This window comes from Rosa rugosa, chromosome 6 (assembly GCF_958449725.1).
Source record: "Rosa rugosa chromosome 6, drRosRugo1.1, whole genome shotgun sequence".
In the NCBI taxonomy this organism is placed as follows: Eukaryota; Viridiplantae; Streptophyta; class Magnoliopsida; order Rosales; family Rosaceae; genus Rosa; species Rosa rugosa.
This window is the reverse complement of record NC_084825.1, coordinates 40,135,668-40,197,898: the sequence shown is the minus strand read 5'-3', so window position 1 is coordinate 40,197,898 and position 62,231 is coordinate 40,135,668. Positions and strand designations below refer to the sequence as shown.

At 38.0% G+C, this 62,231-nt stretch overlaps 2 protein-coding genes, 2 long non-coding RNA genes, 3 other non-coding genes and 1 pseudogene across 12 annotated transcripts; 4 read left to right on the top strand and 4 right to left on the bottom strand.

Annotated features, from left to right (window-relative positions):
• Positions 1-5,908: 5,908 nt before the first annotated feature.
• LOC133716780 (uncharacterized) lies at positions 5,909-14,922 on the top strand. The gene is made up of 4 exons (XM_062143436.1): positions 5,909-5,967; positions 8,650-13,035; positions 13,237-13,409; positions 13,914-14,922. Exons 1-4 carry the CDS (start codon positions 5,909-5,911, stop codon positions 14,534-14,536), a joined length of 5,241 nt encoding a protein of 1,746 aa, XP_061999420.1. The 3' UTR covers positions 14,537-14,922.
• On the bottom strand, positions 9,233-9,339 carry LOC133719096 (small nucleolar RNA R71). Its single transcript, XR_009850825.1, has one exon. It is a non-coding gene; the product is annotated as a small nucleolar RNA R71 (small nucleolar RNA).
• A 13,172-nt stretch (positions 14,923-28,094) lies between the features above and the next one.
• Positions 28,095-28,178, bottom strand: LOC133719121 (small nucleolar RNA R44/J54/Z268 family). The gene has a single exon (XR_009850849.1). It is a non-coding gene; the product is annotated as a small nucleolar RNA R44/J54/Z268 family (small nucleolar RNA).
• A 94-nt stretch (positions 28,179-28,272) lies between these two features.
• LOC133719119 (small nucleolar RNA Z267) lies at positions 28,273-28,347 on the bottom strand. The gene has a single exon (XR_009850847.1). It is a non-coding gene; the product is annotated as a small nucleolar RNA Z267 (small nucleolar RNA).
• Positions 28,348-29,919: 1,572 nt separating this feature from the next.
• Positions 29,920-31,434, top strand: LOC133717053 (myb-related protein 308-like). Its single transcript, XM_062143684.1, has 2 exons — positions 29,920-30,198; positions 30,487-31,434. Exons 1-2 carry the CDS (start codon positions 30,066-30,068, stop codon positions 31,209-31,211), a joined length of 858 nt encoding a protein of 285 aa, XP_061999668.1. The 5' UTR covers positions 29,920-30,065; the 3' UTR covers positions 31,212-31,434.
• A 9,196-nt stretch (positions 31,435-40,630) lies between these two features.
• LOC133717055 (uncharacterized) lies at positions 40,631-42,836 on the top strand. Of its 4 annotated transcripts, none has more exons than XR_009849385.1 (4): positions 40,631-40,867; positions 40,961-41,230; positions 42,034-42,106; positions 42,602-42,836. It is a non-coding gene; the product is annotated as an uncharacterized LOC133717055 (long non-coding RNA). The 4 variants fall into 4 exon arrangements; XR_009849384.1 differs by having other exon boundaries at positions 42,034-42,369; XR_009849383.1 differs by having other exon boundaries at positions 42,042-42,836.
• Positions 42,837-53,818: 10,982 nt separating this feature from the next.
• Positions 53,819-57,309, top strand: LOC133716779 (L-type lectin-domain containing receptor kinase IX.1-like; annotated as a pseudogene).
• A 700-nt stretch (positions 57,310-58,009) lies between these two features.
• LOC133717054 (uncharacterized) lies at positions 58,010-60,199 on the bottom strand. 3 transcript variants are annotated; one of them, XR_009849380.1, is made up of 6 exons: positions 59,857-60,199; positions 59,496-59,634; positions 59,368-59,402; positions 59,183-59,285; positions 58,395-58,979; positions 58,010-58,111 (listed from the first exon to the last, which is right to left on the bottom strand). It is a non-coding gene; the product is annotated as an uncharacterized LOC133717054 (long non-coding RNA). The 3 variants fall into 3 exon arrangements; XR_009849379.1 differs by having other exon boundaries at positions 59,496-60,198; XR_009849381.1 differs by lacking the exon at positions 59,368-59,402 and having other exon boundaries at positions 59,496-60,198.
• Positions 60,200-62,231: the final 2,032 nt, after the last annotated feature.

Sequence of the window (62,231 nt, the reverse complement as noted above, 5' to 3'; positions counted from 1 at the left end):
TGGATGCTTCTGTGCCTTGTGAAATTGGTTTTGTGTTTGCATATCTGTGTTACTTCTGCTTGTGAACTAATATGCATGTTTGAGATGAATTTTTGAGTTTTGTATCTGTGTTTTGGTATAACAATGTATGCAGAAATCTCCCAAAATTCTTTAGCATTGTTAAAATTTTACAGGTACAAAGAGCTTAGTTTCTTATAAAGATCATTGATCCGGATAGAAAACAAGTTTACAAGCTCGTTTTGTTTTGTGTTTTCTGTAGGTTTGAATGAACATATTGCACAAAGCATTCTTTATTAAATCTTGCAGAAAACCTTAAGTTAACAAACCAGAAAATTGTATCTTGTATTTTAAAATTATGCATATATTTTTGCTTCCAAAGAAGTAGTACAGTATGATTTTAGAATGCAAATAGCAATATGCATATATGTTCTTTTCAAATATGGATACTTAGAATTCAAATTTCTGCCTAAAGATGTGATTTGTGTCCTTTGGATAACTTGAACTGAATAAATATAGCATATTGATTTGGAACCTTCAGAATATCATGTCTTCTGCTCAAAAGTGATGCATGTTATTAATTTTGTTAAAGGGCTATTGATATGTGACATTGCTTGTGTTTTGTTTTCTGTTTGCATTGTTTTGGTTTTGATATTGCTTGAAGTTACAGAAAACATAAAACTTAAAATTTTAAGAACTTTACAGATGGAAAACTTACAAAGCTTTATTTTGTTTTGCTCTTTAGGAATCCCTACTGTGACCTTGAACACCATTCAGCTCCTAACTGGCTATAACTACAAGAAGTGGAGAAACCAAGTAGATTTTTACCTAGCCATGAACCAGAACATGGATCTTTGCATAACTGAGTATGAACCTGAAAAGCTTACTAGTGAAAGTTCAGATGAAGAGAAGAAATATTTTAAGGAGTGGCATAAGGCTAATAAGATGGCAAAGAATGTTATTAGGACTACCATGTCAGACACAGTTAGAGGCAGTATAGAAGAACCTATTCTAGCCATGGAATTTTTATATGCCATTCATGATATGTACCGGGAAAGTGATAAGGCTGAGGCAGCTAGGCTAGCAAAGGAATTTAACGACCTTAAGTACACTGGAACAGGAAAAGTGAGAGAGCATATCATGAAGCTTATTGAGATTAATGCTCAGCTAAGGGACCTCAACATGGGGGTCACTGATGATTATGTAGTGCACACTGCACTGCATTCCTTGCCTAATAGTTTTAGCCAACTAAGGACCAGCTACAATGCTCAGAAGGAAAAATGGAGCCTCAAGGAGCTGATTGCCATTTGTGTAGATGAGGAGGACAGAATTAGGAAGGAAAGAGAGCCGAGTACCTCAGTGAACCTTGTTGAGAAGCCTAAGAAGAAATATCAGAACCAGTCTAAGCTCAAGCCTACCAAAACCATCTTCAAAGGATCTACCTCAGGAGCAGCTAAAGCCAACAAACCATTTAGGTTCAAGTGCTATTTCTGTAAGAAAATAGGGCACATGAAGAAAGACTGCACAGGCTTTAAGAATTGGTTGATCAAAAAGGGTAATTTTTCTAACTCACTGTTTTCTTTAGAAATTAATTTAGTTAATGTTGAACCAAAAACTTGGTGGATTGATTCAGGAAGCCCCTTACATATTACTAATTCTCTGCAGGGATTCATAAGGAAGAGAGTCCCAAGAAGTAATGAAGTGAACCTGTGTGTAGGCAATGGCATGAGAGTGGCAGTCAAAGCTATTGGAATCTTAAAATTAGATCTTGGTTTAGGAAAGTTGTTAGTTTTGGATAATGTTTATTATGTACCTTCCATGAGAAGGAATTTAATTTCAGTTTCTCTTTTGGTTAAATCTGGATGTAGACTTCTTATTGACAATAATGGAATTATTATTTCTAAAGATTCAGTTCAAATTGGTTCTGGTGTTATATTGAATGATTACCTACAGTTAAATTGTTCACACAGTCAACAAGAAATTTCTCTTGTTGAAAATAATAACACATCGAGTAACACTTTAACTGGTGTTAAAAGAACTAAATGCAATGAAAAGTCTGCATATTTGTGGCATAGAAGACTTGGCCATATATCAAAAGAGAGATTGAAAATTTTGGTTAAAAACAATAATATCTTGAATGAACTTGACTTTTCTGATTTACAAGATTGTGTTGAATGTTTTAAGGAAAAATAACTAACTTAAGGAAAAAGACTGCATACAGAAGCCAAGCACTTTTAGAGCTCATACACACTGACATTTGTGGTCCATTTAGAACTCAAACAATCTGTGGAAACGTGTATTTCATAACCTTCATCGATGACTTCTCTAGATATTGTTATGTTTATCTACTTTTAGAAAAATCTCAAGCACTTAAAGCCTTTCAAATATTTAAGGCTGAAGTAGAAAAACAACTAGAGAAGAAAATCAAAACTGTTAGATCAGATAGAGGTGGTGAATTTTATGGAAAATACACAGAGAGTGGACAACAAAAGGGTCCTTTTGCCTTGTTTCTGCAAGAACAAGGCATTAAGGCTCAATATACCACACCATATAATCCTCAGCAAAATGGTGTGGCTGAGAGAAAGAATAGGACACTTCTGAATATGGTCAGGAGCATGATGTGCACAACAGGCCTACCTAGGTTTTTATGGGGTGAAGCTTTAAGGACTGCAAACTATGTTTGCAATAGAACACCTAGTAAAGCTATAGAGAAAACTGCTTTTGAGTTATGGTGTAGCAGAAAGCCTAGCCTCCACCATTGTCATGTGTGGGGCTGCCCTGCAGAAGCTAGAATCTACAATCCAAACATTAACAAACTTGATCCTAAAACAGTAAGCTGCTATTTTATAGGCTACCCTGAAAAATCTAAAGGTTATAAGCTTTATGCAGCTCAACACTCACCAAGAATTTTTGAAACACATCAAGTAAAATTCTTGGATGAGAAAATTCACAATACAAGTTTGGAAGATTTATCTTCAGAATTTGAAGAAATTGTGGATAATGAGCATACTGAAAGTATATTGCCTATAGTTCAAGATACACAAGCAGGCACTAGTGTTCCAGACACTCAAAATGCACAAGATCAACTTGTTGATCAAGAAATGCATTTTGCAGATGATCAAGCTAACCCTGAACCCTTACCTGATCAACCACAGCCTGTAGAACCTCAAGATCAGCCTGCAGAACCACAACAAAATCAAAATCCCCAATTAAGAAGGTCTCATAGAGCAAGGAAACCAACTTATGGGAGGGGGGGGAAGATTCTGACTACATTGTTTATTTGCAAGAACATGAAGTTGAAATTGATCTTGCAGATGACAATGATCCAGTCACTTTCAATCAAGCTATTGAAAGCAGTCAGTCAAGTGAGTGGAAACAAGCTATGGAAGCTGAGATTGAATCCATGAACCACAATGCAGTTTGGGATTTAGTGAAACCTGACCCCAAACAAAAGGCTATAGGCTGCAAGTGGGTGTTTAAAACCAAGAGAGATGCAAATGGGAATATTGAGAGACATAAAGCTAGGTTAGTTGCCAAGAGTTTCACACAGAAAGAGGGTATTGATTTTACTAAAACTTTTTCCCCAGTTTCAACCAAAGACTCTTTTAGGATCATTATGGCACTTGTAGCTCAGTTTGATATGGAACTACACCAGATGGATGTCAAGACAGCCTTCTTAAATGGAGAACTCGATGAGGTTATTTACATGAAGCAGCCTGAAGGGTTTATAGAACCAGGAACAGAAGACTTAGTCTGCAAGCTAAGAAAATCCATTTATGGTTTAAAACAAGCTTCTAGACAATGGTATAAAAAGTTTGACTATGTGATTTCTTCTTTTGGATTCACTGAGAATTTAGTGGATGAGTGTCTTTATCTCAAAACATCTGGAAACCAATTTATATTTCTGGTACTTTATGTTGATGACATTTTGTTGGCCAGTAGCAATTTAAAGCTACTTAAAGAAACCAAAGCTTTTCTGTCAAAGAATTTTGACATGAAGGATTTAGGTGAGGCATCATATGTACTAGGAATAGAAATTATAAGAGATAGGGCACAAGGTTTGCTAGGATTATCCCAGCAAAACTATATTGCTAAAATTCTGAAAAGATTTGGCATGGAGACTTGTGCATCAGGGGAGGTTCCAATGTCTAAAGGAGATAAGCTCACTAAGAAACAAAGTCCAAAGAATGAAGTAGAAAAGGTGGATATGGAGTCCAAGCCTTATGCAAGGCTTGTTGGCAGCCTAATGTATGCTCAGGTCTGCACTAGACCTGATTTGTCTTTTGCAGTTGGTATTCTTTCCAGGTCATGAACACTGGGTAGCTGGAAAGAAAGTACTCAGGTACTTGCAGAGGACTAAAAACCACATGCTTGTGTATAGACAAGTGGAACAGTTGAAGCTTATAGGATACACAGACTCAGACTTTGCAGGAAATTATCCTGATTCCAAGAAATCGACTTGTGGATATGTTTTTATACTTGCAGGAGGGGCTGTTGCTTGGAAAACTATGAAACAAACCTTAGTGACAACATCTACAATGCAGGCAGAATTTATTGCAGTATATGAAGGAATGTGTGAAGGGCTATGGATTAGAAATTTCTTGATGCAAACTAGAATTTTAAGTCATATAGTTTCTGATGCTCTTGTAATTTATTGTGACAATGAGGCAGCTGTGTTCTTCAGTAAAAACAGTAAAAGGTCAAATAACTCAAAGCATATTGACCTCAAGTATTACAGTGTGAGGGATAGAGTCAAGCATGGTGAAATTTCAGTATTGAGTATAAGCACAGACTTTCAGCTTGCAGATCCATTCACTAAGGCATTGTCAGTTGCAGCTTTCAAGAAACATATTGAGAACATTGGTGTTTTACCTAGTTTAGGTTCTTGAGTTCAGTGGGAGCCTATTTAGTAAGAGCAAATTTTTATGAGTTTTGTAATTTTCTGAGTTCTTGTAATTTTGATAGTTGTGATTTTCAATTCAGTTATTATCACAACTTTATGTATTATTGAAATTTTGATTATCAATAAAATTTCTCGAGGTATTTCATTCAAGTTGTGTTACTGCAATTTTATTAAAATTCTCTGCAACTTTTATTTTGTGTTCTTGATTTACCTTGATATCATATGGTCTTGTAATTTAAGTGAACATGTTCTTTTAGTTAAAGTACAAGCATTGAGACCATCAGTGTTTTCAGTTATGCTTGAGTTTCATTTTGAAACATTCAGTTGGACCATTTAGGTATATGATCTTCTGGTAATACACAATGTTCATATACTGCATCATTTTGTTTTTAATAGCATATGTGAAATGCAGGAGGTTATGTTAGTAGTCTGGAAGTGCTGCATTTTTGTTAAAGTGTATGCTTTTCCTTGCTCTACATAAGCTACTGTGTTTTGACCATGTTGAATGGATTTTGAGACTTTTCCTTATTCTGGTGCACACTATAGTTGGTTGTAAACGAGTTGATGTTATTCAGTTTTGGTTGTCCTTGATAACCAGTGATAGTCCAAGTGAGAGATTGTTAGATTAAAAGTGGACTCATCACAAGTTATCCTAGAGCAACTAGGAAACCATCAAAGCATTAAATCGAATACAACATGGATTTGGAAAAGAATCAACCTAGATATCTAATGTGATAGTGTATTTATCATTGGATTAGGAATCCATTAATTGGACTACAAGAAAGTCCTAAACTGTGATGCATTAGGATTCTTAGATACAAGACTTGATCCTTAAGGAAAACCTTTATGGGAGGATTCTTAGGACTAGTACTTGTATAAATAAGAGGTTAGGGTCCCTGTTATCACCACCGTTTTACAAGCATAGTGTTCTGCCCATTCAGAAGCTTAAGTTGGTGAATAGCAGAAGACTTCGACCTCGTCCTCATCTTTGTTTCTGCAGCTGCAACAATGGCCTCAACTTATGACGTCAATGGTATGTTTAAGGTTAATGATGAACATGTATTTGTGTGAGCTTGTGTTGTAAATTCGTTTTACATACCAGCTCTAAAACCTGTAAAATATAAAACTTGGGCTGCATGCATGGAACTACCTTGGTAATGTGATTCATGATGTAATAGAGATTAACTAAAATATTAATTAGTCTTCTGTAATAGTGTGTGGATGATGTGTGTTTGAGAAAGACATAAAAACTTTGTAAGCTAGTTAGCTGCTTGATAGTTGAAGCTGGCTATCAAATCCTATGAGTGCATTTTTGTGCCATTGATGTGAACACTGAGAATAAACATTAGGTCAGGGATCGTCTCCTATTGGATTCTGATTGATCGATTAGCTAGGTTGCATTTCCTATGTTGTATTAGTATAATAGAATGACCTAAAATGTTATTAATTCATTTATTTTTAGATCAGAAGCGAGTATTCCACTTAATTGGATACCTTGGAAGGTTGCAAAAGCCTCGAGCTCAGCTTCAGGTAACCGCACTAAACAGTGTATTAATAAGTATAATTAGGTATATCAACCTATAGAACTGCATCATTCTATTGCGATGCTTACAACAGATGCATTGGAAAATTTTATTATAAAATTGGGAGTCGGTTTGCTTGTGGATTATTAATTTCTAGCCAAGTGCACCTTAATTAGTTAATTGCACCGATGTGAGAGTGTACTCTGTAATACAAATTAGAATTTGAAGTTTCTGTAGAGAATGCTGCAAACCTGATCTTAAGATGCATAATATCCATTGGAGTAAGAAACCGCAAGGGAATAGCTAGACCAACTATGTGAACGTAATATTTCTGAAGTACGAAGTTATTTTAGACCTTCACTAATCTTCCCTAATTGGCAATCTTATACTCCTAAGATCTAGTCTTAACACTTGATGCATGAGTTTAATTTTACTTCTCTTAAGAAACCTTACTGTCTGACTTTCAATTAAAAGAGTGGTTCACGCCTTCACGGCATCTTCCTCAAACCTGATAGGAGCATAATTTTGTGATATTAATAGCGTTAATCTCTATACTTTCTTTGTTAGTTTAGTATATTTTCTAGTTATTTACGTTGTTTATTTGTTTTATAGGTATCTTGGAGTAAAGAAGGAGAAAAGAAGTAAAAGAGGGATTGAAAGGCAAAATCGGGAAATCTGCCTGTGCAGATCAGTTAACTTCGACAGAGCACTGAGACCAGCTCAGAACGATCCAGATGATGATCTTTATATTTATAGAAAGCCTCGGATGTCTAGTTTCCAGATCTTTTTACGGTTCGTCAATATCATTTTTCTAGAGGAAGTTATGACCGATTTAGTACAAGAAAGTCAGGCTGCGCGTGAATCTGAGGTTGGACGGGAATTTATGTTTCGAAGCCCAAATCACACCGAAAAGCCCGAGGACGAGTTTGTGCTTCATATATCAGCTCAATATAGACAAATGGCATGATGTGAATGGTTGGAATGAGTCATCAAGTTCAAGAGCCAATAGGAAAACTCCACCTAAGCACGCTAACCCTAATTCTTTTAAGTTTTGGATTTCCTACACAACAATAAAGATGGAGGCAACCTCTAACCATATAAAAGGAGATGATTCTGCAGCAGCTCTCTCTCTCTCGCTCTCTCTGCCTCCCCTTCTTTAGTTTGTTTTGTTTCTTCTATGTTTAACTAGTTTTTATTAGTTAGGGGGCTGCTTGAAGCCCCTAGACATGAACTACAAGATGATTTGACTTTTGATTTTATTTTCTTTTAATTCAAGATGAGACTTTTGTTTACTGCTTTTCCATTGATGAATTCTTGCTTGTATGCTTTGAGTGCACGCTTAGTATGCATGTTAGGGTTCTACCGCTTTGATTGTTTGATGCCTGGATCTATAGTTGGATTCCTCAAACCTTCTAGAGAAGCAATTGTTAGTTTTCACTATCAAGTAAACTAAGTCCTAGGTTTAGCAAGGCGCTAAGTTTATTGCGATGCCTAGTGATGTCTCAAACTCTTTTAGACCTTAATGATCTCTGCATGTTTAATCTAATAAGCGTACCTTTAGGTTGCATTGCTTGGGAATAGTCTAGGTGTAGAGCACTTCCTGCCTAGCTTACGAAGTAAGAAAGGGTAATAGGTTGTGTTCAAGCGTACCGAGCCAACCTGAGCATCTTCATCTAGATTAATTGAATTAGGATTGAACAAATTGTCTTGTGTGTGATTGTCCGGGGTGGATGCATCTTCCCTAACTATCTTCATCATATTGTTTTCAAACCATCTTAAAACCAGTTTTTGTTATTTTCAGCTTCTGTACTCTATATTTTCGTATTTGTTTAGAATAGTAAATCAATTCCGAATAATACCAAATTTTGTATGCTAGACGCTCTGTGTGTCTAGTATATCTCTGCAAATTTTCATATTTTTCTGAATAGTTTAGATTAGGTTTTTAATTAGATTTTCGACTGCTTTTCGCTAGGAACAGTGGTCACTTTTGTGACATTGTTTTGAGTAGTTATAACATTAGTCCTCTGCGGGAAAGACCCTTGTTTACCCTTGCTACAATTGACAATCTTAAGTGTGAATAAGGAAAATCAATAGCTTATAAATTTAGCTATCAATTTTTGGCGCCGTTGCCGGGGATTACTTTTATTCTAATTGCTTTTACTAGTTTGTTTAATTTGATTTTTGTGTTAGTTTCTTACTTAGTATTTCTTTGGTTTGTGTTTTCAGGTGTATGCTTACTCGTAGAACTGCTCAAGGCAATCTTACCCCCTTGGATTCAGAGATAGAACGCACTTGCAAGTCGAATAGGAAGCAAACGAAGGGAACTAGTTTGCCAATTCACGACACAACGGCGGGTTCTACTTCTTCACAAGGGGAGGAGGACGAGAAAACACCACCAAACTCACCTGCACATTCAACTCACGAGGACAAAGAGGAACCCCCAAGACGCGACATGGCACTGAAGGATGCTTTTGTTCCTACAGCTTCGGAATCCCCCTCATGCATAGCTTACACACCACCGGGCAATCAAGCCTTCTCCATTCCTGTGCAGCTCCTGAACTCACTGCCTAAGTACTCGGGCACACCATCTGAGGATCCTAATGTTCACATTAGGGAATTCTTAGATATTTGCAAGCTGCAAACCATTCAGAACATCCAACCAGAAGGACTTAGGTTACTTCTATTTCCCTTTTCTTTAAAAGATGATGCAAAACGTTGGTTGTACTCGTTACCTGCAGGTATCATCACAACTTGGGATGAAATGGTTAAGAAGTTTTTGAAACAATATTTCCCCGCTCAACTGACAAAACGACTAAGGAGGGAGATTCAAAACTTCACTCAAAAGGATGGAGATACACTATATGAAGCATGGGAGGAATTTCAGGAGTTGCAGAGGAAGTGTCCCCATCACAACTTCAGTCTGAATGACCTTGTCCAATTTTTCTATGATGGGTTGGACATAGCCAATAGGGGCAGCGTTGATTCTGCGTGTGGAGGGACTTTCATGAATAAAACCGGTCAAGAAGCATATAATCTGATTGATGATTTGGCCGACAACAATAGACAATTCTACACAAGGGATAAACGTACAAGAGGACGTGGAGTGTATGAAGTTGATTCAAGGAACCAAATGGTGGCTGTGGAAAGAAAGCTCGACATGTTAATGAATGCCTTAGGCAATGGCATTAAAGCAACACCTCAGGTATGCTCTATTTGTTCCTATTCTGATCATACTACTGATAGATGTCCTATGTCTGCTATGTCTGAGGAACAGGTGAATTACATGGGGCAACAAAGGCCCAAATATGACCCTTACTCGAACACGTACAATCCGGGATGGAAGGATCACCCAAACTTCCGTTGGGGCGGTAATGACAACGTGCTTCGACATACTCAAGGCGTCTACAATGGACCACCTGGATTCCAACAAGGGGCCAAGCAGCAAGTCTATCAACAAAATCCTCCTCAACAATCCTCAAGCAAGTCCTTGGAAGAACTAGTGAAGGAGATGGCTTTGAACACTGCATCATTCCAAAAGGACACTGCATCCTTCATACAAGAGGCAAGATCTCAACTCAAAGAGCATGGTCAATCCATCAAGAATTTGGAAAGACAAGTTGGGCAACTTGCAACAGAGATGCAAACTAGACTTCCTGGCACCCTCCCTAGCACAACCGTTCAAAATCCAAGGGATGGACGTCGGGCTGAGCTTAATGCAATCACTCTAAGGAGTGGTAGACAATTGGAAGAAATCTCTGGGCACCAAAGAACATCCAAGAAAGATCAAGAAGAGAAGGAGGCGCAGAGAAGTTCAAGGGAGGAAGAGAGAATCGTCCCTGGAGAGAAAACGATCGATCTCGGCCATCTAAACGATCGATCGTTTATGACCTCAGAAGCCAAACGATCGATCTCTCCAATCCCAACGATCGATCTCACGGGGGTTGATCAGAATGTTCATGTTTCTTCCCTTCCAAAGGTAAAAGATCCTAATCCTCCTAAGTTGGTTACTTCATGTATTCCTTTCCCTCGCAGGTTCATGAGCTCCAAGAAAGAGCAAGAAGAGAAGGATGTCTTGGAAACTTTTCGTAAAGTCCAAGTTAACATCCCTCTCTTAGATGCTATAAAGCAAATACCGCGATATGCTAAATTTCTCAAGGAGTTGTGCATTAACAAACGGAAGTACAAGGAGAAGGAAACTGTTGCTCTAAGTGAAGAAGTATCCGCTGTGCTCTTGAGAAAGCTACCTCCTAAGTTGAAGGATCCCGGAAGGTTTACAATCCCTTGCACCATTGGGGATAAAAGGTTCGGTAAGGCTTTATTAGACTTAGGTGCTTCAATTAATCTAATGCCTTTCTCTGTCTATGAGTCTTTGAATCTAGGTGAGCTCAAATCAACACCGGTAACTATCCAATTAGCGGATCGCTCAATAGCTCTTCCTAAGGGTCTTGTGGAGGATGTCTTGGTTCAAGTTAATCATTTGATATTCCCCGCGGATTTCTTTGTGCTTGACATGGAACCCGAGCCTGTGCCATATGACTTACCACTCATTCTTGGTCGTCCATTCTTGAGGACTGCTCGCACAAAGATAGATGTCTTCGAAGGAACCTTGACCATGGAATTCGATGGAGATGTTATAAGCTTCAATATCTTTGAAGCTATGAGGTACCCTAGTGACATTCATTCCTGTTTTTCTATCGATGCTCTTGAATTTTTAGTGCAGGACACATTTGAAGCAAGTGTGGGGGAAGACCCACTCAAGAAAACATTGGAACTTGGTTTAAGCTCCCAGAAACGATCGATCGCAGGGAATGCAGCGATCGATCGTTTGTCGTCTGCCATAAAAATCGCTGCTTCTTCTTCTATGGTTTTTGATGATGAATTGCTTGAAATAGCTGCTGCCCTTGATGCTCCACCTTATATCCCAGCTAAGTTTAACTCTAAATTCATTCCTCTTCCATTAACTGATGAAAAACTTGCTCCTTCTGTGATCCAGGCACCCAAATTAGAACTGAAACCATTGCCCGAACACTTGAAGTATGCCTTTTTGGGAGAGAATGAGACATTACCAGTCATCATTGCAGCCAATCTTTCTATGAATGAGGAAGAGAAATTGGTGAGAGTTCTAAGGGAACACAAATCAGCAATTGCATGGAGCATAGCAGATATAAAGGGAATAAGCCCTTCCATGTGTATGCATCGAATTCTCTTAGAAGAAGGCACCAAACCATCAAGAGAGGCCCAAAGACGTCTCAATCCGCCTATGATGGAGGTAGTCAAGAAGGAGGTTCTCAAACTCCTTGATGTGGGCATCATTTATCCCATCTCTGATAGCGAATGGGTGAGTCCGGTCCAAGTTGTACCTAAGCGTTCTGGCATCACAGTTGTGAAGAATGAAGACAATGAATTGGTTCCAACCCGAGTTCAAACCGGTTGGAGGGTTTGCATTGACTACCGCAAACTCAACACGACTACACGTAAGGACCATTTTCCTTTGCCTTTTATTGATCAGATGTTGGAAAGACTTGCAGGTCATGCATACTATTGTTTCTTGGACGGATACTCCGGCTACAATCAAATTGCTATTCACCCGGAGGACCAAGAAAAGACAACTTTCACATGTCCTTTTGGGACATTCGCATACCGGAGGATGCCTTTTGGTCTATGCAACGCCCCTGCGACATTCCAAAGGTGCATGATGAGCATATTTTCTGATATGGTTGAAAAGATCATCGAGGTCTTCATGGACGATTTTTCTCTCTACGGTGACTCTTTTGATTCTTGTCTATTTAATCTATCTTTAGTTCTTAAGAGATGTCAAGAAACTAATCTTGTTTTAAACTGGGAAAAGTGTCATTTTATGGTGCAACAAGGTATAGTTTTGGGTCATATTATATCTGCTAAAGGGATAGAAGTAGACAAAGCAAAGATAGATCTTGTACGCTCCTTACCACCTCCCACATCCGTGAAGGAGGTGCGTTCTTTTCTTGGTCATGCAGGTTTCTATCGACGTTTCATCAAGGACCACTCGAAGATCACAAGACCATTATGTCGACTACTTCAAAAAGATGTCCCTTTTGTCTTCGACAAGGAGTGCATGGAGGCATTTGAGAAGCTGAAGAAGATGTTGACTGAGGCCCCTGTTATCATGCCACCGGATTGGAGCCTTCCCTTTGAGCTTATGTGTGATGCATCTGATTATGCCGTGGGAGCTGTGTTGGGCCAAAGAGTTGAAAAGATCCCTCATGTTATTTACTATGCGTCAAGGACGCTCAACGATGCCCAACTCAATTATTCCACCACAGAAAAAGAACTATTAGCCGTTGTGTTTGCTTTGGAAAAGTTTCGTTCATATCTTTTGGGTACTAAAGTTATTGTTTTCTCTGATCATGCAGCCCTTAGGTACCTACTTACAAAGAAGGAAGCAAAGCCTCGGTTAATTAGATGGATTCTCCTCCTTCAAGAATTCGATTTGGAGATCAAGGACAAGAAAGGATGTGAGAATGTGGTAGCTGATCATTTGAGTAGGTTGGTGCATAGTTCGAAGGAGGAAGAAGATGCACTACCATTGAAGGAAACTTTCCCAGACGAGCAATTGTTTGAAATACAAAAATTGGGATCAGAAGGAAAAACGATCGATCTCAGCCTTTCTAGCGATCGATCGTTGGCTCATACAGAGAGGTCAGAAAGCAAAACGATCGATCTCGCCCATTTCAACGATCGATCGTTTTCAGGTTCAGAAAGCAAAACGATCGATCTCACCGTCCAAACGATCGATCTCGCCAGGAACCCAAAATTTTCTTCTTCTTCTTTTGAGCCATGGTTCGCAGACATCGTCAATTATAAGGCAACCAAGCTAGTTCCGGAAAATTTCACTCGAGCTCAAAAGGATAAGTTGATCAAAACCTCAAGGCAATATGTTTGGGATGAGCCATACTTATGGAAGTTTTGCGCAGATCAATTGGTAAGAAGGTGTGTCCATGAATCTGAATTTCATTCTATACTAACCTTTTGCCATACTTATGCTTGTGGAGGACACTTTGGAGCAAAAAGGACTGCCTTGAAGGTCCTTGAATGTGGATTCTATTGGCCTACATTATTCAAGGATGCTTATCTCTTTTGCAAGACATGTGATAGATGTCAACGTACAGGTAACTTGGGTCCAAGGGATCAAATGCCTCAAACTCCAATCATAAGTGTTGAAATATTCGATATTTGGGGCATTGATTTCATGGGTCCATTCCCTTCTTCATATGGCTTTCTTTACATTCTACTTGCAGTTGATTATGTGTCTAAATGGGTGGAGGCAAAGGCCACCCGGACTAACGATGCTAAAGTGGTTTCAGATTTTCTTAAAGCTCACATCTTTTCTAGATTTGGGACCCCAAGAGCCATAATCAGTGATGGTGGATCGCATTTTTGCAATAGGACCTTTGAAGCTCTCCTTCGGAAGTACAATATCACCCACAAAGTGTCTACACCATATCATCCCCAAACAAGTGGGCAAGCGGAAGTGTCCAACCGTGAAATCAAGCAAATCTTAGAGAAGACTGTGGCACCAAATAGGAAGGATTGGAGCTTGAGATTAGATGACGTCTTATGGGCTTATAGGACTGCCTTCAAGACACCCATTGGCATGTCGCCCTTCCGAATTGTTTATGGTAAGCCATGCCACTTACCCGTGGAGTTGGAACATCGAGCATGGTGGGCGGTAAAGAAATTTAACATGGACTTGCACGTTGCGGGCTTGCATAGAAAACTTCAGCTGAATGAGCTTGAGGAAATCCGCAATGAAGCTTATGAGAGTGCTAAGATATACAAGGAGAAGACTAAGGCATTTCATGACAAGATGATAATGAGGAAGACTTTTGTTGTTGGACAAAAAGTCCTTCTTTTCCATTCCCGCCTTAAATTATTTCCTGGTAAGCTTCGTTCACGTTGGATTGGTCCATTCGTTGTTACTAATGTGTTTCATCATGGTGCAGTAGAAATTCAAAGTAACAAGACCGGAATGAAATTCAAGGTCAATGGCCATCGACTCAAACCTTACTATGAGTCATTTGTGGAGCAAGCAGTGGAGGATGTACCCCTCCATGAACCCCCTCCCCTTGAGTAAATCTCTTGGTACACGTCAGGCTGGAAGGACGTTAAAACAAGCGCTTGTTGGGAGGCAACCCAAACTTTTTCGTTTTTAATTTGATTCTTGTTAGTTCGTTTTAATGTGTTTTGTGAGTGTGCAGGTGTACCCATTAAGAAAGGCTAGGAAGTTTTCCTTTCCTGCTCGAAAACAGAGTGCTGGCTGCGCAGTCAGTCGACTTTGGCTGGCTACCGTTTTTAGCTCCGATGGAACCAGGAGACGTGCCATATATGCATAGAAAGCTCTCTGAGTCTAGTTTCTGTACGATTTTACAGAACTGGATTCGGAGTTCTGCTGCGTTCCCAGTTCCGATTTGAATACAGAAAGGTCAGTCCAGCAAAACAGGGACCTGCGCAAATTTGCGACCTTTTGGAGTCCATATAGCACGGAGCTTCCATTGTGGAAGTCAAGGCCTTGTGCCTTGCAGATGGTGTCTAATTTCAGTCCTCTCCAAAGGTTGTGAGCAGCTGGAGGTCTACAAGGGGGAGCTTTTCTATAACCTTTCTTATCTTCCTACTTGCCCTCTTTTGGATTTTCTTTATCTATGCTTTCCTGGTGCATTGTGCGTTATATTGCCATACATTGAGGACAATGTCTAGTTTCAGTGTGGGGGAGGGAAATACAAATTTGTCAATTTGTTTTTGAGTCATTCTTTGTTTAAAAAATAAAAAATAAAATAAATAAAAAATAAAATAAAAAAAGAGTCTAGTTTTAGGTTTTATTTTTCTTTGAGTCTTAGGAGTCTTCCAACTCTATGATGAGCATGAACTTTCAGATTTATATGTTGGTCACAAAAGGATTGCAGGCACGTGTTGGATTCTTGATTTCAAATAATTGTTAATAGATTTTGATGATTATTGTGCTTGATTTATATACATTGATGGTTGGATTAATGTAACACTTGAGAATTGATGGATGCATGCTATGACAGGTTAAACTTGATTTAAACCCTTGTGAGCTTTTGAGCCTGTATATGTGCTATTTCTTTTCTGAGTGCTTAGTATAGAATCATCTTATTTTCTTGACGAGGATTTTGCATGATCTCATCTTTTATTCATCTTGGTTGAGACTCGGATTCGACTTGCATATTTTATAAGGACAAATGCTAGAACTTGCCCCAAAGCCTCTTGAAGCGTATGATTGAATTGCATGATGGATGGGAAGGGATAAAGGCACTAGGATTACCACCATAGCCAAATTAACCTGTGTCCCTTTTATGCACACAAGATGTGCAATCCCCTAGTTAACCCCCTTGAGCCTACATTAAGCCTTTTTGTTTCATCACCCATGAATTCCTTAACCCTAAGCTTAGTATAGATATATCCTTACCCTATCCTAAGGAAGTAGTGGAGCAAATATTTTGAGAGATGTACTTATGTTCAAGGTACTTTTGTAAGCAAGTGTGGGGGAGTTCATTGTACATCGATCCAAGGAAGAAAAAAAAAAGAAAAAAAAAAGTATGTGTTTATGGCTGTTGAAAAAAAAAAACAGAGAAAAAAATATGTGATAGCCGAAAAAGAAAAAGAAAGAGAAAGAATGCTTGAAAAGAAAAATCAAAAGAATCGAAAAGCAAAATACTTCCTTGGATTTGATACATTCATGTTGTAGCTGTTGAGGTTATAATGAAGCAAAGGCCCAAAAAGATGACATCTGGCCTTGGAAAAAAAATTGCGTGCTTCATGTGTTCGAAAATTGATTACCTTGAAGAGTTTCAAGATTCTTTTATCTCTCGTGTTCTTCTAGTGCTCCACTAGGTTCTTAGGATCTTTGAAATTTCCTATCCTTTCTTTCGTTTAACCTTAACCCTTGGCCCCATTATAACCTTGAATAAAGACCTTTTTGATCTTTGAAGTTGTGCATTCGATTTGTGGAGACTTGTGTGGAGGGGTGAGCATATGGTGTCACTGGCCTTTCGTCCGAGTTTTGGCATTCCAATCGTGGGATCATATGTAAAAAAAAAAATTTCAGAAAAAGCCTTTCTTTCTTGTTATCATATGTGAGCTATTTGTTTGTCTTATTATATCATTCCTCTCACATATAACTTGAGTGAAATATATGCTTATACATCAAGTCAGAAAATCATGAGTGAAAAGAAATTGAGAGCATATTTGTGAGAAATTGAGTTGACGCTTGTTTGACACATGAATAAGTTGGTTCTCCTTTGTTGCACTAGTTTGATTGCCCATGTATTATAACTTTAGCACTATGGTTATCAAAATAAATTAGCTTTTAAGTGAGGTTATGAATTCTGACATGTGAGTGTGTGAATTTTGTTGACCATACTTGTGGGCATTATAAGTTCTCTGAGATGTTTGGAAGACATTAGGTCCGTGTCTTTTGTCTAGTTAGTTCTCTGTTTGCTAGGGACTAGCAAAGCTTAAGTGTGGGGGTATTTGATAGGAGCATAATTTTGTGATATTAATAGCGTTAATCTCTATACTTTCTTTGTTAGTTTAGTATATTTTCTAGTTATTTACGTTGTTTATTTGTTTTATAGGTATCTTGGAGTAAAGAAGGAGAAAAGAAGTAAAAGAGGGATTGAAAGGCAAAATCGGGAAATCTGCCTGTGCAGATCAGTTAACTTCGACAGAGCACTGAGACCAGCTCAGAACGATCCAGATGATGATCTTTATATTTATAGAAAGCCTCGGATGTCTAGTTTCCAGATCTTTTTACGGTTCGTCAATATCATTTTTCTAGAGGAAGTTATGACCGATTTAGTACAAGAAAGTCAGGCTGCGCGTGAATCTGAGGTTGGACGGGAATTTATGTTTCGAAGCCCAAATCACACCGAAAAGCCCGAGGACGAGTTTGTGCTTCATATATCAGCTCAATATAGACAAATGGCATGATGTGAATGGTTGGAATGAGTCATCAAGTTCAAGAGCCAATAGGAAAACTCCACCTAAGCACGCTAACCCTAATTCTTTTAAGTTTTGGATTTCCTACACAACAATAAAGATGGAGGCAACCTCTAACCATATAAAAGGAGATGATTCTGCAGCAGCTCTCTCTCTCTCGCTCTCTCTGCCTCCCCTTCTTTAGTTTGTTTTGTTTCTTCTATGTTTAACTAGTTTTTATTAGTTAGGGGGCTGCTTGAAGCCCCTAGACATGAACTACAAGATGATTTGACTTTTGATTTTATTTTCTTTTAATTCAAGATGAGACTTTTGTTTACTGCTTTTCCATTGATGAATTCTTGCTTGTATGCTTTGAGTGCACGCTTAGTATGCATGTTAGGGTTCTACCGCTTTGATTGTTTGATGCCTGGATCTATAGTTGGATTCCTCAAACCTTCTAGAGAAGCAATTGTTAGTTTTCACTATCAAGTAAACTAAGTCCTAGGTTTAGCAAGGCGCTAAGTTTATTGCGATGCCTAGTGATGTCTCAAACTCTTTTAGACCTTAATGATCTCTGCATGTTTAATCTAATAAGCGTACCTTTAGGTTGCATTGCTTGGGAATAGTCTAGGTGTAGAGCACTTCCTGCCTAGCTTACGAAGTAAGAAAGGGTAATAGGTTGTGTTCAAGCGTACCGAGCCAACCTGAGCATCTTCATCTAGATTAATTGAATTAGGATTGAACAAATTGTCTTGTGTGTGATTGTCCGGGGTGGATGCATCTTCCCTAACTATCTTCATCATATTGTTTTCAAACCATCTTAAAACCAGTTTTTGTTATTTTCAGCTTCTGTACTCTATATTTTCGTATTTGTTTAGAATAGTAAATCAATTCCGAATAATACCAAATTTTGTATGCTAGACGCTCTGTGTGTCTAGTATATCTCTGCAAATTTTCATATTTTTCTGAATAGTTTAGATTAGGTTTTTAATTAGATTTTCGACTGCTTTTCGCTAGGAACAGTGGTCACTTTTGTGACATTGTTTTGAGTAGTTATAACATTAGTCCTCTGCGGGAAAGACCCTTGTTTACCCTTGCTACAATTGACAATCTTAAGTGTGAATAAGGAAAATCAATAGCTTATAAATTTAGCTATCAAAACCATGAGTGTACTGTCTGGGATTAATATAACATCCACTTGTCTAAGGAGATAACAGCAGTACAGCACCAAGATATTGTTAATTCAAAACGATTAAAGTTAAAACAAACATAATGCATGGTGATGACACTTGGAAATGTTTATCACTTTCTTTAGGCATGCTGTCTTTTCACTTTTCAGTGCTCAAGGAATTGAAAATTCATGTAAACAATGTTCAAATTCTAAGCCTAGCCTGCAGCCTTGTATTGTTCTTATAACTTCAAGTAACCTGTGACTGCCATATATAAGAATAGCCACTGACTTACACAGCTTTCATAGCTCTCAATTAATTAGTCCTAACTGAACAGACTTCTTTTTGGTCCAATATGGTGAATGAAAAGCAGGGCCGGTCTTGACATTTTGGAGGTCTGAGGCGAATAATTAAAATGTGGCCTCATATAAAAAAATCATATAATCGAACTCAGGATCACACTACTAGAGTCAGGAACTCAGGATCACCTCTTCCTCTTACTTTCTCCTCCTTACATGCAAAACCACGCAAATACATGAGGCCAGTTATCGGGCATTCGAACATAGGCTTTCAAGGTCTTTAAACTCTATAGTCTAATCTTCAACTGGAATCGGTGCTCAAACATAAAATAAGGGACATTCAACAGGAAACCCTAAACCCATCATCTAGATGATAATGGTGCAACATACAACTACAAAGTCTTATAATCGCATCTAGATGATAAGGATTCTACGTACCTACGTACCTGAGTGCAAACAATGAAACCCGGATTCTACGTACTTGTTTTCTCGCTTTGTACAAGAACAAAACTGGACGGTTTCTTTCTTCCTCTTTTCCTCGTCTTCTCCTCTTTTTCAATTTAGGGTTTTTTTTTTTTTTAATGTAGATATGTAATTCAGAATTTTGAAAAAGAAAAAAAAAATTATACAGGCTACCTGCTAAGCAGGTCACCACTATTGAATATTCTAGACCCTTAGATATATTCATATTTTAATTATATCCAACGGCCTAAAATATTTGAAATAGTTGATGTATGGCATACGTCAACGTATACAAGAATTTTTTATATATATATATATAAATTGAATCCCTACATTAATAGTAATGCAAAAATAATAATAATAATAATAATAAGGTGTTCAATTCTAAAGTAATTTTTCTCTTAGAAGTTGAAAAAATAAAAAAGAACAAAATATATTTAAATATTACAAAAGAAACCAATGAAAAACAAAGGGCAAATACATTAGTATTCAATTTCAAAATATTCTTTCCATAGAAGCTGGAAAAAGAAGGAACAAAAAACATTTAATTACAAAGAAATTAATTAAGAAAAAAAAAAGACAAAAAAAGAGAGGCCAATACGACTTTTACCTTGGTGCTGGCGTGCTGCAAACAACAGCAAAACTCTGTCACCGCTGCACTAGCGCAGCCCCATTGCTTGATATGGGCAAAACTAAAATATATAATTATATAACATATATATGTAAAATTAAAAAAAAAAAAATTGGCGGAGGCCCACCGGTGGCCTGAGGCGGCTGCCTCAAGTAGCAGCCCTCAGGGCCGGCCCTGATGAAAAGGATGTGCCAGAGAATTTGGAGTGGAGTATCAATGTGGCTGATGGGACAAAACAAGTGGTAGCAGTTCTAGAACCGAGGCTAGTTAATAAGGTGTGGCTGGGATTGAAGTCTGTAGTTGGAGGTTTGATAATGAAGGTTTGGAGGTTTTTAGTGAATGCATGGAATTTAGGGGTTGCTGAACCCAAAAGAGTTTTTCTATTAGAACCTCCAAATTTACTCACTTGACCTCCTTGCTTTTTACACCTCTTATTAAATTTTCAAATACTAAATTTACTCACTAAACCTTACTCAAGTTCCTGAAATAACCTCACTCATATAATTTGCAAACAAACCATCATTAATTACATATTCATTCCTTAACTAGATTACATAAATCTCTTATCCAATAAAAAAGAAAAACACAAGGTATTGGGCTTTAAAAATTAATTTTTAATAATAAAAAAAATTGTTTTTTTTTTTACTTTTTTTTTTCTCTTGTAGATGTGCAAAAAAAAAATGAAGAGTAATTTTTCTTAATGTTTAATTATTTTCTCTATTTTCTGTACCTCATGATTAATTATTTAATAGTTTTTTAGATTTTTTTTTTTTTTTTTTTTTCAAATATAATAGATAGACTAGGATTTAGGTCATAATATGATTTCTTTTGTTATCCCTCACCAATATGCGTTCAACCTATATGATGATAGGAACTTTTATGTCACATGATCTTGATTATAGTTTTAATTCTTATTAAATATATATAAATGCGTTAATGAGTATGTAGTGAAATTGGAAAATAAAAATAGATAAGGAAAATAATAAAGAATGTAATATAATATTATTGAATTGGAAAGTATAGAGAAATTAAATATAAATTTTTTTTTGGTATAATTATTGTCCTTAATAGTCATTTTATAAGAGTTTATATATGTCATTTAATAATTCATAATAGAGTGAGGTCAACTGAGCAGATTTGGAGGTCCCAATAGAAACGCTCAACCCAAAAAGGTTATTCATGCTATCAAAGTTGGGTTGGCTCTTACAATTGTGTCACTTTGTTACTATATGAGGTCTTTGTATGAAGGGGTTGGAGGGAATGCTATGTGGGCAGTTATGACAGTTGTAGTAGTTTTTGAATCTTCTGTAGGTGAGTAACTGAATAGTGAGTACCAAGTAATCCCAAGGCATATCTGGATTAACATACTTTCTATGCATCAATTTAAAGTACAAAATGCCCACTTTGTTATATTTCATTTTGCAGGTGCAACACTCTATAAAAGCATAAACAGGGTAACAGCAACTTTTCTTGCTGGATCACTTGGCTTGGGTGTGCATTGGATTTCTTACAAGGCAGGAGAAAAATTTGAGCCCATAATTATTGCAATTTATGATGACAATCTATGTATTTACTACATTGAAAAAACCACTAATTTCATTCCATGTTTTACCCTTATGTTCGACCTTATTAAATGCTCTCTATTAATATGCAAAAAAAAAGACTCTTGACTCTTTGGTTTTTCTAATTTTTTTCTAACATTTTTTTTTCATTTCTTATATTTCCTAAGTTTTTTAACGAACACCTTTCTTTCATTTATTTGGTCATGTTCCATAATACTGAGTCTTTTTTGACATTTTTTTTTATATAAAACCCACAAAAAACAAAAAAAAACAAAAAAAAAATGGTAAAGCTCACTGACATAGCAGCTGCAAATGTTTTTTTTTTTCCCTTCTCGTTAGAACACATTCTAGATTAGATGATTATATAAATTTTCTCTCTTTTTTTTTAACATTCTCTTTGATATATGTATTATAAGTAAAGCAAACGTTTGGCCATTTTTTTGGTTTCAATTATGTTTTTTTTTTTTTTGGGAAAAATTTTGAAGTGTTCTTAAATATATATATATATATATATATATATATATATATGTGTACGTATTTACAATATGTATGTATTTCTTATGTAAATACGTACGTAAGCCCATAAGAGTAATATAAATTGCAAATAAAAAGGATTCACAAAAGAAAAAAAAAAGGTTGAGAAACTAAAATTAATTACTTAATTAAATGCATGTGAAATTAAATAAGGGTAAAGAGGGGAAGTGAAAACTTGTCTTTTAATTGAATTAATTATTTGAATTTTTTAGATAGTGGAATACACATGGCATGCAATGAATGGGGAAGGTAGAAAGGGAAATGTTGGAGGGAAAGGTTGCTAGCATTCCTCTATGTATGTAATAATATAAATACGACCCTCTAGCTTAGTATAAAAGGTCCCTAACCAACAGCTAAATTCAATACATCGTCAACTTTTCTGCAATATATTTTCTCTCTAGTGTACTTGAATTTTAACGCTTTCTTTACCTTCCACACTTTATCTATCCTGCAAGTTACTCTTCAGCCCCTTTAAATTTCATGAAATTTATATCTTTGCATTTACTTTTTAACAAATTACATATAAATTGTTGACAAAAGATGACTTAACAAATATATTCCTTAAAGATTGAATTAAACATATAAGCAAAGGCGGAACCAGGATTCGACAACAAGGGGGTCCAAATATAATCGATAAATAATAATAACATTTCATGAATTAATCTACAAGGAAAGATAATGTCAGCAATAAAAGACAAAGAAGAAAATAAGAATTACTTGTAATTACATTTCCATACTCAGAGTTTTCTTTATATTCCATGAGTTTCTTTCCTATCTTCATACATGATTATATATAATCAATGCATAGTTTGAAAACTTGAAGGACCCCCCTCCCCCAAGACCCAAACGTAGTTTCGCCGCTGCATATAAGTCGCCGCTGCATATAAGGACTCAATCTTACAAATAAGGACAATCTGCTCTCTACTTGCCACATGTCATGAGTTAATTTACTTTTTACCCTTAACTACTTCTTTTGACTTCTAATCCCTTTATAAGGACTAAATCTTACAAATAAGGACAATCTGCTCTCCACTTGCCACATGCCATGAGTTAATTTACTTTTTACCCTTAACTACTTTTTTTGACTTCTAATCCCTTTATAAGGACTAAATCTTACAAATAAGGACAATCTGCTCTCCACTTGCCACATGTCATGAGTTAATTTACTTTTTTACCCTTAACTACTTCTTTTGACTTATAATCCCTTTATGTTACTTTTTTTTTCTGAGAATAATTCCTTTATTTTTTTTTTTTAGAATAATTCATTTCTGTTACTTCTCAAAAGCAAAAAAATAAAAATAAAAAAAAATCTTCCTTTTACACGTTGCTAAGAGAGAGAATCTCAGAGCTCTTCGTCAAACTTTTTTTTCTTGGTCGCGGAGCGGTTGGTGTGTGGTTGTGACTCCGCTTCCTGCTCTAGCATTAGCCGGGGTAGGGGAGGTGGTCCCATTCCCAATAACTTGGGTGGGTTCAGCGGTACCTGCATCTGTATGACTGGTGCGGGTACCAACCTGCCAGCGTTGGGTCGACTACACCTGGTGCTTTGCGATTGCTCGCTTTGTGCTAGGTTAGCGTTTGCCTCCAGCGCCTTCTTCAGTTTGTCGAATTTTGACATCAACGTGGCTACTTGCTTTTGGGCCTCGGCTTTTTCTCTGCGCTCTTGCTCGCGTTCCCTGTTTGCCTTGTGGAGGTCCGCCAATGCCAGCTCATACATAGCGGCGAGATCCTGGCCTGGTGGGCGACTGCTGCCTGGTCGAGCCTCCGCTGCAGTTTGAGTCAGCGGGACCTGGGATGTGCCCTGGGGTTCCACGCTAGCGTTGGCCGGAGTGTTGAATAATGCGCAGTTAACGTTAACTGCTGGGTTAACGTTAGTCGCGGGGTTGTTGGGATGGGGGTTGGCGGATTGGTCCGCTTGCTCTTCAACGTTTCCCCCGCTACCGTTAGTCATGGTGATTGTTGTGGTGGGATTCCCCCGCTCAAGGATTCCCACATACGGCGCCAATGTTAATGTCTAAGATTCAGTGGTGGCTAAATCTTGGTTAACGCTGGTCCGATGGGCGGACCGCTACTTGTGATATACTCAATACTTCCGCTACCTGTCAAGTAAAATACAAAGGGCGTCAGAGGGAGACCGCGCTGGGCGGTCTTCTCTTATCCGATGCCTAAGTTAGTCAATGTATTTATGTTGACAACGTAACAGTAGGTAAGTAGTAAATGCGTAATTAATGAGGAGAGATGAGTGAACCTTTTATAGGTGGGGAAGAGGCTGACCTCTTCCTTGCTTTCGATGTGGGACTGATATGCTTCAGTTCCCAGCTTCTGATGCTTCAACGAGGCGATCTTGGCTTGGCGCGTGGCGGCGCGTCAGCGGTGATCTGGGGGTGAGCCGGGGCTCAGGTGATAGCCTGCTTGGCTGTGTTTCCGTAGGTCACACAGTTGTGGCTGTTGGTGCCGCTAGCAGTAGCATGAGCGTGACTCATTATAACTAATTATGCTTGGCAAATGCTCATGTAAGTACAGAGGGACTGGCGCTCCCCAACGAGTACTTGGGAGCGTTGACCATCTTCGCCCGCCTACTCCTGAAACTGAGTAGCTTCCCAAACACCTGGCTTTGGATGGCCCTGACTTAACTGCCCCTCAGCACCCGCCTGCTCCTCGGCTCGTTGGTTGAGATACTCGAACACAGTATCGGGAAACCTCAGATACATCTCGTTGGGCAACAGCATGTTCACCCGATGGTCAGTCACACGTACTTTATCAGGAAGTTCGACGTCAACTCGCCTTGCCATCTCCGATTCTCGCAACAACTCCCTGATGATAACATCAGTATCCACCTCCGCGTATGGGGCATCACTCTTGCTAGCAACCTCGCTAGGCATATCCGCTACAACACAAGAAAATAATGTTAGAAGGAACGGTTAAACATCATAAACAATAAACAGCCACTCACCCGGACGCCTCCCCAGCTCAAACCTCTCATATATCAGGAGCCTACACAGGCGATAGAACCCCCTCGTCCCCCTGGAAAACGCGCCCAACACCCTCGCCTCACGCTTCTGCTTTAGCGTGGTCAGGACAACCTCCTGCCTCACTACGATATAAAGATACGCAGTTAGCACACACCAATGACAAAATCCACCAAAAATCCAATCACGATACTCACAGATAGGCTGGAAACGAGTCGGAGTCCGGTGCACCATGTTTGGATTCTACCAGTGACCCCCAACCGGGCAAGGCCTGCCCGCCAACGAGCATAAATGTTTGACGGAAGGTCCTCGATAATCGCACGGCCACGCGCCCTAAAATTAACGCACCCGCTATCGCCAGCCTTCGTTGAGTATTGCATCTTGAACAAGGAGTTAAACTCGCCAATGCTGGGACATAACAGTTTGTTGAGCTTCCACATGCAGCAGCAATACTCCCATCACTTGCCTCAGCGCGTTTGGCGATAGCTGCCCCAAATATATATTTAGGCACGACAACAGATACTACAGCTCCTCCGGTATCGGGAATGTCAGCCCACACCTAAGCTGATACTCATAAAAGCACGCCCACCCCACCTCGGGGTGGTTAAAACATTCATCATCCCTCAAAGGGCGCAACAACACATTGCCTGGAATGCCCCAAGTCGTCCTCATTTCGGCGATCTGCTCCTCCGTCATACTCGGACCCGGCTGATCAATAGGCATCTCACCAAGGAGTAACCGCCCACGTGGCAAGTGAGGAATCTCCAACACCTCAACATTCTCCACCTCGGGAACATCGGAACCCGCAATTCGCTCAACCCTACTTGGACCTCCATGAGACGCGCCCTCACCGCCACCTCGGGACGTGCCCACGGCACCCCCGCGGGGAGCACTCTCGCCCCGGCCTCGAGAAACACCCTCGCCACCCCCACGGGAAACGCCGACACCACCACGGAAAACTCCTTCACCTCCACGAGAGGAACCCTCTCTCCTACCGCGACCACGATGCTCCCGCGCCATACTGCGAATGATACCCACAGTTAGTCAATAGCCTTCCCCGACCCGCCCCACAAAATTTCAAAATCTAATAACCTAGCCCAGAGCCGCAACAGCAAGCCCAACTAAACCCAAAATTCACCTTCTCCAAAACTTAACCGAACCCACAACGACCTAGAGCCCACCGAAAAATCCCACCTCAGGCAAACGACTCACCAACGAAACCCACACTACCACACAAACGCCCTCAGAAAGAAACCCAGAAAAGTCGAGAGAGAGCGTACATGTTCACTCCTCCAATCGGAAAACAGAAACAACGACGCCAAGAAAACGAAATTTCGACCACCAGCAGAAAATTCAAGCTTTCTACACGATAAAGGCTCTAACTTTAATCAGTTCTTATCCCAATCTCCAACAAAAACAGAGGAACAGTAACCGCCCCCATCTCCCCCCCTGTCCTTATATAGGGACCTCGAGAACACAGGGACCGTTGGACGTGCAAGGACGACGACACCAGATCTCACCACGTGTCCGACATCTCTGAACGTTACACAGGAAATGCATCGTCACCTCGACTCCTTACCACTACGCCATTATTACATGTTATGGGCTCCAGTACACCGGACTTCCCGCACACGGAAAACGAATGCCAACAGCACACGTGTCACCAGGACATGGCGTATGCGCCAAAAGACGCATGAAACCCCACCACAGATTCGTGATAGCGACACAACGCCAGTCGCGAGTACGAACTCCTCACCCCAGCCAAGACTCCTCTTAGGTGGGAACTTGGGGGACTGGGGGTAGTGGTTGTACGGAAGACACGTGGCACGAATTCGCCTTACACTTCCGATACTTCTACCAAAGACAAACTCCCCACCCAAGAGAACTCTTGACCGGGGACTTAGGGGACTTGTTGGTGGTATACATATACCTCCTAGGCACACGTATCGGCAGTACAAGACTCATATCGCCAATACAGAGGGAAAGCTCCCAACTGAGGGTCCCGCTACCCCTCTAGGCGATATCGGGGAAATCTCCCAGCTAAGGGTCCCGATACCCCTCTAGGCGATATCGGGAACCCCGATCGTCCCACACCGAAAGAAACGGAACCAAGCTCCCACAAATCTGCTACATCAAGGTCATCTCCAACAACCCAAAGAGGTAACTGTTTACTATCGCTTTCTATTATCATTATCTTATATTGATACTAACTTAGGCATCGGAGAGTTGAACATCGGCACACCCGGTCTTCCCTCTGACCTTCGTTTGTTTTACAGATAAGCGAGAACGATAGCGATAGTAGCAGACCAGAACATCCCGTGATTTAGCTGGATCGATCCCCTTCCGAGACAGCTGAAACACAAAAGCTGAATAATATTATTTAGTTTGTCAAATGAAGTAGCAATGGAATATTGGGTGTAGACATGCACAATGATGCATAAAAACATATAAAACTCGGTTCACCAAACAATAACTAGTCACGTATCTAAGTTGCAGAACTGAATCAACAAGAGAAAGGCACACACAATAGAATCACTTCTGCCTCTAAAATAGAACAAAAACTAACTCACCTATAGTTACATGTATACTCTGTTACATACGAATACCAGGCAGGTAAGTAGGCACATTTATCCCAATTTACCCTATCAATCTCAAAAATTGAAAATTAGGTGCAGGAGCAGTAGCAGGAGGATATGAAAATAGCACAAGTTCATAACTGAATTATTTATTTCTGAACGAATCAAAATAGCACTGAAAATGGTAGATTGTTTAATTACTTCACGAAGGATATGATGGCAGCCCAAAATTGAACCAAGGAAGAAAAGAATTTTTATTGTCAAAACCTGAAATGGATAAAGAATTACAACACAATGGAGATACAAGAAAACCATCAAAACCTCTGCATCAGAAAAGTCCCCATTGGGGTTGAAGACAATCATAAACTGAAAAAGACTCAAAATTTTGATTAATTTTGAATGAAGCTTGCAATTTTTGCATAAGTACTGAAAGGTGGAAATTGAAAATCAAAGTAAATAAAAAATTAAAAGAGAACACAAGAAAGTAAAGAGCAATTCAAAGCATCATAGAGATTCCCATTAGAACAAGTCATCAATCTCCGTGGAGTGCAAATGTCCCTCTGTTTTCTCATCACTTGCAATCAAAAACACCAACAATCAGAGAGAAAAATCAAAGCCCAGATGTGAGCAAAAAATAAAAGAGACCAAAAAGTGTAGAATAGAAAGATCCAAAAGCCTATTGCCTGAGATTTGAAGTTTTTTTTATAGAAGTTAATCTGCAAAGTATATTTAACACCATCATAGGCATCGACAAATCTAAAAGAGAATACAAATAGAATGAGGAAACAAATCGGCAAAGTCATACTAGGTCAGTGGCAATGCCCGTAAATTGTGATGAAACTTGAGCATTTTGGTCATTTTCCATTAAAATTGGGAGTCACGCTTGCATCATTTGACTTTTAGGTCTGAGCTCATATCCTTATTTGTATAAATCTTTTTTAAAGTGAGTTTTCTGTATTAACATCTTTGGTCGTGTGCTACTATGTAATTTTCTATTTACTTTTCACTCTTTATTTTACGCACCTTTACTTTCTACATTTATATCAAAAAAGTCACACAAAAAAAGCAACATTGGTGAAACGCTGAAAGTCCTTCCAACAAAGGCAAGAGAGCTTAGCGGTCGAGAATGTTACTTCCTCGGACCACAGTCGTTTGGAAGAAGTCAAATCGAGATGCAACTCATATCAAGACCTCGTTTGGCCAATCGGTTGTGAGTTGGCACACCCGCGTAATCTAGAGTGACATTTGAACCGTAGGTCTGTCGACCTCTCAATTCGGCCAAAAGAATTTTGAGCTAAACATTATTTAAAAAAAACAAACAATAACCAACATAAATGAAAAATTGGGAGAGTCAAGAGGGTAGGAATACAGAGAGTAGATTAATAAAAAGTACGATGCCTGCAGAGGTTAGCACAGAATTATAAAGCTGGTCCTGTTTGAATTAGAGTCCATTTCATGGATTTTTTTTTTTTTTTTTTTTGCTTAAGTTGGCTAAAATTTCAAAATTACCATAATCAATTTAAATTTCTATAAGTATACAATCATATCAACAGCCACTAATGTTGAGGTGAAGGCTTGCTGAAGTATTCGCAGACCGCTGAAATTGCTTTTCATATTTTGCTTTTCATATAACTAGAAATTACCTTTACCAGAATACCAGATAATAGAAATTACCTGGGGATGTAATTTCTATTATCTGGTATTCTGGTAAAGGTAATTTCTAGTTATATAGATGCATATACAAAAATATATTGTAAGCACTCACCTCCAAAAAAAAAAAAATTTAAAAATCCATTCACTCCTATGTGTTAGGATTGATCTATTATTAGTCTTTTATATGAGGACACATGTCGATCATATATCTAGTACTGTAGGGAGCTAGTGTAAAAGGGTCCATTCCTGCATTCAGTGTTGTTGTCGTACAATTACCAGAACAGAACAAAAGCTTTCTTCTCTCTGTATTCCTTAAAGCTTTCAATATGCTGCAGGGACCAGAAGGGCAGATAGGAGGAAGGGTCGTTGAGTTCGTGCGCAAATCAATGTAATAATTTTGCCAAACGAAAGCATCTGGATATTTATTTCATTATAATTTATGGGCCACATGTTTACCAAAATCTAAACAATTAACAACATGTTTAAATCATTAATATCTAAGACGTGAGTAGTTTCCAAAATGTCTTGGGAGATCCAACGATCACAAACAAATTAAAATCAATTATTAGAGAAAGTAGATACTATTTAACTTTTTTTTTTTTTTAAATGGTAAAAAGAGAAGAAGTCTGTAGAGATTTATAAATTCTTCCGGCCCTGACGTACGCTAGCTCCCAACAATTAAAAGGGAGGACCATGTCTGAGAATTCTCTGTGCCTCTAGTCAGAGAGCATCCGTCTCTTCCTTCCTTTTCTCTTAGTGAGAGAGAGATTAATATTTCTCTGGTGCTTCATATTCGTCAGAAAGAGAGAGAGAGATATGGGAAGGGCTCCTTGTTGTTCAAAGGTTGGTTTGCACAGAGGTCCATGGACTCCCAGAGAGGACACATTGCTCACCAAGTATATTGAAGCTCATGGTGAAGGCCATTGGAGATCCTTGCCCAAAAAAGCCGGTATACATTGTTATTGCTTAAAATTGATTTTTTTTTTTTTTCTTGGATAGGGAATAATAGGCGATATTAGATCAAGGATCGGCAATACTCTGCAAGAGGGAGCTACCTGGTCTTAAAGGAAATTGGATCATTACATCCGCAAATCAATATTGAAATTTCTTTTCAATTTTAATTTTCAAATTGTTGATGCTCAGATGAACTTTCTTGTTCTTGTAAGTTGGTGACTTATCTTGTACCCAAATAAAGTTGGTGACTTATGTACGTACTTTTGTGTTTTTGTGCATGAAGGCCTCCTTAGGTGTGGGAAGAGTTGCAGGCTAAGATGGATGAACTACCTAAGGCCAGATATCAAGAGAGGAAACATTACTCCAGACGAAGATGACCTGATTATCCGACTGCATTCACTTCTCGGAAACCGCTGGTCTCTCATCGCCGGTAGACTTCCGGGTCGAACCGATAACGAGATCAAGAACTACTGGAACACCCATCTCAGCAAAAGGCTCATGAGCGAAGGAACTGACCCGAACACGCACCAAAAACTATCCCAGCCTCCTGCCCCCAAGGAAAACAAGAGGAAGAAGAAGCAGAACCACAAAGCCAAGAACAAGAACAATACTGAAGATCGCATAGTGCCCGAAAAGCCTAAGGTCCATCTCCCCAAACCCACCAGGGTAACTTCCTTTGTTAACCTACCAAGAAACGATAGCTTTACCACGGCTAGCACTACTGTGTCTTCTAGCCAGGATCAAGTTCTGGATCATGTTAACAATATTATTCCTTGGTCTGATTTCAAAGAGGGTGGGGTGGTCTTCTCTGTTGGTGATGGTTCGTCGTCGTCGGATTTCGAGTGTGATCAGTCTCGAATAATCCTTAATGTTGTAGCTGGTGATGATGATGACCACAATTTGGAAAATATTTACGAGGAATATCTGCAGGCCCTTCTGAAAACGACAGATCAAGATCAGAACTGCCAAGTTGAGTTAGACTCGTTTGCTGAGTCACTGTTGATCTGAATAAGATAAAGGGTCATCTCTCTCTCGCGCGCAAGGGTTTAGTATTTGAAATTGAATCTTAGGTCTTCACGTGCTTACCTTCTAGTTCTAGTCAAGGTTCTGTTTATGTATCAATAATAATTTGTGAATCTGTGGTAGTCACATTGGGCTTTACTAATGTATATGATAGAAACCATCATGATGGATGGTGGCAATTTATTAACAATCAAATCCTATTAGTCTGCATGTTGCTCCTTAGTTTCATCACTAACTCAATTACCATGCCTAAAATTTGTAATGACACAAATTATATCTTTGGTTAGTCGGTCATATATATACTCTATGTCATCGTTTGGTTCACAGAAAGTAAAGTAATTCCATTATTTTTCCCATGGAAAGTGAAATGAAATTTCCAAAGAACTTTCCATTATAATGTTTGATAATATAAAGGAAAGTTGTTAAAAAATTGTAATTAATGTAATAAAATAATGTGATGTGAGTAATAAATGCAAGAAAAGAAAAAGGGGGAAGTGATTCTTTGAAGTATAGAATGAACCATTTACCCCCTATTTTCTTTTGCTTCAGAAAAGTATTTCATTTCCTTTTGCATCTCAAACGCAAGAAAAGAACAATTTTTATTTTCCGATACTTACTTCCGCGAACCAAATGAAGCCTAAAAAAGTAAAATTGTTCTGGTAAGTTAAATACTTAAATTCTCCACACATACCCATGTGTTAACTTATGTCAATCAGTTTTTACTAATTGACATGAGCAATCGTCTTTTAGTCTAACATGTAAGAGTTTTTAAAACATTGAAAACTACATGCAAGTTCATTTGTCCATCATGAGAGCCAATCCTATGAAATATAAGGTTGCATGCATGAGAGTCATCCATGTTTGATTACTTCATTTTTTACTTTTGAGTTGAGAAGTACAATTTTCATACGATACGTGTTTCCTCATAATTAGTGACTCATTATTAAAAAAAAAAAGTTACTCGCATATTTAAATATGACTTGGACTTCACTTGTAACAAAAATAACTCCTTCCATATTAACAATCAAACACTTGTCATAGTACTGTATATTTTTGTTAATAGAAAATGTAGAAAACACATGACGCAATTAGAAATTTAGAAGTGTGATGCTTGATTATTTTGCCCTTATGCGGTTATATTATTATCTGGCACAGCCTAACTAACAGGCCTATCACATGACATGTTGAAAAGCTCATGATATCTTATAAAAGGAACTTGAAAGCTATTCACATGGGAACATGATTGTGTTACCATCAAGAGAATGGAGTCTAGATAATTTTTAGAATTCCTTGAGAATATGCTTATGTTATCAATAAGAGAATGTGGTCTAGAAAATATATGAACCCTTTAGAAATATGTTCATATTTTGGGAAAATTTTATTTTACCTCCCTAATCTTTATACCTTAAATTATTCGTGTCTCTACACTTTTAATTTCATCATGGGTGCTCTTGTACTTACCAATTTCAATCAATTTTGTTTAATTTTTGGCTTTGTTGCCAACTATTGTGTGATGTATTTTAAAATTGTAGTCACATAGAGCTAATTAGATCCACATTTTCAATTTAAAAAGTATTTGACAAAAAAAATTAATTATTGGATTGATTAAAGTTGAGAGCACATGAGTACATGTGATGAAATTAAAAGTGCAGAATCACAGATGATTTAACATGTAAAGATCAAGGAGGTAAAATAAAATTAACTCCTTATGTAACGCGAGATGTGGTCTAGATTGGCTATTATAATTATGTAACCAAAAGGCTTCCATGACCCACCTACATAAATTTGCTCTTTCTTCCTTTAATCTTCTCCACGAAGATGTGAAAATGGACACTATAATTTATCTCAGGTCATGTCACTTATAAATGCAATACAGGCATAAAACAAAAAGCAGTTGTCATGACCCCGCCACCTCTCTGCAATAGACAAATTATGTGAGTTCCCTCATTTATGAAACAAACCAAACAATTTGGAAAGAAATTAATCGTATCAAAAAAAAAAAAAATTTGGAAAGAAATTAAGGAGGTCAATCATTAGATTGCCTAAGCGCTTATTAGAAAATTATTAGAGTTCTCTGACTCTCTCCACCTTCTACTCTTTTAATTAGAAAATGAGATGAAGTGACATCTTCTAGAAACTACCTCTAACATAAGTTTACTCATGAGGCATGAAATGAGCGAATTAACTTAATTACAAGTCGGTGAGCCCTGACCTGCTGGTTAACTAGTCTAATTAACACCGTGGAGGTCATGGGTTCAAATCTCACTGACATTAGGGGTGGGGTGGGGAGTTAAATTGTTGTCCAGAATTAAAAAATAATAAAATAATAATAATATTATTAATTAAATTTAAAAAAAAAATGCTGGTGCAGCTGCCCTTAAGCCTTGATTAATGAAATTATCGAATACAAAGGGGAGACATTGAGCCTGAACCACTGATTACAATAAGCATCTAGAGAACATCATGAAATACTATCATGAGTCTTTATCAAATAACTGTATTCAACTAGACATCAACTAACAAAAAACGCTCTAATACTCTAGATAAGAAATATCAACCACATCAAATGCATGCTAATAACTTATAAGTTAGTTAGGATAAAAGCTTGTTTGCAAATTTTTTATTCTACAAACAACCAAAAACAAAAAAAAAATTTATTCTACAAACTTTATCCTTTACGACTATTTCAGTCTGTCTTACAGTTCAATAATTAGTATTGTTCATTTTTTTTTGAATCAATCCATCAATGATTGTATTACTCAAGCCAGAATGGCCATTACATACCCCTCCGCTACCATTCAAAGATAGACAAGAGGTTGTGGAGGTAACACACGGTACATAGAAACTAGACCACTCATTAGACACTCAGTGCTCACTTATTAAAGCAAGCCTATTGACTATGATAACTCTAGACATAGTAATAGGCAAAGTTCAAAACTAGACTTGTTAGGTTCCTAATACAAAAAACTAATTGTAATTAGACAAAAGCTAAAAACATAGGATTGGATCAAGGGCCAAAGCCCTAGTCCAAATTTAAACCTAGCAGACCTTAATAATTAGTATTGTTCATTTATTAAGGTCATGACTATTTATATAATAAATATTAAATAAGCAGTTGTTCAATTAACTGTACTAAAAGTACATAATTTATAAGATAAAGTCATAAAACCGAAATGATAGGTAATTGTATTAAATGGCCATATATACGAAGCTGAAAAAAATCAGCTACGATGAATGAGTTACATTGTGAAAGAATAGCTAAAAGTCACTATCATGAACTTTTTTTTTTCTGTTTCTATTACCGGCCTTATATAAAAAATTACAAAACATTTACCAAACGACTATTATAAAATCAATGGTCCAACTATTTAAATTAGTGACGTTCATGGTTAGATGAGCTCGTGGCCAGCTTCTGTTCCCAAATTGGTAGATAGATTTGCAGCATGGCATACTACATAGCTTGAAATGAAAACTTATACTCTTATAGTGCAAAATCAAATGAACGGTCGTGACGACTTGGGGTGAGGATCCCACTTTGACTTCTTTGTTGAGTATGTTCTATCACCCTTATTTCCACGCCGCCTCCATTATTTTATATCTGCTGATTAAGTGATCACTTCTGCAGGGGCGGATGTAAGTAGAAGGCTGTACGAGTTTATATGGGGTCGACCTCATTATCATATGGGGTCGATGCACGTACAATACGAGTTTGATAACAATACAAATCACGTCATACAAATTTTCTTTTTTGTTTTCATGATCGATTACTTTGTAACTTGTAAGTTAATGACAAATAATTAACGATATTTTTTGAAAATCCAAATGATTGTGCTTCCGTATTCGGAGGGAAAACTATATGAAAGTTGGAATTCACGTGTTAAAGGTCGAGTACGTAATTATTGAAATCTGGTTTATGTAATTTGCTTAGTCACTACAAGAAATGTTAATTTGCGAGGAACAAATTTGTCGCTGAAAACTGCGATTTCCTCGCTGTAGTGTTTTCGCGAGGAAAATATTTTTGTCACCAGTTCCTCGCGGTAGGGTGGTCAAGAAAAGTTTCCGCGAGAAAAATAGTATTTCCTTGCCAATCCTTTTTCGCGATGAATATATTTTTTTCTCGCCTTTATTCTTTAGCTACAATTTTTTTCCTCGCCTAAACTCATATTTTTTTCTCACTAAAAATTTTTGAAGGCCAGAAAATAGTCGTTAAATATATTTCCCGATAAAATAAATTTTATCGCTAAAGTATTATTTCCTCGCTAATGATATGTAAATAATTTAGAAATTATAAATAATAAAAAAATTGAAAAAATATTCCTCGCCAAAAGTACTCAATGACGAGGAAATTTACATTTGTCGATATATGTTATATGGTGTATTCCTCGCCAAAGGTACTCAATGACGAGGAACTTTACATTTGTCGATATAGGTTATAAGGTTTATAGTGAGGAAATTTACTTTTGTTGTTGTAGGTTGTATTTGCTATAGCAAGGAAATTTACTTTTGTCGTTGTAAGTTGTATAGTCTATAGCGAGGAAATTTATCTTTTGTCTTTGTAGGTTGTATAGTCTATAGCGAGGAATCTTACTTTTGTCGTTATAGGTTGTATAGTCTATAGCAAGAAAATTTACTTTCATCGCGGTAGATACTATATTCTATAGCGATGAAATTTACTTTTTGTCGTTGTAAGTTGTATAACCTATAGCGATGAAATTTACTTTCATCGTTGTACATATTATAATCTTTAACGAGGAAATTTATTTTTGTCGTCATAAGTTGTGTATTGTATAGCGATGAAATTTATTTTCGTCGTTATACATTCTATAGCCTATAGCGAGGAAATTCTTTTTCGTTACAATTGATTGCTTATTACGAGGAAAATGTTGACAATACATATGGTTTTGTCACCGATTGTTCTCTACCAAATTACATGAAAATATTTAAAACAAATTGAAATAATCAAACCAATAATAAATCTCATAATAATAAAACCAAAGTAACAATCAAAGTGTTTCCTAACATAAGGAGTAACAAAAATAGTCTAAAACCAATAACAAAATCAAGATGATCTAAAAAATTATTTCTCCATGTTTAAGTTCTCTAATAAAGATACTAACTTGATGAATGTTGCCTAGAAAAGTTAGCCATGAACTCCTCAAACTTTTTGGCTTGCTCCTCCAATCTTTGGATCACCTCATTTTGTGCATCAATCTTTTGTTGTTGAGTCCCTACAAGGTGTTGTGTCTCTTGAAGCTGCTCTTGCAACTCTTTGTTCTTTTTAGACATTTCATTTATCGACGAATGAGAGACCCTTAATGGTGGAGGTCTAGGGCCAAAACTACAACCCTTGATGTAGCCTGATTTGACTCCGAGGACTTTTGCACAAATTTCATCATCTGTCATTGTCCGAGTTCCATCAGGTTGAGTTGTCTCAATTCGCATCTTAATCATTCCATCCTACAATAAAAAATATATACAGTTAGATATGATATGCAATTTCTCAATTACAACCTGATCAATTTAATCATATTTAGGGAATTTATATTAATTTCACCTATGGTCATGGTCAACATATATACATTATAGAACTTTTGTCCATACGTATGTATCGTTAACAAGTTACTTACCCACTTTGCTTTTGCTCCCAAGTCCCAACCTTTTTTAGTGCTTTTGTACTCTGTTTCAAAGCGATCAATTGCATCTTGCATCTCTCTAGTCTGTGCTGCCTATTGCATTCAAACATATTCTTTTAACATCTACAAATATATATTGAAGCTATAAATTTATTAACAAAATTTATAAATATCTTACAATTTGCTCTTGGTGAGACATAAATGACTTTGACCCAGCTTTGTGGTGATGTGTCAACTTTGACCTATTTATAGCATTCTTCTCTGAACGAATCTGAAAATTATTATGAAATATCCAACAGTTAGTTGGAATCTGAATAAAAACGAAAACTAAGATAACAAAAAAGTGAACTGTGTTGAAAAATAGTTAAAAAAATAAACAATATTGTACCTGAAACTTTTCACAAGAAAAACGAGCACAGAGAAACTCTCATTCTTCCTAAGTCTTGACATCATCATGTTTGTTTTCAATTGCTTCCTCGATTGTTGAAAATTTCTCAAAATGTTTCTTTGACTTATAACGAAAATTACAAAATACAGTCTGACATGTTGTAATTACATGTCTCTCTACCCAAGGGAGAGACATGTCAATGTCAAACTTGTTCTGCATATAAATAATTTCATGTCAAACAAAATATTTAATTAAAGTAATCAATGTAAACTTACATTTTAGAAAAACAAACCATCACTCACCGTTATTCTTTTAACCAACTTATCCACTTCAATTTTTGAAATCTTCTTCCATTTTTCCACATTTAGTGGGGCATGGTTTCGAACTGTAAAACCAATTTCATTGGCCAACATTTCAGAATATGGGCATGTAGGCCTATCATTTTGTTCGATTAGAGTGACAGGTATTTTAGCATTCAATTGAGAAAGCACCTTATCTGCATTCACTCCTCTTGTCTTTCCCCGCACCTTTTTTGTTGGACCTTTAACATAATTCTTAATTAATGTACACAAATATATTTAGTTCTCAAAATATAACAATATATATATAATATTGTATATACCTGTAGGAGGGTCTTGATTACTGGCTGACATCACATTATCATTTTGCTCTTCAGTTGTAACATTTATCAATAGCTGATCATTAGCAGTTTGATGCTGAAGACGTGAACTAATTCTGACCCCTGTCATTATACATATAATTTAGGTATACCCTTCTAATTTGCAATTCATGAAAACAAAATTGCATTCCGCTCTCTTTTCCCTATATATACTTCTTAGTACATAAATAATTAAAGTGATAAAAATTGAATTCAAGAAGACTGCAATACTACTTACCAGTAGTAGTTCGTTCTGTAGTGGTACCAATAGCAGAATTGAGTCCGTCTTCTACATAATTTTCGCATGACTGATTAGTAGTTTGCACACGAGAGCGTTTACTCATTGCACTACCTGTTATTACACACACATGTTAAATTAATCAATATGAGTCAAATAAATAAGTTAAATCTAACTTTCTGTAAATATTGTTGTAGCAAAACAAAAATTGAAGAATTACCTGAAGTAGAACGAGATCCATTTGGGCATGGCTGATCAGTAGTTTGCACACGAGAGCGTTTACTCGGTGCATTACCTGTTGTTATACATACATGTTAAATTAAATTATTAATCAATCAATCAGCTAAATGAATTATAAACTTATAAAAAAACAAAATACAATACGTACCAGTAGTAGGCTTTTGGATGTTAGACACATTGGAATGGCGCATCTTGGGACTACTATTATAAAAAATGCAAAATCAAGAAATAACAAACTTCTCTGTCAAAAAAGAAAAAAAAATCTATAACGATAGATAAAAAAGCAGTAGCCAAAGAGGCATTAATAAACCTCAAATAAATATAAATAGAATAATTACCACTACAATTTGTCATTATAAATCTCAATCCCAAAACATCACACATTATAATAAGGTTTAGTCCATAAAAAAAAAATGAATAACAAAAAATTAATATTAAGCTATATTATAAACTAATCACTATCCTCATCGCTTGAAATGATTTCTTCTTCATCACCGTCTTCAATATCATATTCTTCTTCTTCAATATCATTGCTTATGAAATTATCGCTCCTACCATCGTTCATCCATTCATTGTTCACAATATTTGAAGCAATAACCTCCGGCTCAATATCGTCCAAATGCAATTCAGGAGTTTTAAGACCCTCTTCTTGAACAAACCATTGAATATCATTAAACTCATCTTGTTGATAAACATCATTTGCCACAGGATCAACACCATCCTCATCTACCTCTTCATTGGCATCCTCAACCTCTGGAACATCCCACACATGTCTCAATTGCACATTTTGTACGACTTTCCAGTGAGAACCCAACTTATAATCATCAAGATAAAATACTTGTTGTGCTTCTGTAGCAAGTATAAAAGGTTCATCATCATACCAGGTAGTGCTTGTATTAATGCTAGTAAGATTATAATCATATCGTATCATTCTCCTCCTTTCGTCCCTACTTGATTCGTCGGTGTTGAACCATTTACACTTAAATAAGAAGACCTGATTCATATCTAAGTACGTTAACTTCACAATACTTAGCAAAACACCATAATAATCATGACTTCCACCAGTGAAAACTCCGGAAACATATACCCCACTATTTTGTGTGGTTCGATGATCGTCAAGATCTTTTGTATGAAATCAAACTCCATCAACAATACAACCAGTGTATGTATGAACACGTAAATCTGGTTTACAAGCCAGAGAATAAAGCTTACGATGAATGACATTAACAAAATTTAGCATATTTATAAAAATATAATGCAAAATTCCTATTGAAAATTGAGCATGGATAACTTACTCGTTTCTCAAACCAAGTAGGAAACTCTTCTTCTTGTCTTTTATACAGGTTGGCATTACTTGTTTGCCTCAACTCATCTTCATGTTCCCTACATGTGTAAATTAGACAATTAATTATCTAATTTGATTTTAAAAAATTGAACCTAATAAACACAAATGCACAAAAGACACTCACTTGAGATAAGGTTGCACCTCCTCACAGTTGTATAGCACATACCAATGAGTTTTATCCACTTCCTTCCGGTCCAATAATATATATTCTTTTCCACTAAATGGACGAACTTTTTGAGATAACACCAATAAATCACCATCTACTTGGTCATGTTCTACATCAACATTTCGTTCTGCTTGATTGAAACGGGTTTCAATCTCACGAAAATACATAGAACAGAATGTAACTACTTCATTAACAATATACCTGACAGAACGGGTTTCAATCTCACAGTTATTCATTCAATCATCTTAGTCACATCAGCTAATTCGATGTCATTCCATTTTTCCACATTCATAGGTGCAAAGTTTCGAACTATTAAGCTAATATCATTCAAGAATAATTCTGCATATGGACCTGTGGGCCTTGAGCCCCGGAAAAATGTGTTGAACTTATTGATGATCGTACGAGAAATTATTTCGCGATCTCGACAATTGCCAAAGTGCTCGAGAATATTTTCAGAAATTTTCATAATGTGAAATCCTCAATTTCAGAGTTGGGTAATAAAGTACACGTCACGACGAGTTCGAGGAAATTTTCGTGGAATTTTTCGGATACCCGAGCTATTTATAACGATTTTATGAAGGGGTGGAATTTTAGAAAATAAATTAAAGAAATAGGATTTTCTGCGGTGCAATCCTAGCCGTTGATCTACCCACTGCCTAATCCTAGCCCTTGATTTCAATTGAGGTTGGGGTTTTATATTCCTTGATCAGACCAAGGATGGGGATTAGTTGTAGAAAACACGAGAGAGAGAGAGAGAGAGAGAGAGCTAGGAGCTCTGACCCGAGAAGGAGACCCGGCCGCCGCGCCACCGATCGCTGACGGACGACCACCATCTGCTTCATCTCCGCGTCGCCTACCTCCCTACATCCTCAGATCGCCCATGCACCGGACGAGGAGGGAGACTCGACAGTGAGAAGCAGCGACTGCGCCGGCGAGTTTCTGCAATTTCCGGCCACCGCTTGGGCCGCATTCGGTATGAAAGTCCATCCTCTCGTCATGCTCAACACCCTAGTAAAATTAGTTTTTCGATTTAATCAAGTTTTGACAATTTTGCGTTTCTGGGTAGCCACGGCTCCGCCGTGTTCTTCGACTCCGGCGACGTTTCCGGAACTTCTGGGCTTAGCTTCTGGTTGGAATGCGTCTGTATACGAAGGCAGACCTTGTTTAGGTATTGAAGTACGAGAATTACTGGTTGAGTGGCCATCAGGTCGAACTCCGTCACCGGTCGAGTTTCGAAAGTAGGCTGGACGGAGTTGATCAACTCGGCGTCGACTAGGCTATCTCCAGCAACTGTGTTCTCCACCCTGAGGTCTCACCTGCATGTCGACTACTGAAGGTAAAATCGAAGTCTGCTCTGTGGTACTTGTGACAGTTTGGATGAATTATGGTGTTGGAAGTGAAATTGAAGTTCGAATGCATGTGTGGATCGGGTGTTTGAGTCTTGGATTACATTGGTTGAGTTGCATATTGAGAAATTGATCTGGATTGTGGAATAGATATTGTGGGTACATGAGGTTCCTGTGAAAATTGATGATTAGTGATGAACGAGTAAATTGTATTGTTGTTACGATTGAGTTGTGGTGTTTTGAATTGAATGAATTGTTGTGTTGTGGTTGAGATTGAGATATCCTGGTTATAAGTTTGAATGCATAGGCAGAATGGGTTGTCGTGTATTGATTTGAATGGACTTGGATGATTAAGTTTATGTTTTGTTAGCATTGCCTTGGCATATTGGATGAACTGTGATGTTTTGCCTAGTTTAATCGAGTTGGGCAGGTTTGGTGGTTTGAAGTATGTTTGAATTATGGGTTAAATTTGAGTAAATTAGGTACACCCATATTGAGTCAAAATTAATTGGGTGTCCTTAGTAATTCCGTCGAATTATTGTGCGACACAATCGTTAAGTAAAGAAAATAAATTAATATATATATTGGGTGACCTTAGTTAATTCGGGTGCACCTAATATTATTGGTCGATATCCTAAATCTCAAGTAAGATGTTTGGTAGTTGGGATAGTTATCGAACTTGTAGTGATTGGTCAACTCTGGTCAAAGCATGGTCAATCCTGGTTAAACCAGGAAGGGTTGGCTTTAAATATTTGTTCGACGGATTATTAACATTAATTATGTCGGAATCTAGGACTCCAGTTACCCGAGGAACGGAAGGTTTGTGAATTCCGGATAACGTAAAAGGTTAAAGCATCGGAATCCAGGTAGGGGACTCGGGACTCATTCGGTTAGTTGTTTTCCGTTTTGAATTAAATGTTTATGCATATTTGAGTTGCATGGTTTGGTTATTGATGGCTTGAGAGTGAGTGGAACATAGCGATTCCTTGGGCTTCGATCCCCTAAACCTCCGGAGGGGCCGTATGGACGAAATGGTGTCTGACATCCATTGAGGTGTGGCACTATTTCTAGGTGATATGGCGTAAGTGGACACTCTCACTACGCTTACCTGGTGATGATTTTATTTGAGGTAAGGCCGTATAGTTGGTCCATGGGACTGGCCATCAGGTATTATGCATTTCTTTGAGTTTCGTGCATTGGATTTTGAGTCCGAAAGATATTTAAAGTTTGTCGTTAATTAAAGAAATGGTTTAACTTTTTCATATTGGGATCCCAAATTATTATCTTATGTGTCGGTTTTCAAACCTAGTCGGGTGAAGCCCCTACTGAGTAGCGAGGACGAAAGCTCACCCCTACAACAGTGTGGTTGCAGGTACTGTGCACTGGGAACGGGATTGGAGCGGACGGAGCTGGGTGTGCATATTTCAATAGAAGTCAGGTTCTAAGTTCCAATCTTATTCCTGTTCCTTAAAATTGTATTTTCGGAACTTGTCACAATTTGTTTGTTTTATGCTAAGTCCTTTATTCCTCGGTTGTTTGCAACGTTAAGTCCTGGACGAACATTTGAATTTAAAAGTTTTAAAGTTTTCACCTCAATATTATTTTAAACGTTTTCGCTGTGCGGTTTACGAAAAATTATTTAATAAAATGCCTTGCGGGTTTCTGGAACGTAAATCGAACCTTCGGTTTATGTTTCGGGGTCTCGCGGCACTGTGAGGTGTTCAAGCTGGTGAGGTGCAGTTTGGGGCGTTACACCTTCCATTATATTGTACCAAAGTGATGGGTATCTTAGCATTAAGCTGGGAATGCAAATTCTCATAATTCAGTCGTCTTGTCTTTCGTCGCACTTCTCTTTCTGGACCTTTAATACAAATTTTAATTAGTTAGTCAAATAATTCGTTCTCTAATTATAGCAAATATAATACAATGCGTACCTATAGTAGGCTCATGGATATTTGTTGACATTGTAATATCACTTAGCCCGATTGTTGTAGCAAAAGTCATTGGCTTCTCCAAATCTTAACTTCTGTCTAAGTTTGGACACCTTCCAGTACATGAAATAAATTCAAGAGTAAGATTACTGCTTCACAAAATAGTAAGAGCTAGACGATTTCTTGAACCAAAAACACAGCCCCAATCTAAAGCAAACATATAGAATGTAGTATATAAAAAGAATTAGAATATATGAAACCCAAACCTAAACTCATTCAGCCAGGAGTTCTTTTTTTTTTCGGCATTACAACAACAGAATAGAAACAAAAGGGCAAAGACCCCAACAAGGAACAGAAAGCAAAACGAAAAAAAAAAGGGAAAAAAAAAACCACCAACAGATCGACCCAAACAAAACACATTAAGGCGTTGGGTGGGGGGAGATGCAGCATCAAATAAACAGTATATGCGTTAGCCAGGAGTTCTATGAGTAGTTTCCCGAAAGACTTCTATATATAAACAAGATCATACCAAAACGAAATCAATCCAAGGCTCATACCAAAACGAAAACAATCCAAACAAGTTCATAAAGTAATACCACGTGAGAAGTTAAAAGGAATCAGATCATTCAAACCAAGAATCTATATTTAGCATATGAATACAACAAATTAAGGTATGAAGCCGCGGAAAAAATAAAAAGGATCACTCCTCAATCTTCAAACTATGACAAATTCTTACATAAGAAGAATTAGGCTACAAGAAAACAACAATGTCAATTAACCAAAAGGAGAACTTCAAAAACAAATACATTGACATTGAACTTAATTAATCCAATTCTAAATAATATCAAGATTGGATTCAACAAAACAAACCATGATTAATCAAACAAAACAAAACAACAACAAGATTTTAGATACATACCCACGAGGAGAGTTTCAGAGAGAGCTGATAAGAAGAAACTAACAAGTAGGGTTTTGTCGTCTTAGTTCTCTTTTATATGTTTTTTATTTTTTTTATTACGATCTTAATTACTACTATTTTTTACTACCAAAAGAAAAAATCTACCCGCTCTTTTTCTTTTTTAATACCGCCAATTTTTTTTCCCACCAAAACCTACAGCGATGAAACAATTAGATCCTCGCTAAATGCATCAAGGGCGAAGAGATCAATCATCGCTGAAATAAGACTTTTAGCGAGGAATTCTTACATTCGTCCCTATTAAATTTGGCGGGTCTCTTATATAATTTTGCGCCAAACTAATAACGAGGAAAGTATTATTTTCCTCGATAATGGCTTCTTAGTTTTGTCATCATTGAATTTGGTGGGTCTTACACAATTCCCCCCCCCCCCCCCCCCCCGCCCCAAACTAATAGTGAGAAAAGTGTTATTTCCTCGCTAATGGATTCTTTTGATGAGAAAATGATTCCCTCGTAGAAGACCGATTTTTAGCGAAGAAATCTTAATTTTGTCGCCGTTGAATTTGGCGGGTCTTATACAATTTTGCGCCAAACTAATAACGACAAAATCTTTTTTTCCTCGCTAATTATTTTTTCTTTTACAATGAAATGGTTCTTTGTAGAACACAAACTTTTAACTAGGAATCCATAGTTTTGTCGCCGTTGAATTTGGCTAGCCTGACACAATTTTTTCCCAAACTAATAATGGGGAAAGTATATTTTCCTCGCTAAATGCTTCTTTTGACAAGGAAATAGTTCATCACAAAACATGGACTTTTAGAGAGGAAACCATAGTTTTTTCGCCATTGAATTTGGCGTGTTTTAAATAATTTTCCGCCAAACAAGTAACGACGAAATCGTTATTTTCTCGCTAATTGCTTCTTTTCACAAGAAAATAGTTCATCGTAAAACACGGGGTTTTAGCGAGGAAACCATAATTTTTTCGCCATTGAATTTGGCGGGTTTTAAATAATTTTCCGCCAAACAAGTAACTACGAAATCGTTATTTCCTCTCTAATTGTTTCTTTTCACGAGGAAATAATTCATCGTAAAACATGGGCTTTTAGCGAGGAAACCATAATTTTGTCGCCATTGAAATTGGCGGGTTTTATATAATTTTCCGCCAAACTAATAACGACAAAATCGTTATTTCCTCGCTAATTGCTTCTTTTCACGAGGAAATAGTTCATCATAAAATACGGGCTTTTAGCGAGGAATCCATAATTTTGTCGCCATTGAATTTGGCGGGTTTTACATAATTTTCGGCCAAACTAATAACGACGAAAACGTTATTTCCTCGTTGAATGTCGTTTTCGCGATGAAAAAATTCCTCACCCTAGTCTCATATTTCCTCGCTATTAACTTGATGATTTAGGAGACCAAACTATGGTCACCTTTAGTGATGAACAAAAATATTCGTCGTAGAAAGTGGTGTATAGTGAGGAAATATGTTTCTCGCAGAAAACTTAATGACATTTAGTGAGGAATCGAAATCTTCCTCGTAAAAAGTGACATTTATTGAGGAAAATAAATTCCTCGCAAAAAACTTGGTCGCTAAAAAGACTTTTTTGTTGTAGTGAGTGTACGTGTATCTTCTTATCTTCTTCTTCTTCTTTATAAACGCCGACTTATACCGTAGCCAGCTACGGAGGAGATCACCTGCCTCCATTTTCCCTATTCCTATTCTGTCTCACGCAAAATATTTTAGCACATGTCCCTTCATCTATCAGAACTTAACCTTGTTAGTTTTCATTCTATTTCAAAAACAACCAAAAGACTAGAGATTAACTTTTTTTTTTTTCTGGGATCACAGCCATGTTCATCTTCTCTCTCATCAACTCATACTATTTGGAGATCTGCAAATGTCCGATCTTTGACCTCTCACACAATGAATGAATTTGTCACATTTACTTATACTTAATTAGTTAAGAGAAATTAGATCAAAACAATACTCATCACTCGTCAAAATATTGTGCATGTGACATAATAAAGATAGGGAAAAGTGGCAAACGGAGACAGGTGATTTCCTCCCAGCCTAGAAGGTGTCCACTTATTGGTGTCCACTTATTAATTAGGGTTAGCTAGTAAGTAGCTAATATCTTGATGTTCAGTTTTGATGTGAAGCTTGTTCCATCCTCCTCGGGGCACACATGGGGTCGAGCTAGCTAGGTATAGAGGCACATATAAACTATGATTGGTAGGATCATATAATCTACTTAACTGAGGTTAACTGTTTAGGTTTACTATTCGTACGTAATTTCAATATTTCATTATTTGGGACCTAATAAGATAATTTACTAGAAATGGTTTTTGTAAAAAATTGGAGAGTCGATCTTGCGGCTGATGGAATTAGAAGTATATAGAAGAGTTTTTGTCCATTTACCCCATTTTTAGGGGTTTTTTTTCCCACTTACCCTATTAAGTATTTTTAATTTCTCCTTACCCAAAACACTCTAAGGAAGTCTTCCCTAATACCCCATTAAATTTTTTTTTAGACTATTTTACCCTCACCTCTTTGTTACTTAGAGCGAGAGAAAAAATGGAAGAGCGAGATCCCAAAGGAGACTTCGCTGGAGCCCCGTCACCGGTCGCTGGATTTCGGCCAACTTTCGCCGGAATCCGGTCACAGGTTGCCGGATTCCCGTCACCGGCCGCCGCCTACCGAACTTTTCTGAAAACCTCGCTGGAGGTCCCCAAAGAGGTCGTCGGAGATTTCATAAGTCGCCGGAATGAGAACTAATCTTCATAAAATTAGACAAATAAAACTTTGGGGTTTTGCCCACTTACTCCACTAAGAAGTTTTTAATCCTATTTACACAATTTAAACATCAATGACAGTTTTGCCCTCATTTTAATTAACAAACTACACTCCTCTGAGACTCTCTCTCTCGACTCCTCTGCAGATCTGGATCGAAAATTTTCGGTCATCCAAAGAATGTGAGGGAGAAAAACGGGTTCGGGTTTGAATTCGGGTTCGGTTTGTCCGAATCGAGGGAGAGCCGGGGCAAGTCGGCGGCGAGCGTTTTTCAGGTGCTTGTTGCTTTTCTTGCTCGGTCTGGTTCTTTTTGGCCACGTCGACGACGACGATTCCGAGATTCGGAGCCACTGCTTCAATTTCGATATCAAGCCGTTGCACATCAATGTCCAGTTCGACGACGGCTGTGGAGATCAAGTCGTGAAGCGCAGAGAGGATCTTGTCTTGGACGTAAGCCACGTCGTGCCTGTGGCGGAGAAATATGATGATGATAACGTGGTGGTGGAGGCGGTTGAATATTAACGACCTGAAATCAAGGACCTGGAATAATATGATAAATATGGTGAGGAAAGTGAAACTGAAGATTGGATATTAACGACGCTGCTCGAATGAATTAGCTTTTGCTGTTGGGCTATTCTTTCAAGCATCAGCTTAGCATTTTTCATTATGGGTTGAGGTGAGAGGTGGTGACATGAAGTTTAATGGTTAGAGACATGTTTTTGGGGAATTGGATTTTTGCTGGAAGTGTTTTTCTGGAATTGGTCCACATATATATATGAGGATAAGATTTCATGTATTATAATGGAAGACTTGAGTGGTGATTTCTCCTCTCTCCTCTCTCCCCTAATAATCATATTATTGAATAGTTTTGCAATAATATGTTTATTGGTGGACAATAATATGATTATTGAGAGTCAATAATATGATTATTAGGGGCAATAATATGTTTATTGGTAGGCAATAATATGATTATTGGGGGGCAATAAAATGTTTATTGGGGGGCAATAATATGATCATTGGGTATTATTAGGGGGCAATAAAATCGGACGCCGGAATCCCCGGTTGCCGGATTTCGATCATCGGAGTATGTGGCCGGCCACCGGCCACCGGAGTCTCGCGAGGTCTCCGATGACTTCTCTCTCTAAGTGACAAAGAATGAGAGGGCAAAATTGTCCTAAAAATAAATAAAAAACAATAAAAAAATACATAATTGGGTATTAGGGCAAAATATATAAAGTATTGGGTAAGTGGGCAATCTCATAAAATGTGTGGGTAAATGGGGTTAGTGTAGCTCAAAATTGGGTAAATGGACATTTTTGCTAAAACTTTGATTAAAGAAAAAAACGAAGAGATTATATCAATTCAAAAAGTCTATTGTCCCCCAATAGATCTTTATTACCCTCCAATAGAACCTTTTTTTTTTCTCCTTCTAAGCCTTTATGCCCCCATTTTATGAAGAAAAAAAATGATTTGGGCACCCAAAAAAACCATTTTACTCAACGACGGCTTCTGAGCCCAACCAGGAGCAAAGCCCAGACGGAACTCCCGTACTGGCGCATGGAGCTTCAGATATGGAGACACAGATCAAAGAGACGAGGAGAAAATTAGTTCAGATATTAAACCTCACCGCCTTATAACCACCACCAGCCATAACCCAACACCGCCAAGCCCAACCCCACCGCCACTCCACCTGTCACTGTCACCCCACCACACCCATCACTGGATTCTGCGCCCCTTGCTTCAGCGAACGCCTCTCCGGCCTCGACTCCTCCTCTTCCTCCGCTCCCTAAACTATCTAGAACGCGCATTCAGAGCTCCAACGGCGGCCTGGGCCTGGGCGAGCCAGGCGCTGGTGACGACGCCGTGGTGGGCGGCCCGGGTCTGGTAGTAGGCGCAGTTGGCGTCGGGGCTTTGCAGGGTGGAGAGAGAGAGAGAGAGAGAGAGAGAGAGATCGGGATGAGAGAGGTTGATGTTGATGGCAGTGATTGTAATTCTTTAATTGGTTTGAGGGCAAAATGGTCATTTCTTGTTAAATTGGGTATATGGGAACAAAAATCTGTTGCTGGGGTAAGTGGGATAATTTTTCCTTATTTTGGTGCTTTGGGTCAAGGACCCTATATAGAACTCAAAACTTTATAAGGAGTTTGTCAACCAATCTTATTGTCGAGTCTAGTAGATTAAGTTTTGTAACTAATTAAGAAAAATATTACAGTGATTGGTTGATGAGTGAAACATATTTTGTAGGGTGTTGTATGCAGTAATGGATCCATAATTTTTTTTTCAGGTTAAAATTGAATGACTGTTCAATTCAACAAGACTATTACTCAATCTTCTAATTAAAAGTCAATAAAAATTCAATGATCATAATAAAAAAATCAATAAAAGTTAACAATTAATTGATTAGATTCAAATAACTCTCCTAGGAAAAAGAATATTATGAATCAATTAATTCCATATTGAAGCTGCCAAGTCCATTTGAATTGATAAACTAATCACAATAAAAAAAAAATTTGATTATCTGGGATGATCTCTTTGAGGATTCTTGTACTAGTACTCGAGGTGTAGGTAATATGTCCCCCTCGCTGTACAATCATCCTTCTTATTCTATTAATAATATTTTCGGGCGTGGGGCTGAGCCTCCCAGTTAGGCTGGGTTCCAAACCCCGTTTCAAAAAAAAAAAAAAAAAATTTGATTCAATGAATTGATGAAGGCCCCTGACACTGTGGCAAGGAGGGAAATGAAGTAAACAAACAATAATAATAGGAGAGAGAGGGGGTGGAGACTAGAGGCTGTGTTTTTTTTTTTTTTCGATTGACTAGAGGCTGTGCCTTTGAATTTTGTTCTTTCTCATTTTTTTATTTTTTTTTTTGAAAACAATTCTTAGGTTCACCCCTAGAGTGAATGAGCATATTCACCCCCGTTGTCGATTAACATATTTTTACTTAATAAATTTATAATCCAACGGTCTATATCTTAAATTATCCTTTAAAGATCATCTCTGTAAAAAATCAATCGAATCGGAAATCATTTAATTATCTAATTGAATCAAACAAATGGACGGTTCTAACAACACTTACTACTACTATGATGAACCGTCCATGTATTTCATAGAAATGAATAACTAAAAGGTTTTCAATTTGATTGATTTTTTACAGAGCTAATCTTTATAGTACGTTATACAACATGAATGGTTGGATTAGAAAATTATAAAGTTATTATGCGTTAATCGCAAGAGAGGGTGAATGAGCTCATTCACTCTAGGGGTGAACTTAAGAATTGTTATTTTTCAAATAGTCCAAGACGTCCTCGTTTTAGTTGACGTCGTTTGGAGGTAGAGATATTAGAACGCGTTCATCTTCTTCAACGCTGTTCTTCTTCCTCCCCCCCCCCCCCAATTTCTGCCAGTTTTTACAGACCCAAAGGTCTTCCCCAGCCTTAAACTTTTTAACCAGCTCAAAAAATGGAGGTTGCCCCTGAATCCGTCCCTGGCGGTATGTGGTCTTAACTTCGGTGAAGTCATGTTAGACACGCTTCTGAACTCTTTAAATACATTTGGAAATCAGTTGCTGCTCTTGAGACTTACTCGTTGCGTGTTTTGACTTTTGACAAGGTGTTGCTTCTCTTGCTGCTTCTGATAGTCCAGCATGATTTGAACACCACATTTCCCCCTCTGACCAACATGAATCGTGTTTGAAGGGTCTTTGTAAAATCTCAGTGCATGGTTGTCTCAAAACTCTTTTACTAAATATATGATTAGATTTTTCATCTGAATGAAGAGGCCGGTAATTCTTACTCAACTAATTCTGCTTTAAAGCTTGACGAAAAGCAGAAGCCCATTTGGCCTACATGCAACAACAGCTCTCAGCTCTATATACCAAGCCAATTTATATGTAGTAAAGGTGTCAATTTATGCATGACTTCTAAGCTAGTGTTCCAATTTATGATTATATTTCAGTAATTTGGATATATATCATATCTTTTGATGAGAAACTAGTTTCGCCATCTCGGGGCACAGATAGGATATATATGAATGTCGGTAGTAATACATACTAGAGTTCTGATCACTAGGATCATATAGACGACTTTAGGTAAAATAATTGTTAATTAGGATAAATAATTAAATATGCATGCTTAATTTCAAGATTTGGGAGTCGTATTATCTTACTAAATTGTTTTGCATATAATTGAATGGTACTATGGATAATGCTAATTAGTAAAGTACGTGGTAAATAACTATATACAATTCCACATCAAAAGCATAATAGATATATACATAAGCTAGGGTTTCTCTCAAAAAAAAAGAAGATATATACATAAGGGTTTGCATCTACTAAATTAATTGCCGACCAAATTAACGTTTGTTTGTAACTAGGTATACCTAGGTATTGAAGTGATTGGTTGTTGAGCGAAACCTATCTCAGTGAGGTGTGACAGTCTTGATTTGTTCACTTCGGTAAATTGTGTTTGACACACCCCGAAACTCTCAGCTTACCACTCACCCAGTGAAAGTGAGTAGCAACCCACAACTTGAATATATAGCAAAATGTTTGATTGGAGGAAACCTGACAGATCAAGATATCCTTATCACACAATTACTTTCGCTGAGGTGAAATCTAGGTATTGGTTTAAAAAAATTTCTGCATTGTATCTATTAATTTGCACAAGTAAATCTTATCCGCTATTTTTCAAAAACTGGTTACATTGAAAATAACTTTCTCGCTTAGATGATTAGTGATTTCGATATCTTTTGTAATTTATCGTTTTGTCATCGATCATCAAGCATATGGTCATGTCGAAATCTCCGCACGACAATACAGATTTTCTGCTAAGAGGATGGCCAATTTGATGTCCAAGATTTTTGGAAGCTAGTACGTACTGCAATTCATATCTTCTAAAATCCTTAGTGCACTAGTATTATATTTTAGTGGTTCCTCTCCCAAAATTACCTAGAAATTCTTAAACCGACATGCACACCAACAATCTAGTAGTTAAATCCAAGGTGAGGGACGGATTTCATAAAGTTCAGAAAAAAACAAAGAAATAAACATCTTAATTTTTCCTTAATTGCCTTGAGCATTTGGAATAAATGCCATATATATATATGTACATGTTTTTTGATTCTTTGCCTTGAGATTTTGAGTAGTTCTGCACAAAGTTACCATTACTATGTCTCTTATAATTAGCTGCAGGCATGCAGCCTTTAGCTTCATCATTGTCATGAATTTTCTGTCTCGGTTTGTTCATCCAATTTCATTCGGTATATATCAGTTCAGAGAATTCTTGGGTACTTTGGTGTTTGTCATACCCTCATTTTGTTAAATATTTTGGACCATTGGATTAATAATATATCCGATGATTCAAAATATTTAACAAATTGGTAACTTGTTTAGCCCTTAGCCTTTCCAATATTTTTTTTCTTTTTTCTTTAGTCTATATTACTAATTAATTTTATCATGAGCAAATTAATATTTGATTAATGCTTGTTATCAATGGACAATTACACAATTGAAAATTACGTTTTTTCCTTATTAAAAACAAAAACCTTCAAACCTAAGCTCGCAAAATTAGTATTAGTTAAGTAGTCTTTATTACCAATTAATTATATCATTAGTAGTTTCCTTAACCAAATATAATTCTTTTTACATGCATTTTACCACAACCACAACAATTAGTGTAAATATAGATAATATTTGTTTTAAATGTAGTCAAATGAGAACCTACTTTAGGACTTATTTACTCAAATAAGAATCTACTTTACTCTAATGAGAACCTACTTTACTCTAACGAATACCTTATTTACTTTAATGAGGATTTTTTTTTCTAATAACCACATGTGTCCTCAAAGTGGTTACATGAGTCCTCAGAGTGGTAAATATTATATAAAATAGAACATGTATGAGAAATGTTAATGCCCATGCTTTACCCGTCCTCATTTGTGTAATAAAGTTCTCCCTTGCGTAATTAAAGTAGTATATTGTGTTATGTCCATCATCGAATTAGTAATTACTTTTAATCGACGTAATTTACCACAAACTCCAACAATTGATGAAAAAACGATAATTTTGTTCTAATTATAGTAATTACTCCACCTACAACCTATGTACTAGTTTATGGATAATTTCACAAGTGTGACAATAAATTTGTTGTCAGAGTGGTAAATCTTTATGTTTTTATCATTAATGAAATGATTATTACAATGACTATACATTTTACCACAACCACAACAATTGATGTAAAAGCGGTAACTTTTGTCCTATGTGATACCCAGACTCTTAGTGCCTCAACTCTTGTGCACCGGCCAAGTTGATACCCAGACTCTTAGTGCTACCAATGTGATACCTGAACTCATATTTCGCTATCGATGAGGTACTTCCGTCAGATTTCGCTGACGGCTCCGTTAGACGTGTGACGTGGCAAGCACGTGGGCCCCAAAAATACCATGAAATGACTAAAATGACCCTAGTTTTTTTTTTTTTTACAATTTCCTCTCTCCTCCTCTTCTTCTTCTTCTTCCTTTGTTGATGCGATCTCAATCTTCCCAGAAAGAAAATTCAGTATGCCCCCAAAATCAAGAAACAAGCAAATAAACCTAGGGTTTCCAATTGCAATTTCTATGGGTATGGCGTTTCCATCTCCATCTCCTCGCGCCTCTTGCTCTCGTCCTTGTCCTCAGGGCACGAGCATGACGACCTGCCCCGACTCTCCCTCGATTCGGACAAATCGAACCCGAATCCGAACCCAATGTTCTCCCTCCACCGCAAGACGGCGCGGGCCAAAACGGCAGTCAAGATTCAGGAAATCGAGCAAAGAGTGGCGGCGGATCAGGCAGCGAGGGTGGGACGGAGCTCGAGCAGCCCGAGAATGAACTTGTCGGGGAAAATGGTGTTCCAAAGCTTAGAGCGTAGCTCAAGCAGTCCAAGCAGCTTCAATGGTGGGTATGACGTTTCTCATGATTTCCGGAATCTCACTTCTCTCTTCATTCATAGGCCAAACTATTGGTGAGGTTGGAATGCGTTGTTTTGATGGCAAAGCTGATGATGCAGATGGTGGTGTTGATGTTGAGTTGTGTTGTGTTGTGTTGTGCAGAGCTGTTGGGCGAGAGAGTGAAGGATTGGATCGAAGCCGAGAGAGAGGCCACGACGAAGAAGAGGAGTCGGCGGCTTGCTAAGGTTCAAGAGGAGTCCATGGCCAATTAATGCTGAAAAAATTGCAGAGATTAAGGCTAAAGAGTTTGATGAGAAGATGAAGAACAAGTATGGACAGAGGGTGAAGCCTGAGTCTCTGAGTTGTTTGTATGGGTCACTGTGGTTGTGGCCATTGGGTTATGTATGTGAAGTAAAGGATGGGGGTGGCTGTCTCTGTCTCTTTCTAATTGAGGGGATTCAGACAAACAAAGAAGCCAAACTCCCATCCTTCCCAAATCGGGAAACTTCTTCTTTGCTTTGTCTGTGATTCCCTTCCTTTCCTCCAACTCTCATGGAAGGCTCAAGCAATGAACATCCCAGTTTTGGGAAGATGGGTTACGGCTGCAAGCATTACAGAAGGAGATGTGGGCACACAATGCATTGTGAATGTTACAACGAAATGATAAAGCATTGTGAATGCATTACGGTTGATTTAAAATGATTGTAATGTTTTATGTGTGCATCAGAGTTTTTCCAGGCTATTCTTCCTCTAAAACCCATGTAATCAGTCTTGGGGTTGATGTAAACATTATATATACTGTAATTCTATTCTGGACTAATGAAAGTTGATTCTTGAACTAAAAAAAAAATGTAAAGCTTTCTGGGAAGATTGAGATCGCAGCAACAAGAACAAAGGAAGAAGAAGAAGAAGAGGAGGAGGAGAGAGAAAATTGTAAAAAAAAAAAAAAAATCTAGGGTCATTTAAGTAATTTCATGGCATTTTTGGGGCCCACATGCTTGCCACATCACATGTCTAACAGAGTCGTCAGCGAAATCTGACGGAAGTACCTCATCGATAGCGAAATATGAGTTCAGGTATCACATTGGTAGCACTGAGAGTCTGGGTATCAACTTGGCCGGTGCACAAGAGTTGAGGCACTGATGGTGCATTTTTCTCTTATAGTAATTACTCAACCTAAACTAATGTACTAATTTATGGACAATTTAACAACTGCAACAACAAATTTGTTGTCAAAGTGGTAAATCTTTATATTTTTATCATTAATGGAATAATTACTCAATGACTACATATTTTACCATAACTCACAACTAATTGTGTAAAAGCGGTAACTTTTATTCTGATTGTAGTAATTACTTCAAAAACTATACAATTTACAAGATTACCAACCATTTTACAATTCCGACAACATTTGTGTTGTGAACATGGTAAAATTAAAATTAGACCAAAAGATATGTAACAACTCAGTATTGTAAGGAGCTTTTCCACTTGATAATCGAGGTTCTCCATTTGATAAAAGTTGTCCAAATATGATATTTACATCTTTGACCACTCAATTACAATAACCACAACAACTGTTGTCATAAGTCGTAATTGTAGTTCAACTATGTGTAATTTATTATTTTGACAATACTTGTTACATGATTTTTAACAATGTTACATATCAAGAAAGAGTGTGTTGTTAATATGGTAAATTTTATTTTTAAAAATGACACATGTCGATATTTAATTGGGTAACCTGTTGACCAGTTCAGTAGGTTTCCACTATATTAATTTACTAAAAGTAAATAAAAAATAAAAAAAATAAGGGTATGACATACATCAAGGTACTCTAGACGACCCCTATCAGTTCAACTCTGATACAGAGAACATACTCTATGAAGGTGATGCCAAACCTATATCAGGAAATGTTCAACTCACCTCATCTATAGATTTTTTTCGTGTAGGGCGGTGTACTTATGCACAACCTTTGCAGCTTTGGGACTGCTACTCATTTTACTTTCATGATTGACACTGCCAACAGAAACTCATTTAGTGATGGATTTGCATTTTTCCTTGCTCCTGTCGGCTATCCAGTTCCGGTTAACTCTGCTGCTGGCGTTCTTGGATTGTTCAACAGTACCACTTGTTTTAATCAACAGTCCGAAATTCAAATTCTAGTTGTTGAGTTCGATACCTATCAAAACACCTGGGATCCTGCATGTTGAACCCCTTGTTGGGATCAACATCAATAAAATCTCCTCATGCTGTTACTGCCAGCTGGAATTTTAGCAGCAAAGAATCAAGGAAGGTGGCTAATGCACTGATCATTTACAATGCTACAATGAAAGATCTCCAAGTCTTTTGGACATATGAGGAAATTCTGGTGTTTCATACCGATGTAACGTTCACGTACTTCTTCCCTTTCTTACCATATTGACTTAAGAAACATTCTTCCAGAATGGGTGACAATTGGTTTTGCAGCTGCTACTGGCATGGACGAACCGTACAGAGCCATGCTATAAATTCATGGTATTTTATTTCTAGCCAGGATCCTGATGAGAAAAGAAGCCAAAAAATAATGAAACCACAAAGGTGGAAGGCATTCTTGATGGCATGGCTCACCGCAGTTCCTTTTATTATTCTGATGCTTGGTGTTGCCTTGTGTTGGTTGGTAGTTAATAAGAACCGCAAAGCTTGCATTGATGAACAATATTTGAATCACTCCAAGGATGTGACCTCCATAAATAAAGATCTTGAGAGGCCTTTCGAGAGTTTACCTATCAAGAACTAGTTGCAGCGACCAAAGGCTTTGCAGATGAAGCGAGACTAGGCCAAGGTGGTTCAGGTAAAGTTTACAAAGGAATTATACAAGATTTTGGCCGCACAGTTGCTGTCAAGAGAATATTTGCAGATTCCTAGTGGTATGAGAATATCTTCATCAACAAGGTCCAAATAATAAGCCGGCTTATACATAGAAACGTGGTTCAATTCATAGGATGGTGTTATGAAGCAAAGCGAGTGCTTACTTGTTTATGCATATATGCCTAACGGTAGCCTTGACACGCATCTATTTGGCTCTAGAACAACAACCTTGCAGTGGCATATAAGGTATAAAATAGCCTTGGGATTGACTACAGCCCTTCATTATCTACACTAAGAGGTGGAGCAGTGCAACGATCCTTCATAGGGATGTTAAATCAGCTAACATATTGCTGGACAATAATTTCAACACTAAGCTTGGTGATTTTGGGATTGCTAAGTTGATGGACTCCCAGCTGAACGCACAAATAAAGGGGGTGGCAGGGACTTTGGGCTACATAAGCACCGGCATATGCTAACCATGGGAGGGTTAGCAAAGAATCGGACATGTTTAGTTTTGGAGTCGTGGCCTTGGAAATTGCTTGCGGAAGGAGGACTTACCGGGATGGAAAATATCACTTGCTACTCTTCGGGTGGGTATGGCAATCATATCGCGAAGGTGTTCTTCTGGATGTAGCTGATGAGAAATTGGAAATGAACTAGTATAGGTGCCCGCGCGTTGCTGCGGGTTTTGGAATGGATTGTGGAAGTTTTGAAAGATAGAAAATTTAGTTCATATATATAAAACAGCTGTTGTTAAAACAGCTTCTCAAAAATAGATTGATTCATGCTCCATATCAGGAGCTAACATTATCATTAATATAGATGTATTGGTAATGATCAAATATATATTCCAAATGCTGTTAAAACAGCTTCTCCAAAATACAGTGATCTACTTACTCACCACAGTAAGCTAATGCACAGATACGATAGTTAATTTTACAATTAACAATATTCTGACTAACAAAGTCATCTTTAAACCACAGCAAGCTGATGCACAGTTACAATAGTTCATTTTACACCTCCAGATTGCAGAGCATCAATCTGGGTTTTTTAATTTATGGATCAGTGACCAAATTCTGCTTCAGTCATTACATTCCCACTAAGAGAACCAATTCGTAAAATAAACGTTAAACCAACCAGTTGCTGGGCTGTTCAAGATAAAAAAGAACAAAGAATGAATTACAAAACTAAGAATGAAAAAAAATAATAATAATAATCTGCATTAGTGAACAATATCTATTAGTAAAATGGGAAATTTCTTTCAAATCATAACCAAACAAAGAGAAATTCAATCACTGATTGATCAGAAGCTCTAATTTATGCATAGACATATATAGAAGAAACGTATGAGATAAGGAGGACTTGCCTGAGAAAGATAAAACTTTTTGTGCTTGCTAGGAGTTTGCAAATGAGTAATGAGATGCCAAGTCTGAAACCAAGAATTCATCTCCTCAAATAACATCTAGTAAGAAGAGCAAAAATAAATGAATAATGATGTAACAGATGCAAGGTGAAATGACTGAAGCTGCAGATACAATACTCAAAATACAATAAAGTAATGCGTGTCAAATAGCAACAATGCACATCAGATTATGAAACCAAATCGGAAATAGTAAGCTTCATTGACAATGAATACTCCCCTTAAGGGATAGTGAGAACTAAGTGAGAAGTGGTGACAACTAAAACTGATCTCAATCCTTTCCTCAAAAAGAAAAGCAAAGATAGAGAACATAATTGCATGTTACCTTCAGTAAGCCCTGTTTAAGGTCATATGGAGGATCATAGCTGCAACCTTTACTATTTCTTGCTCGAGAATACCTCTAATGCTTATGGCTGCAACAATAGAAAGGTTTTTGCATAAAAACAAAAACAGAAAAAACTGAACTTTCAGTTTCAAAACCAAATTTCCATGCATCATGAAACAGCTGCACTGCAATTTCCACAACAGATAAAAAAGGTTCAACAGAAACAGAACTAACAAAAGACAAAGGCTAACAAATAAGAATATCAGGTCTCTAATCTCTATAGAACACAAAAAAGGAACAGCCCCTAAACTAAAAAGAAATTAAAACCAAGGGCATTACTACTTTTTAGTTGCAGCAATTTTGGAGTGAATGGTAGATGTAGATTAACTTTGCTTTTATGATTGTGATCAAATTGCTTTTGTCCGATATGCACCTCAAAGGGCGTGAGTTTCCATTAAAACCTAACAATAAAGGGTTCAACTTTGCTTTAATTTTAAAATCCGAATGTTTCGGCTATTAGTTTAACGTCCGACATTAAAACCTACAATACGTTTGAGCCACTTGTCTTCAGAACCCAGCAGCAACCTGAAGGAAAAAAAGTAGCAGCACATTCAAAAGAAAACTAAATGTTCCTAACTGATTGTTATTGACCAATAAAAAAAATGAACAAAGCAGAAGCCAACATTCAAATTAGTAATTACCCTTTATGTGTACTTCCATCAAGTGTGTGTGCATCTGGTGAGATAGCATAAATATCAAAATAATCAATACCAAAATCCTCAACTTACCCCAAAAACTAAATATCCTCTCTGCTTGTCACTATTTGAAATCCTATTATCCAAAACTCAAAGACGAACTCTTCCCAAGCAGATGCAGAACAACGTCAAACCACTACAATGAAAACCAAAGAAACTAATGGATAAGAAATCAGAAGAAACCAAAGGGAAAACAAAACGAATGGAAAATCAAATACCCAAATTCATGTTCTGCTTCCTCATCAAAACCCAACTACAACAAAGACAACAAACCAATGCATGAGAAATCAGAAGAAAAAAAAAAAAACAAAAATCAAATACCCAGATTGCATGTTTGAAGCCACACCTCAAAGATCAGAAACAGCAGCTCCCCTGCCTTTCTGAACACACCGCAGCCTCGAAGTTAAGCCAACAACCCAAAAACTCCTCCATCACCAAAACCTCATCTTCTCGTCATATACTCGACATTCTCAAAATGCAAAGCACTGTATACAAAACAAAAAGAAACAAAGCAACAAACAGAAACAGTCAGACCATTGAAAATTTAAAACCCAGGCTACGAAACAAAGCTAAACCGCATGAAATCGAGGAAGCCACCGTATAACCGAAGAACATCCAAATCCTACCAAGAAAAGAAAGCCAACTCTTCTCTTACTTTTGTTAAAAAGAAAACCACAAAATCCAAACCCACGTTAATTGAAAACTACCTAGATCGGTTGTTGAACAGGAAAACCCAAAACGGTGATGTATGATGATAGAAACACTGAGAAACCAACAAAATAGAAAACCAAACAAATTCGAACCCATCGTAGAATACGTGGGATGATCAGTTCACTCAATTTCAGTTCAAATCGACCATCAACTTCTTCCCGTCTCCCTCTTCTTCAGTCTGAAACTCTCTCTCTGTCCCTAGATAGATAGAACACAGTCTGGAGCTCTCTCTCGCGCTATTTCTCTCTCAAACTGAAGCTCTCTGTCTATCTACCTATCGGTCGAGTGAGCTATCATAGACACGATAACACTGAGCAGCAGCCCAGATGTCAAAGCAAGAGAAACACAAACTCGGTCAAGAGAGATGAAGCAGGGACAACACGGTCTTTTGACCCATAACCGACTCGGCTCGAGCCGTCACTGTTCATAAGCCGATGAACAGTGAACTCAGAATTAGAAGATAGTAAATTATGATAGAAATGAAATGGAATGCTTGTTAATTGTGGGGTTATGGTGCAGTAACCCTAACGACAAAGAAAGACCAAAAGCGGGACAAGTAACGAAGATTCTTCAGTCTGAAGCACCAATGCCGGAACTTCCAGATGACATGCATAGTCAGCCGGCCACTGCCTCAAGATCTACAGGAATGAGCAGGATTGGACTCGCACGCATCATTTACTTCTAGCTTAAACACTATGGGTAGTTAAACGAGGATAGCTGCCAATAGTTAGTAGACGTATTGGCCTTTGTAATTATTTGCACATTTGGTACATATAATGAACATCTAGTTGTGATAGTTTTGCTTAATTAGTTTGTTTTCCTCTTGAATCTGGGTTTCCTCTTGTTTTTCTTGGTCTCTCTTTAGCTTTCCGATGAAGTGTTAATGCTCAAAGTCTGGCGGTAGCCAAACCTTCGTTTAACGCGGGTCCGGTGGGCGGACCGCTACTCTGTGGATTTGGTGATCTTCGCTAGCTGTCAAACGAAAGACAGGGCGTCAGAGGGAGACCGCGTTGGGCGGTCTTCACTTCTCCGATGCCTAAGTCAGTCAATGCATATAGACAGCATAACAATAAATGAGTAGTAAATGCGTAATTAATGAGGAGAGAGGAGAGAACCTTTTATAGGTGAGGAGGAGGCTGATCTTCTCCTTGTTTTCGATGTGGGACTGATGTGCTTCAGTCCCCAGCTTTAGGAGCTTCTGATGCTATCTTGGCAAGGCGCATGGCGGAGCGTCGGCGGCGATCTGGGGGCGATCTGAGGCTCAGGCTGTAGCTCGCCTGGCTGTGTATCCGTAGGCTATTCCTTTGGCGGGAATCAGTACCTCTGGCGGTACCATGAGCGTAACTCATTATAGCTAATTATGCTTGTAAATGTACATGTATGTACAAGTCCCCCAAGTCCCCAGTCAAGGAGGGCAATCTTGGTTGGGGAGTTGTTCGGCGGTTTGAAGCGTTATCTTCCGCTAGACTTGCAACAGCATAATTAGCGTCAGTGCGTTGTCAACCATGGATTTACTGAGCAAACGCTTTATACCCTTTCGGGTGGGCCCCTGCTAGGCCCCCCAGGGAGTCCCCCACTCCCCGGCTAAGATAAACCTCCGGATGGTCGACAAATTGTTTGTTGAGGGGGAGCTGCACGGAGCAGAGGGTGTTGGGTAGCGAGCCCAAGCTTTAGTACCCAAGTGACGGGGGTCAACGTGCCTGATCAGGGCCGTTGTAGACTGTTGACCAGTCCCCGTGTCCCGTAGGGACGGTCTGACCGTAACGCCGCGTGGCAGTCGTTGTCAGAGTGAGGCGTGGCCTCGGGATCCGCCGTTGGCGGATATCCCCTCGCTGGTTGAAGCAGGAAACAGCGTCCAGTAGACGTGCTTGGCGGTATTTTATTGAGCGGTATTGCGCTGAACAAAGTACGCTGCTTGCAAGATGAAAAGGGGGTTCCGCTAGAGGTGTGTAGCGGAAGACGGCCCGCTTGCAGGATGACAAGGGAGAAGTTCCGCTGGCGGAGTTTCGCTCGGCGGAGACTTCGTCACTTGGAAGGTGACAAGGGAGAAGTTCCGCTGGCGGGGTTTCGCTCAGCGGAGACTTCGTCACTTGGAAGGTGACAAGGGAGAAGTTCTGCTGGCGGGGTTTCGCTCAGCGGAGACTTCGTCACTTGGAAGGTGACAAGGGAGAAGTTCCGCTGGCGGGGTTTCGCTCAGCGGAGACTTCGGACCGTTGGTGATTTCTTCCCAAATGGTTACTTCCATTAGACACTTCTTCTGATGGTGGTCGACACGTGGCCAACTCCTAGAGGGTTAGCGTCTGGAGGCGTGTCTCCTAAGCCTGGCCGTCTTCTCGCCATTAATGCGAGTAATTATGGATTCCGTAACCGA

Bases quoted from the DNA above. Each gene is read 5' to 3' on its own strand.
- LOC133716780 (XM_062143436.1), top strand. From the start codon at position 5,909: ATGGCCTCAACTTATGACGTCAATGGTATGTTTAAGGTTAATGATGAA. The intron at 5,968-8,649 runs GTGAGCTTGTGT...TTGTGTTTTCAG, and splicing joins AATGATGAACATGTATTTGT to GTGTATGCTTACTCGTAGAA. The intron at 13,036-13,236 runs GGGATCAGAAGG...TTCTTCTTTTGA, and splicing joins TTGTTTGAAATACAAAAATT to GCCATGGTTCGCAGACATCG.
- LOC133717053 (XM_062143684.1), top strand. From the start codon at position 30,066: ATGGGAAGGGCTCCTTGTTGTTCAAAGGTTGGTTTGCACAGAGGTCCA. The intron at 30,199-30,486 runs GTATACATTGTT...TTGTGCATGAAG, and splicing joins ATCCTTGCCCAAAAAAGCCG to GCCTCCTTAGGTGTGGGAAG.